General features: G+C 44.1%; 2 protein-coding genes across 2 annotated transcripts; one reads left to right on the forward strand and one right to left on the reverse strand.

Moving 5' to 3' along the window:
* Window positions 1–707: 707 nt before the first annotated feature.
* Window positions 708–19,587, forward strand: PI16 (peptidase inhibitor 16). Its single transcript, XM_069073583.1, has 6 exons — window positions 708–953; window positions 10,996–11,217; window positions 16,471–16,580; window positions 16,900–16,988; window positions 17,849–18,292; window positions 18,623–19,587. Exons 1-6 carry the CDS (start codon window positions 798–800, stop codon window positions 18,718–18,720), a joined length of 1,119 nt encoding a protein of 372 aa, XP_068929684.1. The 5' UTR covers window positions 708–797; the 3' UTR covers window positions 18,721–19,587.
* Window positions 19,588–25,359: 5,772 nt separating this feature from the next.
* MTCH1 (mitochondrial carrier 1) lies at window positions 25,360–51,003 on the reverse strand. The gene is made up of 12 exons (XM_069073584.1): window positions 50,595–51,003; window positions 45,729–45,813; window positions 39,619–39,725; window positions 38,706–38,783; window positions 36,669–36,726; window positions 34,787–34,838; window positions 32,610–32,669; window positions 29,781–29,874; window positions 27,916–27,963; window positions 27,673–27,740; window positions 27,184–27,259; window positions 25,360–25,550 (listed from the first exon to the last, which is right to left on the reverse strand). The coding sequence occupies exons 1-12, from the start codon at window positions 50,886–50,888 to the stop codon at window positions 25,479–25,481; spliced, it is 1,092 nt and encodes a 363-aa protein (XP_068929685.1). The 5' UTR covers window positions 50,889–51,003; the 3' UTR covers window positions 25,360–25,478.
* Window positions 51,004–71,739: the final 20,736 nt, after the last annotated feature.

A 71,739-nucleotide genomic window follows, 5' to 3' on the forward strand; every position in this document is an offset into this window, starting at 1 on the left:
CACACTTTGAGAACCAATGATCTAGCAAACATTTTACAGAGGAAGAAACTGAGAAGAGAGGCAGCGTGTCCAGATTCATGCAGAAAGTCATGAGCAGTGCTGGGATTCGAATCCAAATTCAATAAGCTCTTTCCAGTGCATGAGGTAGACAACTAGAAGCTCCCCTCTTCTGTGTTGGACTGTAGCCTCTAGAGAGTAGCAAATATTCAGCTTGGGCACGTGCTTCAGTGATCAGTGACACTTTTGAGTCTGTAAGAAGACTCTGATGGTGGTATAGAGACTCCCTGGGTCAGGAGTCAGGAAACCTGGGTTCCAATGTTAGCTCTGCTAGGGACGTGAAATGTGATCTTGGAGAATTCTCTGGGCCTTCGTTTCATCACTTTTCTGAAGTTCGCTGTGCTGGGAGGACTCTTGTTGTCCACCAGGGCACCCACATCTAGGGTGGGACTTTGAAACTCAGAGCACTTAACCTGAACCTTCCCTCGCCTCCTCCACAGACCCCTCCCCCATCCCCAATCACAAAGAGGAGAAATTTTGCCAAGGATTCTGATGGGACGTTTAATGTTCATTAGGAGTGGACGAGGCTTTGGCCAGCTCCCAAAGGTCCACTCTTCCTCCCCCACCCCATTATGTGAGCTGGGCGGGGTGTGCTACAAGTGGAGGGGGCTCAGTTAAAGAGGAACCCCACATCAGTGATCCCAGCCAGGGTGGTGCTCATTCGGGGAGGGAGGGACTTGAGAGTCTTTTAAATCCAGCTGCCAGACCCCTGGACTTGCTAGAGCTAGAGAGAGGGCAGGATGCAGAGCTCCCGCTGCCTCCCAGCTGTGTTCCTCCTCTTCACAGCTGCCCAGATGAGCTGTAGCCTAAAAGATGAAGAGAAGCAGACAGTGGTAGAACTTCACAACCTATACCGATCCCAGGTCTCCCCACCTGCGACCAACATGAAGAATATGGTAAGCTGAGGGAGAACCCTGACCCACTTAGAATGCAGAGCTCCCAACGCTCCCCAAACCTGGGAGGAGACTAATGAGGGTGTGTGCTGTTCTCCCTGGAGGGACTGGGCCACAAGGTGCTGTCACATTGCTTGCCTTCTCGGTGGGTATGGGAGGATGTGGGATGGAGGGACAGAATTTGGAACTCAAAATTTAAAAAGAAAAGAATGCGAAAAATAAATAAATAGAAATGTTTAAAAAAAACCCAAACCAAAACAAAACCTAGGTTCCTGCCTCAGCTCTGTTACTTATTAGCTGTGTGACCTTGAGTAAGTTATTTAACTTCACCGGGCCTGAATTTCCAGCTGTAGAGTGGGGATAAGACTGTTTGGCTTTGTCTACCTCACAGATAGAAACTGGAGTCAGGAAGACCTGAGTTCAAACTTGGCCTCGGGCACTTACTAACTGTATGACGCTGGGCAAGTTTGTTGGGAGGATCAAGCTCTTACTTTAGACACATGGACTCACTATTGCTTGGAGACTGTCTTAAAGGCAAATGACTGCAACTGAATATAAAGGCCTGTGACTCAAGCAAATTGTCCGTGTTCTCTGCAGCCCAAGGTCATGCAGGAGCCTGGCTGATCCCGGGTCCCTTCTGGCCACTAATCTGAAAAGTAACTTCTCCTTTCTGGGCCTCATCCTCATCTGTAAAATGAAAGTCATAATAATCTCTGAGTCACCTCTCAGGATCATGAATCAGAAAGAGAACACACACCACTATACAACACCACAAACACTATACAACAGCCACTTTGGGTGCTGCTGAGTATTAGGGTCTTTGATGAGTTTGTGAACACAGAGGGTGATAGAGACAGGCAGTCCCCCACCTCCATTCCCAATGGAGTAGAACAAACTTGGACTGAGTCAAGAAAACTGGGTTCCAGTGTTAGTTCTGCTAGGGACATGATATGTGATCTTGGATAATTCTCCGGACCTAAGTTGCTTCACTTTTAGAATAACAACTAAATATTCCCTAAGATCATTTCCTGCTCTGACGTTCTTTGGTTCTCTGGACTTCAGTTTCCTCTTCTGTCAGAAGGATCATATAGTGGTCCACTTCCCATGTCCCACCTTACAGGCCTGTTGTAGAACTGTGATTTGTTATGGTCCTCTCTTTGATAGATTGTGGATGGGGAGGGTGTTGGAACCATGGGCATACTGGGCAGAAGAACCGAATCTATAGGGCTAAAAATATTGGAGAAACCTCTGTCAGGCTTCAGTGAAGCCAGTGCATTCCTGGAACAAAGATCTCTGAGACTGGGGGACTTTCTGGATGATGGGCCCTAGACTAAGAGTGAAGCTGAAGTGGGTGGGGGTTGCACAGTGGTCCAGGACTGGGATCCCCAGACAGGACCAGGACCAAAGCAGGACTGGGATTGTCAGGGATGGGGTCGGAATAGGATCAGATACTGGCATAGATTTGGGACCAAGTCAAGGATCACTGGGCCATAATCAGAGGCTCTGGAAGTAGAGGGGACCTAGGTACCATTTAGTCTAACTCCTTTGTTTTACAGATGAGGAAATTGAAGCCCAGGAAGGTTAAGTAACTGATTTAAGTAGTAAGCCGCTGAGCCGGAATGGTGCTGGGGAAGGTCCAACTTGAACCAGGATGAGGTTGGAGCCCTGCTAGGATAAACATGGCTCTAGGGTGGAGTGGCATCTTCCTAGGCTGTAAGTGAGCTACAAGAATTGTGTTCTAAACCACCCTATGCCACACCACACTTATGTGGTTTGATGTGGACTTGCTGGAAAAGGCAAACCTAGGCACTTAAGCCAGAAATGCAAAGTCACCAACATTTTTAGGCACAGATGGGCAATAATCACTGTATGTCACCCTTTCCATTCTGTACCTTCTCTCTCACCTACTATCCCTTAAAGCAATCCCAGGGCTGCTGGGAGGACCCTTTGGCTCTGTCCAACTGTGGGGCTAGCTTGGGAATGGGCAGGGTGGGGTGGAGGTGGGAGGTGGGGAGAGGAGATCTCACCTGGCATCAGACCTGGTTGTGGTTTCAACCTCCTCCCTCCAGGATGGTAACCATAGACATTAGGACCGGAAGAGACCTTGGGGCTGAGAGCTCTGTGAGGAAGGATGGACTGAGGCTTGGCTATAATCTAGGATAGAATCTTGCCAACTTTCCCCTATTTCCTGAAGCCAACCTGTTTTCGGCCCTAAAGACTGAGGGAGAGCTGTTCTTTCATTCACAAATAAAGATAAGAAGGCAAAGGTGAGGGAAGTTTCTCTCCTAGTCTGTAAACTAAGGGAACATGAGGGTGAGTTTGAAGGCCTCGTGATCACAGCAGAAAACAAGTGCTAGAGGAAGCGCTAAAGAATCCATATTCCTCCTGATGCAGGGAGGCACTCTTTGGGCATTTAAAGCTGTCTTCTAAGAGATAGTGGAAAATTCACTGGCTCTGTAGTCTGTGGGCTTGGGTTCAAATCCTCCCTTTCATTCATTACCTGTGTGATGTTGGACAAATTGCTAAACCTCTCTGGGTCTCTGTTTCCTCTAATATAAGATGTGAGGGATGGTCTAGATGATCTCTCGGGTCCCTTGGTTGCTAAAATCAATACACACTATTTTTCTTCACATATTCCCATGCAGAGACTCTCCTCCATGCCTGGAATGCACTCCCTCATTTCTATATCTTGGAAAATTAAACTTCTCTGAAGACTGAACTCTCAAGTGCTACCCTTTTTCACAAGGCCTATCCTGATGCTCTGCCCCTTCCCCTCCCTGCTCACCATCCCACTGTTAGTTGTTCAGTCATGCCTGACTCTCTGTGTCCCCATTTGGGGTTTTCTTGGCAGTACTGGAGTGGTTTGCCATCTCCTTCTCCAGTTCATTTTACAGATGAGGAAACTGAGGCAAACAGGGTAGAGTGATTTGCCCAGGGTCACACAGCTAGGGAGTATCTGAGGCCAGATTTGAACTCAAGAAGATGAGTCTTCCTGACTTCAGGACCAGTACTCTATCCACTGAGCCACCTAGCTGGCCTCTGTGGTTAGTACCCTCTCAATTAAAAAAAAAACACTTGGTAATTTTTATATTTGCATTATTTGTATATATTTTGTATTGACTTATCTGTGCACATGTTTCTCCTGGTAGAGTGGAAGCTTCTTGAGTGGAGGGAACATTTCATTTTTGTCTTTTAATTGCCAGTGCTAAATTCGGTGCCTAGCACATAGCCAGCATTTAATAAATGATTAATTATCAGAGAGTAAGAGCACCGGCTCCAGTGTCAGGATGACCTGGGGATCAAATCTGGGCTCAGATACTTAGCACCACACCCAAAAATAACTGGCTGTGTAACCTTGAGCAAGTTACTTAACCCCAATTGCTTAAAAAAAAAAGATTAATTAATTGATTAATAGGAGGTAAGTACAAAAAAATGGAGGTGGCTCAGTGGCTAGAGGGCCGGACCTGGAGTTAGGGAAGTTCATCTTCCTGAGTTCAAATCTGGCATCAGACACTTACTAGCTGTGTGATCCTGGACAAGTCACCTAACCCTGTTTGCCTCAGTTACCACATCTGTAAAATGAGCTGGAGAACAAAATGGCAAACCATTCCAATATCTTTGCCAAGAAAATCCCAAATGGGGTCACGAAAAGTAGGACATTTACTGAAAAACTACCAAAAAATGGAAGCCAAAATCCTCATTCCCTGAACAGATTTCTCGCCCCACAATCCAAATTGAACTGTGTGCTAGGTTTAAGAAACAGACAGGTCACCAGCAGCCAGGGCCAGCCCCGGGGCAAAGACAGGAAGACCGGGAAGTTCGGTCTTCCCTCCTTCCCTCCTACCTCTTTCAGTTCCGACTTTGTCCTCTGGATCCCTGCTCCTGCTCCTAACCCAAAGTCACCCCCTCCCCCATGCTATGCCCAATGGGCTTGGAATATCTGAATAAAGGTAAAACATACATGTGTAAGACAGATATTATTGGTTTAGTCTAGGGAAGGTGTTTCCCCCGGGAGAATGAAAGCTTATTGAGTGAAGGAACCATTACATATTTCTCTTTTAACTCACTAGGCACTTAAAAGTAGTCACTTAATAAACACTTGTTTAATTGAATTGCATGCTGCTTAAGTCCTTGCTCCCATCAATCTGTTCTTATTCAGCTGAATTGGAGGAGAAAGGACCCAGGTTTGTACCTCCACCCAGATCAGCTACTGGCTACCTGGGGTGGGGGGTGGGAGGTATCTGGTGTTGGAGAGAGGGGAGGTTGGGCAGTTACTTTCCCTCTCTTTCCCTCAGTCTTCTCATCTATTAAGATAAGGATGTTAATGGTGTTTGCACCAATGACCTTCTAAGGTTGTTGTGACAATCAAAAAGATCATATTTGGGAAAGATCCTGTCAATGGCAAATGATTTTTAAGATCTGATTAAGAAGGAATAAGGCATTAGAGCTCCCAGGGTACTTTGCATTTTATTTTTTATTAATTTAAACAAATACACAGTAAGAAAAGAAAAAGAAAAATATTATAAACAAATAAAAAAGAAGAAAAAAGTATTACCATGTATACTGCAGAATGTGAGAGGAACTCAAAATATGCAGTAATAAATTTCCATTTCAAGAAAGCCTATATAGGGGCAGTTAGGTGGTACAGTGAATAGAGCACCAGCCCTGGAGTCAGGAGGACTTGAGTTCAAATGTGGCCTTAACACTTACTAGCTGTGTGACCTTGGGCAAGTCACTTAACCCCCATTGGCCTGCCTTCCACCTCAAAAAAAAAAAAGAAAGAAAACCTATATAATAAATACTACACGTTGTGTTCAGACCTGTCCAACTTTTCTTTGCTTCCTTGTAAGGAAGCAAAACTTCCTTTGTTTTCTTCTGTGTACTTTGCATTTTAATAAAGGACTCAGGGAAAGCCAAATGTCTCAACTCTCAAAGGAATGACTGTAACGGTGGGATCTCAGGCCGAGGGGACAAGCATTTGGCAGAGAGTGGATGCCATCCCCTAGAGCCCCATCTTCCTTTGTCTGCCCTCTTCTCAGAGGGTTCCAGCTGAGCCCTGGAAGTCCATCTGACTCTCCAGCTGCTTGGTCAGTGGCCAGAGCAGCAGGACATGGCTGCATAAGGGTGGGGCTGAGGATGAGGAGCCAGGCGAACCCTTGTCCAGGTCCAGCAGGCCAAGCCAAAGGATCGTGGAGCGTAATTGGATCCAGTTTCCCCCGAGCTCTGGGCCAGGAGGGCTGGCTAATTCCTTCACTGGCTCCATTTCTCTCTTCCTTGAATCCGGCCACTCCCTGACCCGCTGCAGTCATTCTGGCCTCTTCAAGTTTCTCCCTCTGGCCTTAACACACAATGGATTTATGAACATGTGATCCAAAGCCTAATCAGCCTCCCCCCAAACCTTGAAAGAAACCATTGTTGTGAAGTGCAAATGGCTCAGGATTTAGAATCGGGGGACCTTGAATCCCATTCTACATATTACCTTGTATAACCTTGGGCAAATCTCTTCTCCCTTATGGGACTCATTCAGTTTTCTCTTCTGTAAAATTAGGGTTTGGACTAAGGCCCATTCCAGTTTAAAAGTCTATGATCCTGTATTCCTAGATTCCCTATTCCCACCCCTTCCCCCACCTACTGTTATGGTGCCTGAAATTCCACCATTAGGGAGTAATCCCTTTGGGTCCTTAAAGCTTTTCCATCTTCCCATGGCCCTAGGGGATTATCTGACATAGAACTGGGCTAGAGATTTGCAGGAGTAACATGAAATAAATTCTTGCAGGAATGAAGGAGAGTCTTGGAAAGGACCAGGATAGAAGGGGAGAAGAAACTGATGGGAGGTGGGAAAGTAGACACATAATTAAGTTGGCTTTTTGCTCTAAAATGGGGGTAGGGTAGATTGGGGAGGTGGGGAGAGGTACCCTGGTTACTCCCAGAGAATAAGGATGCTGAGGGATGTGTAATTAGTTATCATGTATGTCCACAAGGTGGTGTAGTGACTGCATATGGTTTACTACCCAAGAGAAAAAAATAATATCCCAAGAGCTTGGAGGTCTTAGAGATTCTGGGTGATTGTTGGTGAATCTGGGGGTGCTAGCAATCCTAGACCATGTGAACCTTCCAGTGAAAACCTACTAGAACCCCCGACGAACTCTCTGCGCACGACTGTGTTTGGGTCCAGGTGTGACCTCCATTGCTCAAGGACCAACCCAAGTTCACATCTAGTGTGGGGAGGGAAAATGGTATAGTCCAGTGGTTTGCAACCTTTCTGAGTTTGAAAACCCCTTTATAACACTGAAAAGTTTCACAATAGCGGTTACGCTATTAGCATCCATTGATTGAGAAAACACAAGACTACAAAAAGCTATTATGAATCCATAATTATGGATTAAATGAATTAGGATTTTATTCATCAAGATAGTACATTTGAAAAATGGTGATACATATATGTGTAAGACACATTTTATCGGTGGAGGGAACTCCCAGTGAGAAAACTCCATCTACCAAAAGGATCACAGGCTGAGAGCTGGGAGGGGATGTTCCAGGAGGGAACTGGTCTGCAATTTACCATCTTAGGGTCCCAAAGGTGTTAGGAATCAGAGGCAGTTCTTGAACCTAAGTCTTCTGGAGTGTGAGGGTGGCTCCCCATCTACTAACCCACAGGTGCCTCAGAAGGTTTAAATCCATAGATCTGCATAAGGATTCTCCTACCCCTTCAGATAACTCCCAGAGGTCCAAGGTCCACAGGTTGGAATCACTGACAGTAGAAAAAGTGCTACTCTGGGAATAGAAAGACCTGGCTGATTAAGACTGTAGGGAGCTGTGTGTCTTTCCCTTTGAGAGGCAGTATGGTCCTCTTTGAGAATGAAGGACAAACAGAACAAATGGTAGAGTGGGTGGGGCAGCCATCTGTTGTAGTGGATAGAGCACTGGGTCTGGAGTCTGGGAAGACTCATCTTCAAGAGTTCAAATCCAGCCTCAGTCACTCATTAGTTGTGTGACCCTGGGCAAGTCACTTAACCCAGTTTGCCTCAGTTTCCTCATCTGTAAAAATGAGTTGGAAAAGGACATGGTCAACCACCCCAATATCTTTGCTGAGAAAACCCCAAATGGGGTCGTGAAGAATTGGATATAACTGTAAGTGACTGAACAATAATAGCATGGTGGAATAGGTAGGGCACTGTATGTTGGGAAGACCTGAGCTCAAATCCTCCCTCATACACTTAACAGTTTTGTGCCATGGGACAAATCCCTTAACTTTTCTGAACATTGGGAGGAGGGATTTGACTCACTGGCCTCTAGGGTCCCTTCTAACTCTGAATCTATGAGCACTTTCTGAGCCCCATTAAGCCTCATTCACCTGTAAAGTGAGGGGTACTAGATGTTCTCTAGGGAGGCTTCTGGTTGTGCCACCTGAGACTGTGGCTGGGGCCCTTCTGAGGGCAGACAGCTGTGGTCATAGCAACCCTCATCCCTGGAGGGGAGGCCGTCCTAGCCTTAAGGCTAGGCAACAGGGAGGCTTCTCCCGAGCAGGATCAGGGTTCAGTGAATGTTCTGGGAAGAGGACCAGTTTTTCCAAATGGACAGCTCCCTGAAGTCTGGAGAGGCTGCCTCAGAGCTGCAGTCTCTCCCATGTGCCAGGTGCTTCAGGGAGCACCAAGGGGGGGCCACACAATGTCTTCCCTCAAGGAGTTAGTGGGGGAGATAAGACCCCCTTCCTCTACATGAAAAGATAACTATGATGGGGCAGCACACATGTGCTGAGAACTGGTGGGTCACTAGGGGCTGGAGCGACCCCGGGGCCCTTCATGGCAGAAGTGGGATTGCAATTCGATGGTTTGCCAAGCATTTATTAAGTCTGCTGCATCAGAATACTTCACTAGGCATTGGAGCAGATAAAAAGCTTCAGACTGGACACCATTCCTGCTCTCAAGGAAGTTCGGTCTAGATGTAGTAAATAACTCACACTATAATTTACAAAGCCTTAACATCCCATAGGTGGCAAACGACAGGGAAGATCTGAACTCATGTCCCTCTGACTGCAGAGCCATGGTCCTTTTTACTATACAGTGTACTGTACTCTATAGGACTTGGCCATGAAGGGCTTTACATGCCAAAATGTGCATTTTTTCTAACAGAAAGAAAGTGAATTCTGGGGTTTTCTCAGTACTTGATTTATTGTAATCATAGGGAGCTCATGCTTGCCTTCATGTTTCTTGTGACAGCCTCAGTTGGCAGGTGCCAACAGACTTGGAGAGGTTTCCCCATCTTGGCCTTCATTTCTTTATTTGTGAAAGAAAGAACAGCTTTCCCACAGCTTTGAGGGGGCCTGGAGCCAAGCTGGCCTCAGGCAATGGGGGAAAGCTGGACCAGCTCTGCCCTGGGCCACAGCCAAGCCCTCAAACCATCCTTCCCATAGAACCCAGCCCATTAACCTATGAACTCTTTTCTAGCCTTACAAACGGTGCTAGGAGGTGTGGTGGATACAGTGCTAGACTTAGAATGAGGAAGACTCATCTTCCTGAGTTCAAATCCAGCCTCAGACACTACCTAGCTGTGTGACCCTAGGCAAGTCACTTAATCCTGTTTGCCTCAGTCTCCTCATCTGTAAAATGAGCTGGAGAAGGAAATGGCAAACCACTCTAGTATCTCTGCCAAGAAAACTCCAAATGGGATCAGAAAGAGTTGGACACGACTGGACAACAACAAATCTTTACAAAGTCTATCAAAAAAGGTATCCTGCCTCTGTTAAATACTAACTGGTATAATACAAAACTTTTGTATTATACCATAGGTGACGCAGTGTTTAGAAGGCTGGACCTGGATTCGGGAAGACCTGAGTTCAAATCCTGCCTCAGATACTCCCCAACTGTGTGACCCTGGGCAAGTCACTTAATCTCTGCTTTATAATTTAGGCTGCTGCTTGCCTCAATTTCCTCATCTGTAAAATGAGTTGGGGAAGAAATGGCAAACGAACCCAGTATCTTTGCCAAGAGAACTCCAAATGGAGTTATGAAGAATCAGAAATAACTAAAATAAGTGAATTATAACAACAAAAAATGGTGATAATCACAACACCCATCTCCCAGGTTTGTTGGGAGGATAAAATGAGGTTTAGTTCTTTCCTAGCTAAAGGTCCAGCATACTTTTCATGATTTTATGTTAAATTATGTAAGCCTGGGTAGCACAGAGTCCTGAACTAAAACTTATGTATGAGAGTATCACACACACCACATTATCACACAGCCCTGAACTACTTTCTGAAATACTTACTGCTGAAGGAAATTTAAGGTATGGGGATAGGGTGAGGGTTAGAGAGACATTTTCTGAAAAGGTCAAGAGAAGTTTAAATTTACTGAAACATACATTCTCCCTCTGTTTCCAGATTGTTTTTAGCCTTAAGATTGACATATATTATATTTGTTAGACAAGGTTATCCCTAGACTATAAGCTGAATTCCTAAAATGAGGTCTCTTTGAAAGAAAAAATAGAAAGGTATCCAATGAAAATGAACACCCTTTTGTGGGTCACACTGATTTTATAAAAGACAGACTTGGGAGGGACAAAGTATGGCTTTTGTTTAGACCAATACAGCAATATAGACCAAAGTCAGCTGGGGGCCATTCATTAATTAATTCAACAAACATTTATTAAGTACCTACTATGTACAGAGAGCACTGTGCTAGGCAGGCACTGGGAGAGATGTAGTCTACTGGGGGGACAAGACGCACACCCAGCTAACCGTAGTACCTCTTCTGGACCATGGCATTGGTAATGTGCTGGTGAGTGGAATGATCCCTACCTACTCAAAGAGAAATACTGGTCATACAATATCTACCTCCTGCCTAGTGTCATCCACCTTTACAAAGTGCTTGGAGTCTTTCATTTAATTCTCACGACAGCCAGAGAGGTAGCAGGGCAGAGATTATTGTCCCCATTTTACAGATGAGGAAACCAAGACCTAGAGAGAGCAAGTGACCTGGGCCCAGCTCCCCCCAACACTAGATCTAGTGCTTCTCCCTTCTTTCCCTAATCCTATCCTCCCTTTCAGAAATGGGATGAGGATCTGGCTGCCTTTGCCAAAGCCTACGCCAGCAAGTGCGTGTGGGGTCACAATAAGGATCGAGGACGCCGGGGAGAGAACCTCTTCGCCATCACGGAGGGGGAGATGGATTTGCAGCTGGCCGTGGAGCAGTGGTACAATGAACATGAACACTACAACCTCAGCAATGCCACCTGTGCGGAAGGACAGATGTGTGGCCACTACACCCAGGTAGGCTGGGGATAGGAGCAGGGCCAGGCCAGGCCCAAGGACTCTCCAGCTTCCTATCCTGCCTCCCCAACCTTACCCAGCTCACTACCCTGAGGTCTTTCAATCCAACAGTTAACCCCATCCTTACCTCTTAAAGGAAATGTAGATCATGAAGTAGAGACCAGGACCACAGAATCCTAGGAAAAGACAGGGCCCCAGGCCCAAGCCATCCCATAGGCTGCTTGGTGACGCAATGGATAGAGCACTTCCCGAGTTCAAATTTGGCCTTGGACACTTAGTAGCTGTGTGATCCTGGGCAAGTCACTTAACCCTGTTTGCCTCCATTTCCTCATCTGTAAAATGATGTGGAGAAGGAAATGCCAAACCCTTCCAGTATCTTTGCTAAGAAAACCCCAAAGAGGGCCATGGAGAGTCAGACAGGACTAAAAGAAGGACTGAACAACAGCAAGCCATCCCCGACATATAGGTGATCGTTCATTCTTTATTATTGTTGTTATAATTATTGATGGTTATACTGAATTAGCCCCATAAGTAGCTTTACTTTTTGGATTGCTGAAGCTAATCCTTTTTTCTTCCTTTTTTTTCTAATTTATTTATTTATTTTTATTTTTCAACATTCACTTCTATAAATTTTAAATTTTTCCTCCTCCCTCCCAATGACAACATGCAATCTGACATGGGCTCTACACATACATTCCTATTAAACACATTTTCACATTAGTCATGTTACAAAGAAGAAATACAACAAATGGGAGAGACATTCTCCCATTTCTTTTTGTAAGAAAACAAAGCAAAAAAGAAAACAGTCTGTGGAGCTTTACTCTTTTAAGTACTTTTTAAACTTTCTTTTTGTGTTAATTATTTAGGATGTAAATTATTTCTAAAATGTGTTTTTAGAAATGTATATACTTCCCTGCTTCTTCGGCAGAGGATAGAACACGGACAGATGGACCACAGATCTGAACCAGGACTGTGATGCTTATGTCTCTTCTAATGTTGAACATTCCATGGTGTCTGACATACACAAGTTGGGTAAACAGGAGAGTGTCATCCAGGGTATGGCTGTCCCTGACTTGGTGACACAGATTCATCACTGTCCAGCCCTTCACTGGTCTCTATGCCTGAGAACTCAGGTAACCTACGGCTCAGGTCCAATTCTCAGGGAACACCAGGGAACTAGACTCTCCAGACCTACAGAGCTCTAACACAATGAGATCTCACCTAATTCTTTCATTTGCTCTCTCTCCAATCAAGAAAATCACTCTTGAATCAAAGAACAGGAGCTGGTTTAGCAAATCAGCCCAGAAACTTTGGTTCTCCCTTATCTGTTGCCTTCAGGAAGCTTCAGAGTAGGGGGAGGGGCTGATGCCTCATGAAGACCATAAGAAGCAGCTTCTGCTTCTTACTCCCACCTCCCTGATTGTAGTTACACTAGATGACTTGGGGTCGTCATTAGGAACATCATTTATAGTGCTGTGCTGTCTGATACAGCAATGCAGAAGGCCCTGGGCCCCGACCCTACGCCGTGCATGGTCTGTGTTTGTAGTTCTGAAGGGAGCCCCTCTTGACATCAGCTGACACTTTGTGCTACCATCAAAATGCCTGCGTCTAGGAGCTCTTCTCCAGCTTTCTAATCTGTCATGGACTTGTGAACTTAGTCACCAGGCTTGTTAGAATTTTATGGAAAGCCAAAGTCAATAGGCTCTAAGGAAAGGCTTGCTTACCAATAAGATGCATGAGTGGGGCATCTATGCCGCTCAGAAGTCTTCCCATACACTCCACCTCCCATTTCTGCTTCTTAGTTGAGGCTTCTGGGAATCTGTCCTCCAGATAAGTGGGGCATGGACTTAACTATTTTTATTCTTTATAGAAGGTTATTCCCAAGCTTCCTGGCTTCATCCATTCCTATATTCTTTACAGTCAGGAAAATCCCAGGGGATTTGATAAACCCTTCTTTCCCCATGGGGTCCCAGATGAGGGCCTGCCAATATCCTAGAGAGTGTGGGGTCTGAACCACTGCCCTGATTCAGATATATGACCCAGCTAGTTGTGTTCTGGTTTTGTCAGGGGTTTGGGAGACTTTATTATTTCTTCCTCCTTGTTCCCTGGGGTCAAGAATAAAGGGTATTTGGGGCAGCTGGGTAGCGCAGTGAATAGAGCACCGGCCTCAGAGTCAGAAGGACCTGAGTTCAAATCCAGCCTCAGACATTTAACACAAAACTAGTCGTGTGACCTTGGGCAAGTCACTTAACCCCAATTGCCCTATTGTTCCACCCTCTCCAAGAAGCAAAAAAAAAAAGAATAAGGGTTATTTGTCAGGAGAAGAAAGTCAGGAAGGAGTACATCTCCAGAGAACTATGGTGAAATGTGGGGAGAAGAATCCTCTCCTGAGTTGTATTAGGCCGATTTTCCTGAGAGGAGGATGTCAAGATCTAATATGCAGCCAGGCTAAGAAAAGATTACCCAAGCTTGTTAAAATTGTTAGAAAGCAAGAGTACTTAGGCTCTGAGAGAAAGACTGCCTACAGAGTACTTGAGCTTTGTGACAGCTGTCTCTGCCACTCAGAGATCTCCCTTTCTCCCTTCTGGCCTCAACAACTCTGGATTGTTGGGGAAAAGCTCAAGAAGTTCCAAACTAAACTGGAGTAGTCACCCCATCCAGGGGACCCTCAACACACAGGGAGTTGTTTTTTTTTTTTTAAGCAATCAGGGTTAAGTAACTTGCTTAAGGTTATACAGCCAGTTATTTCTGGGTGTGGTGCTAAGTATCTGAGCCCAGATTTGATCCCCAGGTCATCCCCGACACTGGAGACAGTGCTCTTACTCACTGAGCCAGCTGGCTGCCCCTAAGCAATTGGGGTTAAGTAACTTGCTCAAGGTTACACAGCCAGGTGTTTCTGGGTGGGTGCTAAGTGTCTGAGCCCGGATTCGATTCCCCAGGTCATCCCAACACTGGAGCCAGTGCTCTTACTCGCTGTGCTACCTGGCCACCTGTAATGTAATGCCAAGGAAAGGCAACTTCCCAAGGTTCAGAATACCAGCATAGGTGCTCTCCATTTTATTCAGTGACCAACCAAGAACAGAGAAGATTAAAACATGACATCATTCAAAATACAGCATTTACTAAGTGTGATTAAATAATCTCCAAGTACTACCCCACCCCAGGACCTTGCATTCATTCAATCAATTACAAAGTCCCTGTTCTAAATACTACTCCACCCCTAGGCTATACCTTCATTTGGTCCACCACAAAACCCCTCTTCTCAAATGGAGATTAGTTTCCAAACATAGGTAAAGTACCTTCATTTGTCAATCACAGAGCACAAAAAGGTCAAAAGTTCCCCACCCCTGGATCACAATTGAATCTACCCCAGAGTTACATCAAGTTTAAACACAGCACTTAATACCCAAATGGAGGTCTTTTCTTCATCTTGACATGAGGCAAGTTCTCAGCAATCTTAGTTCCTGGGGAGACAAGGCTTAGCAAGGCCATAAGATACATTGCCAGTCCCTTCATGAATTTATCCTCTGTCTGTAGAACAGTCCTAGAACCCCTGAAAACATTAGCAAAGCCCTCTCCCAGGATTTCTGTAAACATACAACAAGAAAATCCTTCTTCAGGGCTTCTGAACCAACAGAAAGGCTCCCAGACCCCTGCAACAACAGCACTGTCCTTCACCAGTGGACAGCATTCACTCTGTCTGCAGGACAGTCTCCAGACCCCTGCAACAACAGCACTGTCCTTCACCAGTGGACAGTATTCATTCTGTCTGCAGGACAGTCTCCAGACCCCTGCAACAACAGCACTGTCCCTCACCAGTGGACAGTATTCACTCTCTGTCTGCAGGACAGTCTCAGGGCTTCTTAACCAAATGCCAGGTTCCAGGACTTCTTCAACAACAGGACTGTCTTTCACCAGTGGACAAATCTGGCAAAAGAACATCAAAACAGACAGACAAAGTACCAGCAAAACAGCCATGTCTCCTCAGTCCTTGGCAGCTCAGGGGGCAGGTCTCAAAAGTCCAGGGCAATTCAAAGTGGCCACCAGCAATTCTCTTAGTCTCTCTCTCTCTCCACGAGGTTCTGCTTCCAAAAAAAAAGTTTCTTCCGCCTCTCTCCTGTCTCTCCAAATCTACGTCACCAGCTCCTCCCAGTTCAGGACTTTCTTTTCACTTCAAAAAGTCCATCCCACAGGTGGGATTAACAAGCTCTGGGTTTTAACACAATCAATTTGAAAACCAAGCCAATACAGGGGAATCTTTAATTGCCATTACTATCACACCACCCCACACAGGGAGTTTTAAGACTCTACCTCCAGACTGTGAGGCCATTTCTCATCACCTCTAGGGGATGCCTAAGTCTGGGTCAGGCTCCAGGACACCAGGAAGGCCATCAGCCCAGAAGGCCTGAGTCTAACAGTAGAGATCTGTCCTTTTCAAAAAGTCATAAGTCAAGCTATCACCTCTTAACCCCTTACAATGAATGACCTAAAAAGTTTTCAAATGGTTTCCAATCTGACACTGGAGACTTCACAGGAAAGAGGAAAAAAAGAGAATGGTTTTGGGTTAGGGTATTGACACCTCCTCTTGCCCTTCGTCCTGCCCCACCCCTCAAACGGCTGTCACTGAGCCTAAAATTCCAGTTACAAATTCAGCGCTTTGGCTTAGAGTTTTTGTTCCCCTGAAATGAAAATCTTCCCCCCACTCTTCCCCTACCACACCTTCCTCCTTCCCACATCACGGGTGCTACAGTGGTATTAACACTGTAGTCATCATTGCCATGAGCCAGGACTCAGCTTTGAACTGGGAAGAGGAGAGACCTTGCTTTGATTAGAAGGAAGTGCCATAGACTAAAGTCACTGAGCTCAGTGGATAGAGCTGTGGGCCTGGAGTCAGGAAGACCTGAGCTCAAATCCAACCTCAGATACTGGCAGTATGACTCTGGGCAAGTCATTTAACCTGTTTGCCTTAATCCACTGGAGAAGAAAACGGCTAACCACTCCAGTGTCTTTGCCAAGAAAACTCCAGGGACAGTGTGGTTCACAGGTCCACATAGAGTCGGACATGCCTGAAGGATCGAACAACGTGGCCTCCCATGGGGATCATGCACATTTCCAGGTTATAAGGTGGGTGGTCTCTAGGCAATTGGTCTTGTCTCCAGGTTGATCCCCAGGTTGATTCCTTGGGTTTTCGGGCTTCTAGACTCTTGTCTGCTCTTGCCAGAGAGAAAGGCCTTTTGTTCTGGCTTCTTTCAGGTGGTCTGGGCAAAGACGGAGAGGATTGGCTGCGGATCTCAGTTCTGTGAGAAGCTTGAGGGAGTGATGGAAACTAATATTCATGTGCTGGTCTGCAACTATGAACCCCCGTGAGTGCCCATCAGAACCTGTGGAAGGGAGGGAGCGGAAGGACTGAGAAGAGGGAGAGGGAAACAGTCCAACATGACCAAGGTTGCAGGGGAAAATGAATTTGCTCAAGGTCACAAAGCTTAGCTTAGCCAAGTCTTACACGTAAGCTTAGCTTACCCAAGTATCTCGACTCTCAGACAAGAATTTTTCCCACTTTCCCAGGCTGTCTCTTGGAATGGTTGGGAGGTGGGGGTGGGAAGGAGGGAGAAGAGAATTAATTAGGCTTCCCTTTTCCATCTCCTCCTCCTTTTCCTCCTCTTCCTTCTCCTCTTCTTTCAGAGGAAACGTGAAGGGCCAGAAACCCTACATGGAGGGGCCACAGTGTTCCCAATGCCAGGAGGGCTACGAGTGTAAGAACCAACTCTGTCGTAAGTAGTAGTGGGGCTGGAGGGAAAGTGAAGGCCTGGGGCGGAGGTGCCTTCTGTCAGTCAGTTAGGGAGCATTTAGAGAACACTTCTGGGTGCTGTCCAGTAGGCCTGGTCCCAGCAGGGGACTCTAGACTAACAAAAGAGCAGCTCCCTTCCACTTCACACCAAGGGGATACCTCAGATAAAAATGAAGGCCTGATGGACCCTGTGCCCTTGGCCTGGAAGCTCACAATGGGGTGAAAGGCAGAGGGGATAAGAGACCTTGAGGTGGCTGGGGATGAAGAGGTCCTGGCTTTGGTCAGAGAGGGGAAGGTAGAAAGGTGGAAATATGAGTGGCGAGGGGAGAAGAAAGGGGGTGGTGGTGTGTCCTGGGGAACAGGGAGATTGTTGATGCACAGCAGTCAGGGCTGAGATCCAGAACTGTCACAGAAGCACAGAATTGAAGTTGGAAGGAAGGTCTGTGGCAAGCAGGCCAACCCATATACAAAAGGAGTCCCTACTATAATACACTCACATACCCACTAGCCTCCAATGGAAGTCCCCTAAGCAGAGGGATCCCCCCCCTGCCTCCAGGCAGCCCATCCACTTCTGGACAGATCTAATGGAATTTCCTCCTGACATCAAGCCTTAATTGTCCTCTGTGCAACTTTCCTGGTTCTCAAACAGAACATGATGTCTATTCTCTTTTCCTCATAAATACTTGGGAGACATCCATCTTATAAATATTCCCAGTTCTTTCAATTAGTCCTCACATGCACATCCTTCTAATACCTGATGCATTACATCTTAGCTGGAGCAGATAAAGAATCGAGGACCCCATAGACTGGCACTAATGCCCAGCCCTGTCTATCTCTTGTCAGAACCAATCATAGGCCCAGAAGAGGCTGGGGTCTCACCCTCTTTACCAACTGCGGTCCCGACCTCTATGGCAACTGAGACCTCACCCAACTTGGCGACTGAGGCCCCTACCTCTTTGGCTACCAAAGCCTCAACCTCCCTGAGTGAGGGGACCTCCCTCTCCCCTAGGCTAAGTATTGAAACCACCCTGAAATCATTAGAGACAGAGGCCAGCAAGACAGAGCCAGACAGAGGGGAGCCCACCCAGGATGGACCTCAAGAGTTGCTTCCTTCCTCCTCTAAGACTCTGGCTACCACTTCCTTGGCTAACGATGAGCTGGAAGAGGTCCCAGGCACCCCGTGGCCAATAGGGCACACCTCCAACAGTGCCCCCCCTGACCTCCCTCAAACTGGTGGGGCCAATGCCGTAGGTGGGCGCATGCTGGCCCTGCACTCCACTGTAGAAGGTAAGGCCCCCTGCTTCAGCCCTGCCTGGCTGCACGGCTATCCTCTTCTTTCTTATAGTCCTGTACCCATAGGCCGGATGTCAAGGAATGGTGGTGGGACATTCCTGACCCCCGATCCCAGCATGTGTATGTAGTCCAGCATGGAGCATGTGGTCAGCATGCCACGTAGGCACTCACAGCATCGTTTCCTTTGTTGTTGGCTCCCGGGGGCCTCCTACGTGTATCTCCTGGGGTTGACAGTATGTTTGGTGGAAGACAAATTGGGAAGTTGTGGGGACCCCAGGAAATCTGCTGGGGCTGAGCCTGAATCTCTCTCTTCTCTGGACACAGATGTTGCTGCTGGGCAAGCTGTGCTGAATGCCTCCACTCATTCTGAGGTTTCTCTCTTTGGGCTACTCGGCTGCCTAATCCTAAAATACTTCTTCTGAAGGCATCATCCTTCACACAACCCCATGCCCACGCTATAGTCTATACTATGCAGACGAAAGGCCTTGTATTCCCCTGCAAGTAGAGCAGATGGATGGATGGAAGAATGGATGCCCAGATGTGGGCCTGGACACACCCTGGATCTACAACCAAAGAATTAGGAGTCCAGTCCAAGAGACCCACTGATACTCTCACACTGCCCCTCTCTCAGCTGTGCCCCTTCCTTGCACACATGCCCCTTTTGGAGGCTCCACAAGACCCCAATACCAGGGTATGCAGACCACGAAATAAGCAGATGCTCCAGACGTCATGTCCTTCACCCTGGGACACCCCTCAGCCTTAGTGGCAGGTCCAAGAGAAGTGCCATGTCACAGAGAGCTCTGGGGTGGCCGGCATGTCTATGGCTCTTCCTGCCCTTCGAGGCCCCCTTGTTAGGTTTGCCCAGACCCCTTCGCCCTCTTCATACCCTTCTCCAGGGGTGCTCGGAGAGGTGACTTTTGCTTGTCTAGCATGAAGACAGTATCCATCTGGTGGATGTTCTCCCTCATACCTGTTGAGGCAAGACACATGTCTGCCAAATCCAAGGGGAATGGAGAGCTGTAGGGCAGGGGGTAGGGATGGGGTTATTTGGGTCCATGAAGGTTTGGAGTCCTGGCTACGTATATAGTACTCATCCTGGTGACAGCCCCTAGGCCTGATTCTGCCCAGATACACATCTGGAGTGTGGTGGTGCTGTGAGATCTTTCACTCACCTTTTGGGGTGAGGATTATTCGAAGATGAAGGACAAGCTTCTCCCTGAGTCAGAGAAGTGACAGGGACTCAGGTGAAAGCAATATCAAAGTCCGGAATAAAGTTTGGTCTGAAATAACTTTCCCTGAATGAGTGGTAGGTGTTGAAAGGGTAGGGTATGGGTAGCAGGGTCAGGTATTGAACCAGAAGGGGAGGACTCAGGCATAGAAAAGCCATAATGCTTCCTTTGTCAAGTCCCAAGAAAAATTAAAGTAGCCCTCCCCCTCCTTCCCTCACACCATGCTACCCACATGGACCCATCACCACTCTACAAACCCTCATGTTCTCCATTAACCACGTCCCTTTTTTCCAGACATTCCACTTTATTTTCTCCCTATCAAACTTTATTCCCCTCAGGGCCTCTCTGTGGCTAGGTGGCAACGAGACAGAACTCTGGGCCTGGAATCAGGAAGATGTGTTCAAATCTGGCCTTAGAAATTTACTAGCCGTGTGACCCTGGGCGAGTCTCTGAACTCATTTGCCTGTTTTCTGTAAGATGTGGACAATAGCATCTGTCTCCCAGCGTTGTTGTGATCTATATGTAAGGTACTTAGCACAGTGCCTGACACACAGTAGGCACCCAGTGCTTGCTTTCTCCACCCCCCCACCCCATTCCCTCCGTTTCCTCCTGATCCTCCCATTCCCTCCAGAAACCTTGGCCATACTCCCCAGGCCTGGAGCTGGGAGAGGAGCAGCACTAAAAAGCCCAAGTGAGCCCAAACATCCTGAGGCCTTACATTCCTATCACTAGTCATCGTTGTTACCGGCCTAGTCTCCAAAAAGCCTGCTAAAATGCATGCCACCTGGAAGGGGGAGGGCGGGGCCACAGATCAGTTCATCAATTTGACTAATAACTAGCAGAGAATAGAAACTTGAGAAACAGCGTCACTACATTTCTTTCGGGGGAGAGGGAAGGGTAAGTAAGCACTGTTCCTTTCCCACCTTCCCCCAGAGATGAGTAGGCAGGGAATACTGTAGAATAAGACACAGCGAGGTCAGAGGATGAGGTGAGCCTGCAGTGATGTGACTGCATGGTGGGCTTCTCTTCTGGCTTGGCACAGACATGTGCACCCTCCCCTTCTTGGAGGTTCCAGGACTACTCTATACTCACCCTCAGCCTTGGAGCCAAAGATGATGCAGTGAGGCAAGGACTAAGTGTGGTCACTCCTCTAGCTGGGCCTGCCCTGAGGAGTACCTCTGGAACCTGGGTAGGGACAGGCTCTTGAACACTGGCAGATGGCCAGGAAAAGACCTCAGATATGCCAGGATGGCCCCTCACCTGGGGCAATTGGGAAGACCACAACTCAGCCAAGTTGGGCTTTCGGGGCAGCGGGAGACAACAGGGATAGAATGGAGCTATCATGGTATAAGCAAACCGTGGGCCTGGGACTTGGAGACCTGTATTCTTCCTGATCATACTTCACAGTGTGCCTTGGCACACAACGGCTGCTTCACAAACGCTGATGGCAATGTTGTTAGAAGAATGGCTGGCTGTCAGCTGAGCCGAGTGCTAATCCTGCCCTCCCTTTGGGTAAGTCTGATCTTCTGGGCCCTTTAAAGGTCCCTTCTAGTCCTGAACAGGAGGTTGCGGGGCAGAAGCCTCCTGGTGAAGATCTTGGCCATGCCTCTGTCACGCTCCCAGAATCACAGGATCTAACTGGTCAAGACCAATCCCTTCATTGTACAGTTAAGGCCCAGAGAGGCTGTCTTACCCAGGGTTACGTGTCTAGTGTGAGGTAGGATTAGAACTCAGGTCTTCTTGACTTCAGGTGCAGCACTCTATCCACACGCCCAACTGCCTCATGGCAATGGTGATAATATGACGACTGCATGGCTTGAGAAACCTTTCGTGTTGAAGGAAAAACTAAAGAAACAGTCTAAGTTTAAGAGTTTATTTCCATGGGGATTGACAGATGTTGTGGAATCAAGGCCAGGTAAACTTGGCCACTCACTTTCAAACAGAAACTATTGGTAGAAAGGGGGATTCAAAAGGGCCATCCCAAAAGTGCAAAAAATCAGTTCATTCCATCCAACTCCAGGCTGCTCCCAGAAGACCTTGGAAACAGACCCAAGATGGGCGATCAAGACTTGTAACAGGAACTGAAGGGCAGATCCATGGGCCCCTTTAGGTCACATCGTCCCCTCCCTGCCAGTGAGAAGCATGGCCTTCAAAACAGTGCAGGCACTCATGGTCTGAGGGCGAAAAAAGTGGCTGAGTTCCTCCTCCATTGCAAATGAGGCGCTTGGCTGCCTCTGTGGGTGGCTGAAGCTGCTGCTGGACAGTCACCCCATGGCCTCCTGCCCCACCCTGCCTTCAGATTTGCCCTCAAATTTTATTGGTACCTGCCTAGTGTGCACATAAGTCACATTCAGAGATGCTAAGTTACAGAGAAGGCTTAGCCTCCTTCACAGCTGACTTGCACATGGAATCAGCCTGGATTTGGAGATGATACACACCTCTTTCATTTTCCTGGCTTTAAAAACAAATGTCAAAGCCAGAGTAAGCTTTTCTCTTCAGAGGATTCACTAATGTGGTCAGGGACAGTATATCTCTCCCCTTCCCCCAGGGAAGCTAGGTAGTGCAGTGGACAAGAGAGCTGAGCCTGGAGTCAGGAGGACTTGAGTTCAAATCCAGCTTCAGACATTTATCGTCTGACCCTGGGCAAGTCACTTAACCTCAGTTTCCTCAACTGTAAAAAGGAGTTTGCTAGCACCTAGACCTTGTAGGGTGGTTATAGGGATCAAATGACATATTTATGAAGCACTCGGCACAGCAGCTGGCACACAGTAGGTGTTATATAAGTGATTATTCCATTTCTCCAGGGAGCCATGCAGCCTTTCATATCTTCACCCTAACCCCAGGGCCACCCTGATTCAAACTGAGATCTTCCTTGGGTTCCCCACCCAGCAGTATGACTATATTCAGGAATCCCATCCAAATGAAAGCACATCCAAATGCTGTCTGGAAGCATCCCGAGTGTTGACAAGCTCAGCTGGCCAGTGATGGGGAATCCAGGAACACTAAGGGACATCAGACGGGCCCTCTTCCCTAAGTCAATACCAGATGATGGCAGGGAGCAAGCAGGTTGAGCAAGCAATGTTTGAGAAGAGTCTGAGCAACAGTAAACATTTTTAAATATTCAGACCCTGCCTAGTATTTTCTTTTCATGGCTACTTAAAAAAAAAAATTCCAGGAAGCTGGAGGTACAAGTCTGGAAGGAGAGAAAGAACACTTGCATTGAACGGGATCTCTGCTCTCCCTTCCCCTAAGCCCCAGGATCAGATGGCCCTGCCCAGAAGGCCTCTCTCCATTCTCAGTACTGATACTTCCCCAGCATATTCTACTCCCAGGACTGCTGAGCCCTGGAAAGATCTTGTTCTTCTGTGACAAGGGCTCCGACAGGGTATGAACTGGAGGAATTTTCACATACCCCTTAAGCAGCCTTCACTCAGCAAATAGCAACTGCCTAATGTGTAATCCTTACTGGCAAAGACTGAAAAACCTCGGTGAGCCTGCTAACACCTCATACCAAAGGGAATGATGGGCTAAAGGGCTCCAGCTTGTGACAGGAAAGGGGGAAGATATGGCCCAGGAAGGTTCTGACTCAGCCAAGGTAAGGGGCCAGGACTGCAAAGGAGTTTCCCTTGCTCTATCATTATCTTACTGTCCCTACCCCAAAACAAATGGATCTGTAGCTAGTGAGATATTTCAGTTGTTTTCTTAGAAAAGGGACTTAATTATTATGCTACCCTTATGGAGCCTGAGACATTCACTCTAGGAGCAGTTATCAGAGACCCAGAAAGTTCCATTCAACATGCATTTACATACAACACCCAATTAACGAGCCCCAGGATTCTTTTTTTTTCTTTTAAAGAATTAATTTTATTTTCTCTGCCTATGCTTAATCTGTTTTTTTTTTTTGAAGGGGGAAGGGCAGGGCAATTGGGGTTAAGTGACTTGCGCAAGGACACACAGCTATTAAATGTTAAGTGTCTGAGGCAGGATTTTAACTCAGGTCCTCCTGACTCCAGGTCTGGTGCTCTATTCACTGTGCTACCTAACTGCCCTGAGCTCCAGGATTCTTGACCAGGTCTCCTTACAAGAGTAAGAATAGCACTGTTGGGCACCTTTGATCCAGGGTTGACCACCCTTGGGCAGACGGAGTGCTGCAGAACTAGTCTGCTTGGGGTCCACCAGGCCAATGCTTCACCTCAGCCTCGAAACATCAAGCCTATTTACCCACAAGCCCCTCTGGTAAAAAACAAGGAGCTTGGATGCTGCAGTATATTTAAGTCCATTAAATGGAGATAATAGGAAATACAGTGCTCTTCACTAACTTTTGTCCTGTGCTTACATAAGACCATGAATGAGCAGCCACACTGGGGGGTGAGGCATCTGCAGAGACTCTGCCTGCCACAGGTAACATTCCCTCTGCCTCCAGGCTTTCTGAACACCCTGCCACAGCGCTCACAAAATCTGCCATTTGTCAGTTTGTTGGTGATGTTTGGGTCTGGGGTAATTCAGGGGAAGCCTGCTTACTGCAGCTCTGGACAAGTGCAGGATGTCTGCTCCCTCTCAAGCCTCAAGAGGGATGGCTGAGTCACGGCTACTTCAGAATTTCTCCATGCTTTCTTGCAAGATTTACCCCCATACAATTCTACCTTTCTCCACACTGAGGGGGTCTGGGCACTATCATTTTGCAGTTCCCCACCAATTCTGGTTGGGGTAGCTAGAGGGCACAGTGGATAGAACACCAGGCCTGATCTGAGTTCAAATTCAGCCTCAGATACTTACTAGCTATATGACCCTGGGCAAGTCACTTAACCCCTATTTGCCTCAGCTTCTCATCTATAAAATAGGGACACACTGGAGAAGGAAATGGCAAACTACTCCAGTATTTCTGCCAAGAAAACCCCATGGACAAAGTCTGTAGGGTTACAGAGTTGGATGTAATTGAATGACTGAACAACCACCTTTTCATTTGGCCAGGAAACATTCTACTAGAAAAATAAATACTCCAACAAAGACACCTGGACTCCAAATATGCTGCTCCAGCTCATTTAGAAAGATTACATTTGATCAAGAATATTTAACATGACCCAGGTAATCAAATACCAGTCCTATATAAGACACTTCTATACATGACATTTCCATATTAGGAAAGCTAGGACAATGAACAGAAAGAGCCCTTACCCAAGAGAACATTTGGGTCCAAGTCTCAGATCTGTCACTTACTAGTATGTGATCACAGGCAAGACAACTTTACTGAACCTCATTTTCCTTGACTGTAAAATGGGAATAAAAAATTCTGCCCAACTTAGGGCTGTTGAGAGAATCAAATGAAATAAGGTATATAAAGTGCTCTGGGAACTATAATACACTATACAAGCTTTATTACTCAACAGAGTTAAGTGATGTAAGAGTACTTATTAAAAGAGGCTGTGTCTCCCCCCCCCCAACAGCTGTTATGGGGAAAATGTCAAAGGCTATATAAATTTGAGCTATTGCTATTATTATTATTTATTGTGTTAACAAAACCAAGCAGAGCAAAGGTTTGCTCATCTGTTCTCTACCTGAGTTTTGGATAACAGGGGGAATCTGCTGCCACCCTGGCTAGGGTTGTGATGTGGTAAGCCTCTGTGCCCTTACTAATAATACTTTTCACTTCATTTGCAATGCCTCTGGGATGTTCCCCAGAGACTGCTCCAATGCCCCTTGTCCTGCTCTGCCAAGCAGCCTCAGAACTTCTTAATTAAGTATAGAGTAAGGACTTTTCAGACAAACAAAACCCCACTCCCCCTTCCCTAGCTGCACAACTGAAGTACAACCAATAAATAACCAGCAGAACCGTGAACATCCAAATCCCACTGTATTAAAGGCAGTTCTTTTACAAAGTAGCCCAATGATCAGGCCCTCACTCAGGCTGGGCGGAGATGCTGTGTTTATTACTGTAGTCAAATTATTCTGATTTAATCAATGGAGAAGCTTGATGCTGCTGAGATTCGGCGGAAAAGCAGACTCGATCCCCGGAAAAGCTGACCCTGAAAAGATAGAACAGTGGGACAGTTGGAAAACAAAAAGAAACCTTACTTCCCCTCTCAAATGAATCCCAGCTTCAGCTTTGGGGCAGGCATTAAAATAAATAAATAAAGCAAACACAACCTATCAAAGGATCGGAGTTTTAATGCTAAAAGGAACCTAAGACACAATTCAGTCCAACCTCATCATTGTGTGAACGGGCACAGAAAGGCTGCTCAGGTAAGTCTCCTGATAATCAATGCCAGGACTTCTTCCACTACACAGTTCTACCTCTCAATGCCTTTTAACCAGGTCCTGTACAGATTTGGTGAAGGACATAGACACTGAGAACCAGTGAGTCAGACCATAAATGCCCAGAAAAGAGGGTCTATCTACATCTAGTTTATGCTGTTATCAGGTTATGTGTTTTTGAAGTTTTACTTGATGATGCCAACGTGGAGCCACAGGCTTTGTGAAGGGCTATGGGTACCAGGCTCTGAACAGGAAAAGAATCTTTTTTGGTACCAGCAGCCAGGTAACCTGAAACCATGCCAGAGGGAATCTGTGTTTCATTCAGAACTGGCCAGTGTCACCAGAGAAAATGACCATTTTCTCCAGAATCACCTGCAGTGGACCTATAATTGGGATCTTTCTCTGAAATGGTTTCATTTTGCTTAACCTACCCTTAGGATATAGTTGAGGATGGATCCCCAAGTTAATGTTACTGATCCATTTTATAGTGAAACAAACAGACAGAAAATGAAAGTGAACTATTCCAAGATCAGAGTCAGAACCTAGTTCTGTAGGCTCACCGATATACTGGACCTCTCAGGGACAAGAAGTCTAGTGAGTAAGCTGAGAGTTAAGGCAGAGAACATAAAAATACAAGAAAGGCCAGATGAATCAGATCGATCTTCATCCAGACCCCCTACAGACAGTGAGATGGACACAAGAGGATGGCTGAAGGATGACATGGATGATCTGCTTGAGAACACCATGAAATATTAAGAATGAACCCCTACTAAGAAAAGGGGCCAGGAATCTACCTCCTTTATTAACACAAGTAACGAATTCAGACAAGCCTCAGAACCATAACACAGCCCCTAATCACGTGGTCCATATAGGCCCTAGAGGCATAGTAGAAGGAATGGTTTCCTACAAGAGATGGGGTGTGAAGTTTTTTTCCACATTATCTCCTTTGCAGATATGGGGATCCACAAGTGTGGAACACTGACTAAAATGTCAGCTTTTTTTCAATGTATTGACTGGTTTCACCTATTTTCTTTTTCTTCTTTTCCTTTTAAAAAATCTTTATTATCTGGGAGGAGAAACAAGGATACGGGGGGGGGGATTTAAATAATATAGAACCCAAAGTTATCAATAAAATTTTATTTTTAAAACTGGAAAAAAATGTGCCCTTCATATTTCTAGTTTCCCTCAATAACCCATTAGGTGACCATCCACTGCTCACCTTATTCATATTATTCGCAAATTTTCAGGCTTTGATGAAACCACTTCAGTTTTTCTATAATGAAAGCTATTACTTTTTAAAGTCTGCTCTCATTGGAAAATAACTTGGTAATGACAAAAGGCATCAAGAAAACATTTCAAAGGAGAGTACCAGATAAGTCATTTTCCCCAAATACCTTCATTTACCTGCATGCTCAGGTATCTCCAACAATGAATCCAGGACTTGAACACAGGGGAATAGGGAGGGAGGCCCGCCAGCAATCTGCCCAGGAGTAAGATCAAAGGGTCAGAACCAAAAGAAGGCAAAAGGAGGGGGATGGGCTGGTATGGCCTGAATAAAGGCTAAATAAGGAATGCCTTGGGAAAGGAGCTCTAGTTCAGTCAAATGGGCATTAGTGATCAAAGAACATTTCTATTTGCTTTCTGCTGGTAACTATAAGACAGAATCCATATCTGGGGTGGGGGAAGGAAGGGACAAATTGGGCAAGCTATGGAGCCAGCCAGAACTATCTTTAACCAATGATAAGGATGAATGTGGTCTTTTGGCTTAGAAAATCAGAGAGGGAGAACCTTTCCAGGACTTCCCAAGTCCCATCTGTCAGGCCACAGGGACCTTCAGGTTCTCAAAGTCCAGCTCCAAGGAAATGTGAATAAGAGGTCTTCACACATACATACCCACAGTTGTTGACAGCCATGAGATCACCAACCAAGAGAAAAGGGTAAGTGAGCATGCTCACTGCAATCTGAAACCCAGAGAAACCAAAATTCTCCTTAGCATATCCCTACTGATATAAACTATTCTGACAACTACACCGAGTCTCACCTCCATCCACACCCCAAATCCCCATAAAGAGTGGGATGCCAAGCCCCATCCTAGACCAACAAAATTTTGGGCCACAGAGCTGGCTGCATACGTACCCCCATTACAAACTTGGTGTAACTCCGAACTGCCAATGCTTGGCTGAACTGAAGGGCAAGAAAAGAAGAGAAAGTCAAGTTTACTATAGGTCTCTGGTTTCCATCTGTCCTGGTCATCTCCTACTTAAACTGTATTGTTCCTTCCATTCAAAAAATGTCCTAGAAGCAGCTCTAGTTAATTCTCATTGATGCTCCTGAGACGTCAAATTTTCTTTGACTTTCAGCAGATTCCTTCCTAAGGCCTTAAAAGGCCTATGTTAGGACCAAGGCAAGGCATGGAGAAAGAAGCACAGGATAAATGTGACAGGATGAATGTTTAAAAGGCACACAAGGTAAATTTTCTAGGAATTATGGAGGCAGGGTAAAAGAAGGAAAGGGTTAATGTAAGTGTGATAATCTCCCAACACTCAGTGGGGGTCTTCTCTGAAGCAAAGGAATAAGGAGTTACCCATTTAAGGATATGGACTTGAACACCTATAGCCCTTCCTCATCCCTGACAAAAAACAACTGCTCACCAAGATCCCTTTGGCTAAACAGCTCCTAAAATTCACCAAAGGACTTTGCCCTGGTGCCTGCAGGTTTTATTGACTATCCTTGTTCAAAATTTGCTCAATGGTTTAAATGTATGTTTCTTGGTGCATCTTAGATTTCAGGCCACAAAATGCTAATTAATAATACATGCTTTGGATTATCAGGTTGATTCCATATATGATCCGGTTTAGTTCCCTAACTGCCAAGTGTGGTAGCCTGAATTCCTATCCTTCCCACTTTTCCTCTCACTCCTCTCCCCTTAACACATACACATTTTCAACCCCAAACTAGAGGAAATTAGAAATCACAAGTATTTATTGCATATCTGACATAGCACAAAGTATTTAGTATTGACTCAGTGATGGCAGTCTTAGTAGACCCATCTTAGCAGGCCCAATCAAATCTGAAGTCTCTGTGGAACAACTCATCCTGCCTTAAATTCAAGGGCCAACAACTTCCATCCACAACATTAGGGTGGTTAATCAGTCTTTTCCTACAGCATCTCTAGCTACCAGGAAACACCAACTCATCCTACTTCTCCTAAGTCCCATTTGACTGGAAAGGGATTCAAAACCCCTCCTTTTGTGAGACTCTCCTTCAGAAAAGACCTTTTAAAGGCATAATAAAACCCTTCCATATAAATGAACCAGTCTGCCAAAAAGCATTCAGACATGGAATATCATGTCAATTTAAGTAGGGACAAACGTAAGCATCATAAGACAACATGTTCTTTAAACATCAGACTTTGGATTAATCACAGAAAACCTTTTTTTGAACCACAACAATCACAGAATCATAAAATCCCAGGGGTGGTTACCTTCCCTCTGATCCAGGAGGCTTTTTAAAAATAAGTCACTCTTGGGGCAGCTAGGTGGCGCAGTGAGTAAAGCGCTGGCCCCGGGAGTCAGGAGGACCTGAGTTTGGTTCCAGCCTCAGACACTTAACATGCACACAAAAAAACTAGCCATGTAACCTTGGGCAAGTTACTTAACCCCCCCCCAAAAAAAGTCACTCTCTAAGGCAATGTAAATGTATAAGGGTCAATCCTTTTTGTAAAAATAGATACTTCAGGATTTCTATTCAAGAAGTGAAAAGAAACTTAAGGCAACTGAAATGTATGTTCTTGGTTCAAACTGAAAAGTTTCTCCCAAGCCTAACATTTATTTGCAAAATCCAGACTCACAGAAGCTCCATACAGAATCTCTGATCTCTTAAGAAATAGGTTTCTACTTCTGAAATGTTTCCTTTATACACAAAGGCAGATGAGTCCCTGTTCTCCTTGTCTGGGAACGGACAATCCTAGCCCTTCTTTAATCCCAGTCAGAGTGACTCACACTGTCGTCCACCAGGTAGGCATTGATGAAGTGAGCCAGGAGGTTACAGCCCCACAAGAAGACCACATCTCCCAGAAGGTGAGGGATCAAGCCCCTAGAAACAAAGTTAAGAACCAGACGTTACATTCTCTGCCAAAGTTGTGAGTCCCAACACTGAAGCAGTATTAACTGATGAGTCTCAAGGGGCAGGAATGGGGAATGCCTGGGTCTTGGCAGTGTGATGTAGAAGAGAACAAAATCTCTGGAGTCAGATGACCTGGCTTCAAATTCTGACTCTATCACTGATTATCTGTGAGACTTACAGTAAATGACCTAAAGGTTACTTTTGAGAGAAAACCCTGTTTGGGCCTCAATTTCCTTATCTTTAAAACAAAGGAGGGTGGGCTGGAGTCAGGAGGACCCAAGTTCAGTTCCTGCCTCAGACACTTAACACCCACCCACACACACAAAAAGCTAACTGTAACCTTGGGCAAGTTACTTAACCCCAACTGCCCTCCAAAAGGCAAAAAAACCAAAACCAAAACCAAAACCAAAGGAGCTGGCCTAGATCTCCAAGGTCCCTTACAATTCTAGTCTATCATCCATGATCTTAGTAAGCTAAGTTAGGGAAAAGTCTTTCCCAGAGCTTTAGCATACCCAGGCTTCAGGGAAAATAAAGGCCCTGCACTAAAGTTAAAGAACCTGGTAATTTGACCAGTGGGCTAAGTCAAAATACAGTGTCTGATATGTCCAGTGTTTCCCTATTTGTACAGGAATTTTCAGTCCTCTCCCTGAGGCTACAAATTAGCTCACAGCATCAGTTTCCTTTAAATTACACGGGATGTACTTTTCTCAAAATTTGAAGTTTTTCACACTCCTAAGACTGTACTGATTTTTTTTTTTTTTGCTTTTTGGAGGGTAATTGGGGTTAAGTGACTTGCCTAAGGTCACAGGCTAGTTTTTGTGTTAAGTGTCTGAGGCTGGATTTGAATTCAGGTCCTCCTAACTCCAGGGTCGGTGCTCTATTCACTGTGCCACCTAGCTGCCCCAACTGTACTGATTTAATCTAGAATATTTATATCATATGAAATGTACATTTTTTTTTTTTTAAGCAATCGGGGTTAAGTAACTTGCTCAAAGTTACACGGCCAGTTATTTCTGGGTGTGGTGCTGAGTGTCTGAGGTTGTCCCAACACTGGAGCCGGTACTCTTACTCGCTGAGCCACCTGGCCGCCCCTAAGCAATTGGGGTTAAGTAACTTGCTCAAGGTTACACGGCCAGGTGTTTCTGGGTGGGTGCTAAGTGTCTGAGCCCTGGATTCGATCTCCAGGTCTTCTCAACACTGGAGCCGGTGCTCTTACTTGCTGTGCTACCTGGCCGCCCCTTAAAATGTACATTTTTTCAATTCACCTGAAAACAAGTTCCTCTAACATCTTCCCCCTCTGGAATGTTCTGCCCTTGATATGTTACAAATCTCAAGAACACCCTGCAAGGAGGGTTGTTTTTAAAATCTTATTTAATATTTTATTTTTTCCCCAATTACTTTTAAAAATTATTTTAACACTGTCCCCCCCCCAATTCTGAATTCCAAATTCTCTTTCTCCCTCCTTATTGAGGAGGCAAGCAATTTGACATAGGTTATAGTGTAGTCATGCAAAACACATTTCCATGTAAGTCATTCTGTGAAAGAAAACACAGACAAAAAAAAACCCTCAAGAAAACTAAAGAAAGTCAAGTATCTTTGATCTGCATTTAGGCTCTATCAGTACCCTCTCTGGACATGGACAGCTTCTTCCACCATAAGTCCTATAAAACTGTCTTGGATGATTGTATTGCTGAGAAGAGTTGTCATTCATAGTAGATCAGCATACAATATTGGAGTTCTCCTGGTTCTGCTCATTTCACTTTGCATCAGTTAATCTAAGTCTTTCCATATCTTTTCTGAGAGCATTCTGTTCATCATTTCTTAAAGCACAACAGTCTTCCATCATAATCATATACAACAACTTGTTCCGCCATTCCCCAATTAATGGACATCCCCTCAATTTCCAATTCTTTGACACCACTAAAAGAGCTGCTATAAATATTTTTGCATGCATAGGTTTTTTATATCTTTGGGATACAGACCTAGCAGTGCTATTGCTTGGTCAAAAGATATGTATGGTTTTATAGCCCTTTGGACATAGTTTTAAATTGCTAGGAGGGTTGAATTTTAACTAATGCTCTTCAAGATGAACTCACTGAACAAACAATTCCTATTTGCACATGGCCTCCAGGAATAGGACTCTTTAAGGCATGACAGATACTTGGGAGGCACTTGCATGAAGTGTTACAAAATAACCAGCACCATACCAAATACAGGTATGACAAAAAATCCACAGGGTTTTTGGTGGTCTTGATACCTGGTACCTTATACATGTCCACTGCTGACCTTGTTGTTGGACCTATTATGAAATAAAAGCAAAATCCTTCTTTGGGGCCCTATTTAGAGTTGACTGTATCTAAGTATGTAATGACACAATGACATTTCCATGATATAATTAGTTCTGAGATAACTAACCAAATGAAGCATGTGAAGGTAGAGGAAACAGAATGTAATACAAATAACCCTGGGCTGGAAAGAATAAAACCATCAGGGTGATCCTGGACAAGTCAGTTAACCCCTCTGGAATGCATCTAAAAAATAAAATGGATGCTTCCAGTTAGTATCATTCACTTTTGGGAGAATGACTAATGAAAGAGGTCATGCTTGGGATACAAATTCCCCAAAGTTCCATTTTAATCAAAGTCCAACTGTCTGCTGCCTCAGAGGCCAATGATACAGAAGGAAGGAGAATTAAACTCACGTACACAAAGAACCCCAGCAGCCCTTCTTCTTTGAAAATCTTCCCAATGGAGCTCAACACACTACTGCAGAGAAGACAAAATTATGCATAATGTAAGAGAGGTAGACAGAGGACAATTCTCAGTTATCTGGAAACCCTCTAAGTAGAGAACAATATCCTAATTTGGGGGAACCCTAATGTTCACAAGAATTGGGGAAAGAGGAGGGGGAAGTGAAAATCTCTCTTAGGAAACTGGGTAAGGGGTCAATTCCACAAGTTAATTTCAAAGACTTTTCTCCCAGTCTTATTATCTCAGTGCTTTTCTATGGCTAAACACACTTTCAATGGAGGGGATGGCAGGTCAAACAGTAGCACTAGAAAGGACAAAGGGAATTGGAGAGGTAGGAAGAACACTAGATTTGGAGTCACAGGCCCTGGCTTTGAATCCCAGCTGCATTACTGAATACCTCTGTTACTTTGGGAAAGATATTTAACCTTAGCTTCCTCATATGTAAAAAGAAGGGTTTGGATCAGGGGATCTCGAAATCCTAGATCCTATGACAAGAACTGTGTTGCATGGAAGGGGACCTTCCCAGGAGACACAGAAGCTGCATGATGAGAGGTGGGTAATAGCAGCAGAGCACACACAAAATCATTGGCCTGGGAAATGGGTGGATGGTACTAGAGGCTGGCCATGCCTACTGCCTCTAAGGTCTTGAAGAACAGTCAGGTTCTTCCAAGTGGTAGAAACAGTTGTGGTCTCTGGGAAGAGCACCAGGCCCTACCAGAGAGGGAGGACTTGAGCTTTTGATGCCCAGCTTGCAACTGCAGCCAGGCTTATGCCTGGCGTGGGGCAGGGTAGCAACTACAAAAGCATCATGGGCATAAAAGGCAAAGGAGATACAACAGTAACTTCTGAGATCTAAAGCTATATATAAACTATCAACTGTCCTGACCTGAGTGGAGCATATTCAAAGCCTAGCTGGGACTGGGCAACCTAGGAAAGAGAAAGACATCGGGAGTCAAATCCCTTGAAACACTATGCCATTAGGTTTACCTCCCCTTCCTTCCTTCACAGGATACCCTCCCCACCTGTCAGGCCTCTCTACCCTTTCCAAACAAGGATTCAACCAGTTACATTGGAAATACTGGCCGGACCTTCCTGGCCTCTCCCATAATTTCCCCTTCTTAGTCAAGGACACCAAGCTAGGTTCCCAGTGGCCAGCCCAAGACACTGTTTCATAGCTTGCTTAAACATTATGCCATCCTGAAACAGCAGCCATGAAGCAGCTTGAGTCCAGCACATATGACTTGGAGAAGAAGGAAAGTGTTGAGGAAGAAAAGTACTAGGAAAGTTTTCTGCATCAGTATAAAGAGTTTCTCCAAAGTCAGCCTCTTTCCTACATGCAGGGCTTCAGGAGGGGGAGCAGAGGATGCACAATCATCACTGAACAAAGACTGTGTGTGAGCAGGGACTGTGTCTGCATTAGACACATCACAGTGCCCTGTCCACAGTCTATATTCAGTAAATGTCTACTGAATGAATTAATGAATGAACAAATGAATCCAAAACACATGATGATGGTGATAATATAGGTTGACGGGAAAGACAAGTTATTAGGAGTTGCCAACAAACTTTAAGACAGCCCGGAAAAAAGTGTGAGAATGAACTTTAGGGGAAATCTAGCCAAGACTGACCATTAGGTCACACTGGACCTGATGTCATCTTGGGGAGTTGGGTCAACTCCAGAGCCTAGGGAATTATGGACCAGAGCAAACCTCATGCTAGAGCAGAACACTGGAATTCAAAGATGTAAGGGTGCTACTTGTCTTCTCCAGTTCTTAACAGTCCTGGAAAAGACTAGCTTGGTTGTCCTCAGGACCAGGCCCAAGGCAACCCTGACTGGGAGTATGGAAAAGCACAGATAGGTACCTGGCAGCTTGCAGCCACCTGAATATCTGATGCTTTTTTCTCATGTGACTAGAAGAGCTCTAAGCTGTAAGAGCAATATGGTTTCCAGGTTGGAGAAAGAAGCAGTCTGAGTTCTTGCACACTAGCTGCCAGCACCATTTATCTGGGCAATGGATGGAGATCTAGGGAGACCTTAGATGAGATGGTAAAGAGATCAGACCTAGACATTCCCACGAGAGAGCTTAACAGCAAACAGATGTTTGCATTAAAGGATACTCAGAATCACCCACCTGTATTTGACCTCCCGCCCCACGAACTGGACCATACAGCGCATCGAGATGACTAAGGGAGGAAAACAGAACTAAATACAAGTAATCAGGTATACCAATGCCCATACTCACCAACATCCCTGGCCCCCAGATACCTAACATGGAAATTGGCATGGATCAAAGGAAGGGAAGAAAGGAGAAGGTAGCTGTGGTGGGAGTGTCAAGATCAGAGGAAATGGAGTCAGAGAATGTGGGTTTGAAGCCTACACCTGCTACTTGCTAGCTGTGTAATTCTGGGCAACTCTCTCCCAGGGGGCCTTAGTTTCCTTATCTAAAAAATGATGAGCTGAACACAGTGGATCTCCAAGATTTCTTCTGCTCTCTATCCTGTGGTTTCTTTTTGGGATGGAAGGGGGTGGGGTGTTAAATTCCCAACACACACACACCCTATCTTCTAGTCAAACTGGACTACTTGATTCTAAACATGTCCCATGCCTTCCCACCTCTGCAAACTTCAGAAGCTACTGTTCTTTTGCAAGGAGGGTCATGCCTGATCCTCCTCACTTCATCTCCACAGGTCCAGACTCTGATCCCAATGAGTAACAGAAGACCTGAGTTCAAATTCTAGTTTTGCTCCTTTCTTATCCCTGGGTGGTCTGGGATGTCTCATTTGGGGCTCAAGTAGGTGATCTCTTTCTTCCTGCTCTATACTTACATCACATGCAAGATCTCGGTGAGCAGGTAGAGATTATCATGGGAGCAGCCAGGATGCTCAGAAGATTTTCTATCTCAATCTAGTGTGAATCAGGTGGAGAAGATTTGCTGGAACAAGCTCAATCCTGCCTTGGTGGGAAAAGCTATCACTTAAAAAGTCCGACTTAAGTAATACATAGGGTAAACATGTGACAACCAGTCGGTTATCACAATAACAACTGGAGAAAGTGCTGGATAGACTGGCAAACCAGGAGTCAAATCACTACGGAGAAGTTTCTGGTAGGAAGCAAGGACTAGAGCAAGTGAACTTTAGTTTACACTAAGAAAAAGTCAATAAGAGGGAGGATGCAGGAAAAGGAGCTTAAGTTTTTCAAAATGCTAAATTAATTTCTTGTTTTCATCACTTGGTATTTCTTTTTCTAGAATAGCATTTTATTAATTGTACATTGATATTTTCAGAAAGGTCTTCATTGTCAAGTAAAAAATAATACCATGATCCCTGAGAGGGAAGAAGACACTTCTCTTCACACCTACCCTGTGCTCTTGTCAGACAGGACTATTTTCAGTTCTTAACATACTCCATAATTTTCTCTGTACATTAGTTTATGCTGTACCTTCACCCAGTTTGTCATCATTGTCTCGTCATAGGCTGCCCCCCACCCCTCCACGTCCATTGGGTTAGTCCAGATCAGATCAATAGAGGGTTAACTTGTGTTCACATTCTGGCTTTACTTTATTAGTCTGTGAAATAGGTAAGTTACTTAATCTAAATAGGACTCAAATTTGTCCCCTAAAATGAAGAGGATGAATTAGTTGCTATCTAAGGTTCCTCTGTACCTCTAAAGCCTAGGATCTGGAAAAAAAATTCATCAAACATAACACCATGGATGAGGTTTGGGAGAGACAAGACTCTTTGAGACTTTACTCTCTATGAGCAAGAAAAATCATAATTACCCTATGATAGATGCCTTGCTTTTCATTCTAACAATGAATGCCAAGGGCACTACAGTTCACACTAGGAAGTTTTAGGTAACTAACAACCTGGAAATATGAGCTTCTGAACCCACTACCTCTAGCTGACAGGCCAAAGGGAGAGTCCTTACTTATACCTCCTACTTATCTGTATGACTTGGATCAAATGGAGAACTATTTTAGATTTTATTTCAAATGTACTTTTCCTCAGACTCACCGTGCAGGGGGTGAGAGAGTACCCTGGACACACACTGCATCACCATCTCATGGGAAGTCTGGGGAAAAAAGGAGGGAGTTAGGAGCAAATCTTGGTCTGGGGTACAAGACCCAAGGCACTTGGCCATGGACCATACTTAGTATTTATGGAGAAAACAACCAAGATCAGCAGTTCACAGAGGGCATTCCAGATCAGAAATCCCATAAAAAGATAACCCTACAACTCCAAATTTGCTCCACCCCAAATTTCAGCAACCCAGGATGATGGGATTAGCAACATTGGCTTGAGGAAGAATTCTCAGGTGAGAGAATTCAAAAACTAAAGTGAGGTGTGTCTTAGAGCCATCTACTTTTCACTTAAATCAACCAATATTTAGTGTTTACACTGTGCTAGACACTACTGGGGATTTAAAAGTGAGCAGCATAGTTTCTGAGACAGTGTAAGTACTACAGGTTAGAAGACTGAGAAGGCACTTCAGGTTGAAGTAACTGGGGAAGGTTTCAGTCCCAGGAGAAGGTAGGCCTTGATTGGCTTCTGTTCATCATTCCTGGTGTCCTGAACTATGTGCTATAGGCAGAGAAACATCTATGTTTCTTTTAGTTCTCAAAATAATTCTTCTGTTATCATTTCACTCCCACAAATTTAACAATAAAAATTTTTTTTTTAAAGCAATCGGGGTTAAGTAACTTGCTCGAGGTTACACGGCCAGTTATTTCTGGATGTGATGCTAAGTTATCTGCGCCCGGATTCGATCCCAGGTCATCCCAACACTGGAGCCGGTGCTCTTACTCGCTGAGCCACCTGGCCGCCCCAACAACAAGATTTCTTAAACGCTATATAATCTGTTACCAATTCATTCTCTACCACAGTTATAGTAGAGATAGGTACTCCTTTTCCTTTTGTGCATTATTTCTAGCAAGATCACAGCACCAGATTCTCAAATAACAAAGGCTCAAAGTATTTTTTAATTTATCTTTTTCTTTCAGCCTGCACATCCAGCCTGATGCTGTTATTTCTTCTACTATATTCATTCCTTTCTCTCAGTCTCTTCAGGTAATGTGGTAGAGTCAGGGTTATAGTATATAAGAGAGGGAGCCAGAAAAACTGGGTACTGGTCCTGTTGCTACCACTAGCTACCTGTGTGAGCTAGACAAATCATGAATGAATTCACCTCTCTGAGACTAAATTTCTTCAAATGTAAAATGAGCCTGACATAATCTCTAAGCCCCAACATGCTATGATTTGGTAATGCTAGTCACAGCCAAGTCTGACGTGAATGATCACAACCTCTTCCTTACAAGGCTTTAGACCTTTAGCTTCGGGCTTAGTACCAGTTAATGCTTAATGCTGCTCTCCAAATCACTTGGCCACTCCTCCCTTGTGGACCTGCTAAGGATCTTCATTCTGTGCTTCAAAACTTTTCTAAGACCCTTCAGGTAATATTACTCATCTCATTTCCTTCTTTACCTCCAACTCTTCCAATGGACATTTCCTCAATTCCCTTTTCATTCAAATACCCTCCTTCTGCCTCTAAGCCTTCTCCTAAATCATGAAGGCTGATACCTCTTATACCCTGGCAGTTTATCTTTCAAGTAACTCCTAAAAAAATCTTTGTTTTCCAGAAAAATAAAGTCCCCCATCCCATCCAAGCAATATTTGGAGCTCACTAATTTGTTCTTCTTTCACCTTCCCATAATATATCCTAACCCTTTAGTTCATTACTAACGTTTCTGATTCATTTAGTCCATACCCGAATGGTCATCCTTAGTTGCTCAGTTCCCCGAATAAAGGGAACATGTCTAATTGACAATGTAGAGAAAAACATTATGTAACTGCCTGATGAATACTCTTTTCTCATCCCTTCTGGACAGCCTCAAGCAAGTATTTTACTCTGACAGGTCATGGAAGTGATCACTCTTCACGACCACACATACTTCCACTCCTTCCCCACCCCCCCAGCAGATGGTGATCAACCCTAGCTGAAAGCTCTGGTGTCCAGCTCGCCCTGGCCCAATTTAACCTTTAAAAGATACCCACCTCTTTCACTACCTTCCTCAGTGATGTCTTCACATCATCCTTGCTGGATACATGCTCTAACTCCTCCAAAGGGAATGCCTGAGACAGAGAATGAACAGAGAGGAAATGATCTCCTAAATGCAATCAGACATGGCCACCAGCTTTGCCCCTAAGACCAACTGTTAAGAAAGGAAATAGTCGCAGAGAGGTGGCCAAGATGGAATAGATCCTGGTGAACCCTTCGGCAGACTCTACCCCCCCTTGCTCAGTTTTTCTTCTGATGAGTCTAAGATGATTCCCTCATTAGAGCGCTATTCCTAAAGTGACCTCAACAAAGCAATTTGCTTTCATGGGTCTACAGTAATAAACTGTGGTGGACTAGGAGAAAACAAAATACTCCGAACTAGACCCTATGTTACTCTAACTAAGCCAGACAGCACAGTATAATGGAAAAACAAATGGATATGGAATCAGTAGGTTCTGCTAGTGACTAAATATAGGAGGAACCTTGTAGGCAAGTTACATAACCTTTCTAGGCTCTGGCTTCCTCATCTATACAATAAGGGGGTTAGGAGAAGCCCTCCAAGGCCTCTGACACTTCTAAATCTATTAATCCAAAAGAAAAAAATCTATTAATCCAGGGAATGGTCAGTCTTTGTCTTGGTTACTCAACTGTGTAAGAACACATTATAACTTTTTTAGAAAGGTCTATAGCCTATGGATAAGAGAATTAATTTGTACAAGGACAATGCCCCCAAAGTCAGGAAGTGATGGTCAAGTAGTTTTAACCTAAGGAATAAAACAGAGTATAGCACTTTAGGACACAGCCAGGGCACAATCTGCTCCTAAAGTGAAGTCATAGAGGGCTTAATACAGATCCACATAGATTAACTGTCGCATGATGCACAGACATGAGGCATGTCCGTGGCCTTACCTTTTTCACGCCGCCTCGGGACAGGGTGGAAAGAGCACTAGACATGAGCCTTGGACTCAGGCCTCGGAACAGTCCCCTCTTCCCATCCACTTGCACAATGTGTCTGGCTGTACAAAAACAAGATATATTTCATTCCCATCCCATTTCATAATTAATTTTCACTTCTGGCCACCACAACCTAAATTTTATCAAATTAACTATTTCCTCACATTATCCCCAAATATTATGACCTTGAATGAATAGTCATGCATATTTCAGTTGTGACTTAAAAACCCATCTTTTCTTCTGGATAGTAGAAAGAACACTGGCTTAAGTCTTAGTTCTAACACCTGCTAGCTAGGTGACCCTAGGAATATCACTTCCCCTTTCGGAGACTCCTGTTTCTTCATCTGTAAAATGAGGATAGTACTTGCACTCTGTACCTCACAGGACTATTGTGATGAAAGCACTTTGTAAATATAAAAGTACTATATAGGAATTATTATTGGGGGGGTCCTTTTTCTTCTTTTAAAAAAATGACCAGGGGCGGCCAGGTAGCACAGTAAGAGCGCTGGCCCCAGAGTCGGGATGATCTGGGATCGAATCCTGGCTCAGACACTTAGCACCCACCCAGAAACACCTGGTCATGTAACCTTGAGCAAGTTACTTAACCCCAATTGCTTAGGGGCGGCCAGGTGATTAAGAGTACTGGCCCCAGAGTGGTGATAACCTGGGATCAAATCCGGGCTCAGATACTTAGCACCACACCCAGAATAACTTAACCCCAATTGCTTAAAAAAAAAAAAAAAGAATGACCAGAAAAGGTTAAATATTTTCCTTAGTCAACTTTAAAATAAATCATTCTTTTCCAAGTTTCAACTATGGTGTTTCAGCTCATTAACTCAAATAATGTGAATAAGAAACCCATTTCACTCTGTGTAAAACCTTAAGGAGAAAAACTAGGTTTTTCAAAAGGCAGTAAGAAAGTTCTGGGCAGTAACTGTGGGCTTGCCAATTTGTGAGGGAGATGGAGAGCAAAGAGAACAAGAGAGTACTCTCTTCCAAAGGCCTCTCACTGAATCATTAAAGCTGAGGGAGCCATCTAACTGGATCCTCTACTAGGTATGTCAGGACTTTAGGGGGCAGAGGGCCCAGCCTCCAAATGCTAGTAGACTGTTTTCAGAAAATTGTAAGCTATTCGTGATGGTAAAACCTATCAGTGTACAAGAGGTAGGTTCTTTTGGGACCTAGTTGCTCCAGAAAGGTCTCCCTTCACTATTTCACTTAATCGAGTTTTTTTGTCATTTTAATAAAACTAGAGTCTCATTAAGAAAAGCCTGAAAGCTCTCTTACTTTCTGACCAACACATATTTCCCGTGTGAGGACGCTCAGCTCTCTACAGACATCTGGTGGCTGTGAACACACATCGCAGGAATGAAAGAAGAAAATGTAAAAAGGAGTTTCCACACTCCAATCTGACCTGGCTAGGGAAAGACTGGAGACTCTTCATAAAAACTATCTAAGTGTATTTGTTCCAGGCATAGACTTTGATACTTGTAAACTAAGACAAAGGAAAAAAAAAAGAGGTAAGGGTAGGAGGGGAGGGAGCATCAAGAAATAGCCACATGCTATTATTGCATGTGTTGCTGTATTACGGCACTGGGTTTAGAAACCAGAGTCCTGGGTTCGAATGTTAATTCAAAACAAAATGTTTCTTCTCTGAATCTTTATCTGTAAGATGGGAACTATCCTCAAACTAATTATTTCACATGGCTTTGTGTGGAAAGTGCTTTCTAAACCTTCCCTGAGGGGCAAGGACTATCTGCTTGTATGTTTAGTGCTCCCTTAGCACAGCGCACATAGTAAATGTTTAATATTTCTATTAATATTTATTCTAGTTATCTCTAGCCATAAACCTAGAAGAGCAATCTAGATCTAGATTACTTAAATCTTAAATTTTGTTTAACCCTCTTCATTTGTTACAAGGTTCAGGAGATCCAGGGTACTGGGGAGGCAGTTAGCCTTCTATCCAGGAAAGATTGATGTAAAAAACAAGACAGCCAGAAGACTAAAAAACAGACAAACAAAAACCACTGAGTCCCTTATGTGGTAAGGTTTTCCTAGCTCCATGTGGCGGTAAAAGTAGGAGAAAAACTGTTGGTGGAAACAGCTTCTGAGTCCCTTAGAATAGTGGTATCAAATGCAAACAGAAACTGACTAATGGACCACCTATTAACTTAGAAAACCAAAAATTAACATGATCTTTGTTGTATTACATTTTTATTTATTTTGTCACACTTTTCATCTTACATTTTATTTTAATTTGGTTCTGGAGCACTCCTGAGGCAGGTGAGTTCATTTGACATTTGTGCCTTAAGAACATGCATACCACCATAAAGACTCAGTGGGTAACCCTGGGAAAACCACCTAACCTCTCTGATCTTTAATCTTCTTATCTATGAAATGGAGATGAGAAGCCTTGTTTCTTCCCATCTCAAAGAGCTATGGTTAAGAGCATATTATCAGAGGTGAGAGCATATTTTCTGAAGAAAAACGGAGCAGAAATCCAAAGGAATATCTATTGGACTATAATAGCTAGAGCTCTTCAAAGACACTTCAATACTTGACAATTAGGTAGGTAACCTTGAAATTGATGATGCTCCCATTAGTTTTATCTCCAAAAAAGGGAGTTAACCTCATAAAGGACAAATTCTGCAACCAAGCAAATAGCAAGTAGGAGACAAAGTTCCTGCCCAGTTCAGAGCATGGTAACAGCTTTTTCAGATCCGATAAGCTGCTGAGACAGGAGTCTGGCCATCCTCTGGTTAAACCCCAACACCCAACACCAATGGATCCTTAAGAACTAACTCCTGTGGGAGCCTCTCTGGCGCCTAGAAATTTCTTCAATGGTAAAGGGGGTAATTGGAGTTGGGGGTAAGGATAGTGGGAAGACTAGGAACACAAGAGACCAGGAAGTAGGAGAAAAAAGGATTAGAAGGCAGGCATGCCTGGGAATGGGGAAAAGAAAAGGAGGCACCAAAACAGACTGGGACTAGGATCTAGCAAGACAAAAAACCAAGGCCTGGTTTGTTTACACGCCCAGATGTTAGTGAGTCATTAGTGAAATTGGCAGTAAAAAGTGACCATCTATCACATATCCCAGATACACTGTGAAGCAGGGCTCTGCCACAACCCGAGCTAAGGCGTTTCATTTCCCTGGGTCTCAGTGTCTTCCTTGGCCCAGATGGGCCCCCCCAGCTCTGTCATTCTATGCCTAGGGTTTTAAGTATTTATCCCAGCAATGGATTTCAAGTGGTTGCTTGTGACATTTGTCAAGGTGCTCTTCCCACTGTTTTAGCCCATGGTGGCAGAGCAAAGAGTGCTAGACTTGGGACGAGGCAATCTGGGTTTAAGTCTTAGGTCAGACTGATAGCTCCCATGTAACCTAAACAGGTGAGTCACTTAACTTACTTTAAAATAGAAATAAAAGCATTCTCATTCCCTATCTCACAGGGATTAGCAAAGTGCCTTGTAAAACTTAAGGGCTACAGAAATGTGAACGATTATTACTGTTGTTAACTTTATTAGCTGGCAACTCCTCAGACTGTCCAAAGCACCCTCTAGGTTCTGGACTGTTATTAAAAAGAAGGCAATAGGGGCAGCAAGGTGGTGCAGTGAATGGAGCACCGGCCCTGGGGTCAAGAGGACCTGAGTTCAAATCAGGCCTCGGATACTTGACACTTCACACGTACACACACACACACACACACAAAAAAAAAAAAAAACTAGCCGTGTGACCTTGGGCAAGTCACTTAACCCCAAATGCCCCTCCAAAAAGCAAAAAACAAAACAAAAAGAAAGCAATATTGACAAATTTTGAATCTCTACTCATAATACCTAAGATTAGGTCAAATATTGAGTCCCTTAGGAGACTGTCCCCATCTGAAGTGGAGAAAATGGGTAAAAGGTATCTTAAAGGGGACTCCTTAGTCTCTTTTCAGAGCTATCAACAGCTAATAATGCCATGAATAAGAATTTAATTATCCCAGGCCTCTGGTAACAAACACTCTCTCTGTCTCTGTCACACACACACACACCCCAATAACATACAAGATTTTCTGTTTTAAGATATTCCCTCAATCTCCAATCTTTTTTTCCCCCATTTTCCCAGGTGTCTGGCCTCCCTTGTACCACCACAACCACCACCACCACTGAAAAAGGACTCTTATTCCTGCTCCTTCATTCCTCATCTGAGGGCAGAGAGACCCTTTAAATAAACAAACGAAAAAAAAAATGAAGTAATCCCCCAAAGGACTACTACTTCTGCCTGGCTCTCCTCTGCCCTTAATCCCAAGAAGAGAAGGGGTGGGGAGAAAACTGATTTGTTCCAGTCTCCCCTAACAGTTAATGTATGAAATGAAAGGAGGTGACAGATGGAGGTCAAAAGATCTAGGGCAAGGAGAGGCAGATGGCCTAAGGCTGGTTTTTGTTTTGTTTGGGTTTTTTTTTTTTTGAGTAGTGAAGCTTTTCCCCAAACCATTCTGAAACTAACCAAAGGCAAGAGAGGTAGAGTGTTATGAAAAGAATTAGGTGTGAGATGACTGCAGCCTGAACTTAAATTTGGCTATAGAATCAAAGAAAGGGAACCATTTTTGGAGCAGTCACATCCATGTCTCCTGATGTTCTTTGAATGTTGCGAAATAAAAATGACTATGATTATTAGAAAGAAACACGGAGGGAGAATGAGAATTTTAACAGTAGTCCTAAAGCAAAGGCACTCAAGCAACTACACTGGAGAGATAGAGTAGATGTTGGAAGGGATCGTGGATCAGCCAACCACCTCATTTTAGGACCACAGAGTCAGAAGACGTCAGTTCTAAAAGAGACATTAGCGATCACCCAGTCTAACACTTTTCTAGAGGTGAAGTGATGTAAGTAAATAAAGGTCACACAGCTAGCCAGTAAAACAGGTTTGAACCTGAGCTGAGATCCTATTTCCAAACCCAGGGTTCTTTTCCACTCAACTATAAGCTGCCTCTTCTGCAGTACAATGAGGTCCAAGGGGAGAAGTGATTTGCCTTTACATGTAGATAGAACTCTATAGGTTTTAAAGCATTTAATAGATATTTTACTTTATCTCACTTGTGACTCCCAAGTAAGCACAGAACAACAACAGGTATGAAACTCTTTTTTTGTTTTCATTTATTTATTTTTCAATTAACAAGCACTTATTTCTTCTTCTTATTCCTTTTGCCAATGAAAAGAAAGGAAGGAGAAGTGAGAGAGCATCAGGCCTGGAGTCAGGAGGACTTGAGTTCAAATTTGACCTCAGACACTTATTAGCTGTGTGACCCTGCATAAGTCACTTAACCCAGTTTGCCTCAGTTTCCTCATCTGTAAAATGAACTAGAGAAGGAAAACCATTACAGTATCTTTGCCAAAAAATCCCAAATGGAGTCATGAAGTGTCAGACATGATTGACACAACTCAACAACAATAAAATGATAATTGAGCATGGTCACTAAAAAGTAGTCAGTACTTGCAATAAACACGGTTTATAAGGGAATGGGGACTCAGCAGCTTCCAGTTCTTGGTGTCTTTCCTCTGTATCTGTTTGTTCCTCATAAACTGGGCAGGGTGTTGACGTCCATACAAAATCCTTCCTATGAGGAGTTGGAACCAAAGCTGCATTTTCTACCTCCAGCTGCCTAGACACTATATCACCAGTTTCTTAGTTTTTGGCTACATTCTCCAAATTCCCTTCTCCACCCCTGGCTCAAACCAAACTGAATGACTGCACTGTTCCCTTGACCCACTAGACCAGGGGTGGGGAACATGCCTCCTCCAGGCCATATGTGATCCTCAAAAGGGTGCAGCCTTCTGACTCCAAGTTTTAGAGAACAAATCCTTTTAAGAAGGGGATTTGTTCTGAGAAGTTTAGATTTGGTCAAAGAGCCACACCTGAGAACCTAGGGGGCCACACGGGGTCTCAAAGCCAAAAGTTCCCCACCCCTGCACTAGGCTCAGCCAACAAGCAGTTTGATTTCTCCTCTTCCATCTCAGCTGAGTATAATTGGGCCTAAGGCCTCTTCCCCAAACATTTTCCCATGATGGATGTAAAGACCACTCACCATAGGTGAAGAAATTAGGCAAGTAGAAGACCTTCCTCCCCAGCACATTGGTCCCTACAGTGGGAGGGAGTGGTTCATGCCCAACCTTTAGAAAAAGAAAACAAGCTTAGGCTATTCATGTTCAACCACGTTTACCCCAGTCACTGACTCCTGGTATCTCTTTTCCCTTCTGAGCACCAATTGTGGTAACGACCCCACAAACTCTGGCCCTCCACCCTGGCACCCACCTCCCCCATCCCCTCCACGTCTTGTGCCTATATATCTTATCTCCAGGTGGTAATTTCACTGGATACTGATCAAGATCCAAACTATTCATCATCCTGAAGTCTCTCAATTAGCCCCAGTAGACACATACAAATACCCTAAATGCCAGTTTCTTCATTCCCAATCACATCTATTTCTCATCTATGCCTATTTCCAATCATCCCCTAAATTCCAGGCATGCATATCATATCATATCAACCATAACCAAATCCCATTCATATCCTCTTCAACATGCCCCAAATCCTAGCTTTGGGACCTTGGAGATGTCACCTTACTACTCCAGACCTGTTTTTTCCTCCATAAAATGAAAAGATTGGGTTTAATCATCTTTAAGGGGTGAGGTCCCCTTCAAACTCTGTTATTCAATGACTCAGGTCATCCCTAAATCTGAGAATCTCAGTTTGAGGGAACCTCAGAGGTAATCTAGCCTGACCCTAAATAAGAATTCCTTCTCTAACATAGCCAACAAGAATCTATTCAGTCTATGCTTGACAATCTCCAATGAAGGGGAACACATGACCTCCCAAGGCAACCCATTCCACCTTTGAATAACCTACTTGCTAGGAAAATTTTCCTTACATTGAGCCTACATCAACAGTAACTATACTGCTCCTGGTTCTACCCTCTATAGCCAAGTAGTAGAGTTTTCCTTTTATGACCTTCACATTACTAGTAGGCTAACATGTTGTTCCCCACTCTCCCCCACTTACCAAATCTTATCTTCTCTAGATAAATGTTCCTCGGCTCCTTTCAACAGTACTCACATAGCACCATCCTGGTTACCTTCCTCTGAATGCTGTCTAGTTTATCAATGTCCTACTCCACATTAATGTGGTTTCCAAAAATGAACAATATTCCAGATTGGGTTCACCTAAGACAATGGGACTATAGCCTCTGTAATGGATAGACTCTATGCTTTCTTAACTTTTTTGACCTCCATAACCCATTGTCAACTAATAATGAGTTTACAATCCACTAAAACTCTCAAGTCTTTCAGATTATCTGTTGTCTAGTGACAAGTCCCCCATGTTGTACTTTGTGTGAAGGTGATTCTCTGGACACAGGTATTAGACTTGTGTCTAATTAGATCCTTATTAATTTTCATCCTATTCTAGCCAACCCAATGTTCTAGTTTGTCAAGATCTTTTGAGGTTTTGATTCATGTATCCACTCACTGGTTGAGTAATTCTTCTGGGTTCTGTGCTACCTGCAAATCTGACAAGCATGCCTTTATTTAAGTCACTGACAAACTGTTACACTGCACAGAACGAAGCACAAATATGTAGGGCCCTCCAAGTAGAAATCTCTTTTTTTTTTTTTTTGGCCTTTTGGAGGGCAATTGGGGTTAAGTAACTTGCCCAAGGTTACACTGATAGTGTTTTTGTGTGGGTGTTAAGTGTCTCAGGCCGGAACCTAACTTGGGTCCTCCCGAATCCAGGGCTGGGGCTTTACTCACTTCGACACCTAGCCTCCCCAAAACCTTCTTTAAGGCTAATATAAAACCATCAATGATGAGTTTTTGTGGCCAGTCAGCTCCAATTCCAATAAACTGTCTGGCCCACAAGAACAGCATAAGACTGTAATGTTTTGCTAAAATCCAGGTATGGCATTTCCCTGATCTACCAGTCTAAGTAATAAAAAAAAATTAATCATGTGAGTCCGGAATTCTCTCTACTTAATTAAATTTAATTAAGCTGGTTTACCATCTCATTCCTATTTCACTCTCAAATCTTAGTTATAACAAATTTCAAACATACTAAATCTGTCATCTCCATTCCCAATCATCTCCAAATTTCTGCCAGTTATTTCCAATTACCTTCAAATGTCAGTTATTCCAATTCCCAAGTCATGTTCATTTCAAATTTACTTTCAAATCTATTAAATCTAGTTTGTGCCACACCTAAATATGCCACTCTCAAATCTGAGTTACTCCCATTCTTGGGCACCAAGTGTGTCTATCCCAAACTGAGGTACCCCAACTATATCCAGACACAAAGTTGTCTCTCCCATTTCACGACTCCCCCAAGTTGTCACCCAAAATCTCAAACCCAAATGTCACACTCATTTCATACCTCCCCATATCTCTGTAACTCAAAATCTTAGTCACACCTAGATGCTATATCCATTCCACAAATCCTCAAATCCCACTCACACCTAAATGTCTCACTGCATTACCCAACAACCACAAATTCAAGTTTCTCTGGTCCCTAGAAAACTAGGAATATTTGCCCCCATTCCATTCACACCCCACTTTTCCTCCTATACTGATCACACATAACTGCATACTCAAATCTGATTTCCATTCCTCAAAAAACATCACTCAAAAATCTAAAATTAGTCACCTCTAGCTCATATCTCAAATCTTTCTACCTCATTCCACACATACCCAAGTTGTCACCTAGAATTTTTGCTCACACCCATTCCACACATCCCCAAATCTTAACTGCTCCTGTCTCCAATTAAAAGTAGAAAGAGCTAGGGAAGAAGGGAGAGAATATGGAACTCAAAATTTTAAAAACAAATGTTAAAAAAGTTGTTTTCACATTAACCAGGAAATAAAATATACAGGCAACGGGGTACAGAAATCCATCTAGCCCTACAAGAAAGTAAGGAGGAAGGGGGGAATAGAAGGGAGGGCAGACTAGGGGAAGGGGTAATCAGTATGCTTGCCATCTTGGGGTAGGGGGTAGGGGAGAGATGGGGAGAAAATTTGCAACTAAAAATCTTGTGGAAATGAATGTTGAAAACTAAAAAATAAACAAATCCTGGGGGGGAAAAGTAGAAACAGTCCCAGATTTAGAGCCAACCAATCAACAAGTTTTTATTAAGAGCTTACTCTGTGCTAGGTACTATGTTAGGCACAGGAGATACAATTACAAAGAACCAAAAAAAAATCCCCACTTGTAAGGAACCTACATTCTAACAGGGGAAATGACATATAAATACATACACCATAAGTATAAAGTTAAATATAAATATATAACAAGTAGCTAAGATACAAAATAGTTTGGAAGGGAGGGCATTATCGGCTGGAAGGATTAGGGAAGGCTTCATGCAAAAGATAGTGTTTAAACTGCCTGTTTAATAGAGGGACTCCATGGGCATTACATAAAGTTTAAAGTACAGTGTGTGAGAAACAGAGGGGACCCTGGTTAGGCTAGATCAGGAAAGTCTAAGGGAGGGGCAGCCAGGTGGCTCAGCGAGTAAGAGCACCTGCTCCAGTGTCGGGATGACTTGGAGATCGAATCCCGGGCTCAGACACTTAGCACCCACCCAGAAACACCTGGCTGTGTAACCTTGAGCAAGTTACTTAACCCCGATTTAAAAAAAGAAAAAAAGAGTCCAAGGAGAGGGAATAACATCCAGGGTACTGGACAGTAGGGCTGTAAAGATAGGTTAGGGCCAGGTTGTGAAGGCCTTAAAAGTTAAACAGAATTTATATTTAATCTTAGAGGGTAAGATTTAACTATCAGAGTTTATAAAGAAAATTAACTTCAATCTGTGCTTGAGGAAAATTATTTCGGCAGCATGTGTAGGATGGATTGGGAGGGCAAGGGAGAACACTTGAAAGGGGAGGGGGGCTGATACAATATCCCAGGTTAGAAGTAAAAAGGGTTTGAATGAAAGAGGTACTTGTGTAAGTGGAGAGAAGGGATAGGAATTAAAGAAATGTGAGGGTAGAAACCACAAGATGTGGCAAGTGACTGGATATATGGGGTAAGGGAGACCAAAATAATCAGCTGCTTACTCCCAGTGTGACCTTGGGCAGGTCACTAAACCTTTCTGAGTTTCAGCTTCCCCATCTATAAAATGAGGAGGTTGATGATTCCAGAGCACTAAAAATGAAGGGTGCTACTCATGTCTTCAAAGAGAGATGATGGACTCAGTGTGTAGAATGAGACATTTTTGAACACAAGCCAATGTGGGAACCGGTTTTACTTGACTGTTTCTATTTGTTATAGGAGTTTTATCTTTCATTTTTTTTATAATCAGGGAGGTGAAAGGGAGAAAAAAACCAAATGCTTGCTAGCTAACTAAGAAAAATAACAAAAATTAACTCCAAATGAGGGGGCTGGACTAGATTCCTTCTAACTATTAAGGATTTTTCAGAGTTCTGGATCTGAATATCTCCTGTTCTAGATCTACCTATCCTGTCACCCAAGAATCTCAGTTTCATTCCACTGTCCGCCTAAATCTCACACGCATCTCACTCCTCTCTCCAGTATCCATCACTAGCCATGGTGCTCCATTATCACATCCTCTCTCTCTCACTGGTCCTTTCCCCCTAACTGAATCCCCCCCTTCCCACCTCCTACTATCTCCTAACCCTAATGTCCCTCTTACTGGTTCACTCCATAGCTCCCAAACCCTTCCCCCCCACCCCAGTCCTTCTTTCCCCCCTTAGCTGTTGCACCTCCCCTTCCCCCCCTTCCAACGCCCCCCACTCCGGTTTCTCCTCCTAGCCCAACCCTCTACTGTCCCCTGGCACTTCCCCTCCCTTTCCCTCTTGCCCCCCAGGTCCTCCCGCCTGGGTTCCCCCCTCCCCTCTGGCTTCCCTCTTCCCTCTCCCCGGATTCCTGCCCCCCAGACCCCGAGGTGCACCTGAATGAGCAGCTTCACATAGAAGAGCGGGTGGCTCAGAGCCGTCACGCCTGCCCCCAACGCCAGGAACAGGGCCTCGGTGGCCGCGGAGCTATCCCCGGTTCCCAGGCCAGCCACGGCCGCTGCCTCCACGCCCCGAGACGAAGACTGGGGCGGCCGCGGGGGCTGCAGTCCCCATACCCCATCCCCCGGCGGGGCTCCCAGCTCGGCGCCCCTGGCTCCAGGACTCGCTCCCACCATGCCCCTGGCACCGCAGCGAAGCCAAGGCGCCACTTCCGGGTCAGAAGCCCCCATGGGGTCCGGGCGCAAGGTCACTCCAGTCACGTGACGAAGGAACGACTCTCCCTTCTCCACCCTCCCCTTCGGGATCCTCGGCTTCTCTGGGAAGGAAGAGGGGAACGGAGCTGGGGCCAGGCCGTACCATTTGATGTAGGAAGGAGGCGGGGCCAGGGCCGGGAGCAGCTGTCCGCACCAGCTGGCCACGCTGGCCTGGGGCTGGGAGTCTGTAGGCTGGGCATGGGAAGAGGATTAGGGCTTGAGGAGCTTGAAAGCCTGGGTTTGGTGGTGAGCTGGCCTGCGTTAGCGCGAGATCCTCGGCAGGGCTTCTCCTACAGTCCTCGGGGGTGGCACTTGCCGGCTGTTTGGAAACACGGGCAGCTCGGCATAGTAGAGTAGGAGGAGTTTCGGTTAATACCCAAGAGAGCGCTACCTCTGCAGGACTCTGGAGAGCTCCCTGCTCACGTGGCCAGAGGCTGAGTGCTGCTCCTGGGTGCTGGAATCCCAGGCCCGTTGTGCCTAGGCGAGTCTGGCCACTTAGCGCGTGACCTTGAGCAAGTCGCTTAACCTCTCTCTGGGCCTCAGCTCCCGTGTTTAGCTCCCTAAATCTATGAACCTGTGAAAGGGCTTGGGTTCAAATTCGGTATCTGAGGCTTACTACCTGTGTGACTCGCTGGGGCAAGTTGTCACTTAACCACTATGCCCCTCAATTTCTCTTTATGTAAAGTGGACTTAAATGACCTCTGAGGCTTTAAGTATTTATTTAGTTGTTTTCCCTAGTTACATATAAAAACAATTTTTAACATTAATTTGTAAAACTCCTGTAACAGAATTCTGGTACTGTGACCCACCAAGTAATGACCCCCAAGGACTCCAGAATTGTTGTATTGTCTTCCATTTGTGGGTTTGTAATGGGAAACCACTCTGGCCCTGGAAACGATTGTTTATAATTCACTTACACCCCCCCCCCCCCTTGTCTTCCCACTTGTGATTTATGTATAGATCTCTGTTCTCACTTCAGCAAGGTGGAATTCTGATCAGGAAATTCTGTATTTGCAAATCTGTTCCTTATAATGAAACTAATTAATGAACCAGCTACCTGATTACTGGCACTTTGTCTTTGACTTGCTGTTTCATCATTCTCAGGTTAGAGACTGGCTCAGCAAAATCCTGTTAACAGTTGATTTCTCATAAAGTCATCAGCTTCCATTTACTCCACTCTAATTTTTAAGGAGTCCAAGTATGGGCAAAGCAACAGAGCCCTGCCTCAGTGCTAGCAAAAAGACTCCTGTAATCTGGGTCAGATCAGTCATTAGACACCCTTACCATCTGTGGGCTGGGAGCTCCAGCAGCAGCTGCTACCACTGCTGATTCAGTGACCTCCAAGGTCTGCTCTGGGTTTTCCCTGGGTAGGCAGGATCTGCATTGTCATAGCCTGCACTAAACTTCACTCCTGTCTCATCCTGGTGCAACAGACCTTTCCTGCCTCCCTTCCAAGTTGTCTTGGGCTGGGAATTTGCTTCACTCTGTCTTTTTTGGGTTCTGCTGCTCTAGAATTTGTTTAGTTAATTTAAAAAGGTATTTGGAGGGGTTTGGGGGAGAGCTCAGGTGAGTTCTTGCCTTTACTCCTCCACCTTGGCTCTGCCTCCCTGAGGTCCGTTCTTAAATAAGCGTTCTTAACTTTTGGGCAGGTTATTACAATAGTCCAAGAGTGATATGATGAGGGCTTTCACTAAGGTGATACAGTGTCAGAGAAGAGAAGAGGATATTCAAGAGATAATGCAAGGGTAAAAAGCAGGACTTGGCAGCAGATGGACATGGGGGATGAGAGTGAGGAGTTGAGGGTGACACCTAGGTGACAGCCTGGGTGAATGGGAAAGGAGCTGTGACCCACGCTTCTGCTCCTACTCAATTGGAGGCAGCTGTGCTCTACTGTAGATGAAGGTGCAAGGAGAAAGCGAAAAGCTGGTCTTCAAGAATGTAGTCGGTTTATTTTTGTAGGCCAAGAAGAGAAGGTGTCTGATTCTTCAAGTCAGACAATCACTAGGTGTTTCATGTGTCCCATCAATTTAGTTTGTGGGCTCTTTGGTTTGATCTGGAACTAACAATGGCCTGTGCCTGATATTTCAACAGGTTGGTCAGGGCACACTCACTCTCAATTTGCTCAGGATTTACAAAATCACTTCCCACCCCACCCCACCTCACCCCCATACAAAATAAATAGGAAACAATTTGGGGAGGAAAGTGTCAACATTTTCAAAAAGTTTGGTTAAAGAAGATAAACAAATAGTAATGTACAGTTACAGCATTTATTCCTTATTCCCTGAAAACTAGCAAGCAGACTTGTACAAGGAGCCAGCCTGAGGCTGACTGATGAACAAAAAGATGAGAAACCTTAAATACATTTTAGAACCATCCCAATTCAGAGTGGCTGTGTCACACAAATTTATGATCTCCATAAATGTTTAATCCTTGCATGAGAAAGGAATTTTCTTAATTGAATAGATGGCAAATACAGTAAAACAAGAGAGTTGACAAAGTGTCAATTGAAATTATGATCCAGGATATCTGTGTTTTCTTTACCATTAACATTCCATAACATAGTATATGTCCAGAAAATATTAAGATAAGAAAAAGTCCCATTACTCAAGTTAATGCCTCAAGTTAAGGGTCTCATCCTTAAGGGCCATAAAGTAAGCCTCCTCTGGTTTGTTGCCATAAGGAGAGGTATTCTCCAAGCTCACTCAGGAAGCAAAGACAAAGCAGGGTTCATTTGGAATTTATGATCTCAGGATGCTCTGGAGTTGCTGAAACAGAAAAAGGCCTTTTTAAAGCCAGGCAAAGCAGTCTGATTAATTCAGGCTTTGGCCAAAATATGATATTTAATAATTATCAAAAGCATTAGCAGATCCAAGGAATCAGGTAAGGATTCATTAGTCAATCAATCAATTAGTAATCATTAATCATCTACTATGTGCCAGCTACTGTGACTAGCAATGGGGCTACAAGGACAAAAATGAGAGTTCCTTCTTTCAAGTAGCTGTAATGTAATGTCAAGGAAAGGCAACTTCCCAAGGTTCAGAATACCAGCATAGGTGCTCTCCATTTTATTCAGTGACAAACCAAGAACAGAGAAGATCAAAACATGACATCATTCAAAATACAGCATTTACTAAGTGTGATTAAATAATCTCCAAGTACTACCCCACCCCAGGACCTTCCATTCATTCAATCAATTACAAAGTCCCCGTTTTAAATACTACTCCACCCCTAGGCTGTACCTTCATTTAGTCCATCAGGAAACCCCTCTTCTCAAATGGAGATTAGTTTCCAAACATAAGTAAAGTACATTCATTTGTTCAACCATAGAACACAAAAAGGTCAAAAGTTCCCCACCCCTGGATCACAATTGAATCTACCCCAGAGTTACATCAAGTTTAAGCACAGCACTTAATACCCAAATGGAGGTCTTTTCTTCATCTTGACACCAGGCAAGTTCTCAGCAATCTTAGTTCCTGGGGAGACTAGGCTTAGCAAGGCCACAAGATACATTACCAGTCCCTTCATTAATTCATCCTCTGTCTGTAGAACAGTCCTAGAACCCCTGAAAACATTAGCAAAACCCTCTCCCAGGATTTCTGTAAACATACAACAAGAAAATCCTTCTTCAGGGCTTCTGAACCAACAGAAAGGTTCCCAGACCCCTGCAACAACAGCACTGTCCTTCACCAGTGGACAGTATTCACTCTGTCTGCAGGACAATCTCCAGACCCCTGTAACAACAGCACTGTCCTTCACCAGTGGACAGTATTCACTCTCTGTCTGCAGGACAGTCTCAGGAGCTCTTAGCCAACAGCCAGGTTCCAGGACTTCTTCAACAAAAGGACTGTCTTTCACCAGTGGACAAATCTGGCAAAACAACATCAAGACAGACAGACAAAGTACCAGCAAAACAGCCATGTCTCCTCAGTCCTTGGCAGCTCAGGGGGCAGGTCTCAAAAGTCCAGGGCAATTCAAAGTGGCCCCCAGCAATTCTATCAGTCTCTCTCTCTGCCTCCATGAGGGTGCTGCTTCCAAAAAGTTCTTCTGCCTCTCTCTTGTCTCTCCAAATCTACGTCACCAGCTCCTCCCAGTTCAGGACTTTCTTTCACATCAACAAGTCCATCCCACAGGTGGGATTAACAAGCTCTGGGTTTTAACACAATCAGTTTGAAAACCAAGCCAATACAGGGGAATCTTTAATTGCCATTACTATCACAGTAGCATAACCCGTATTAAGAGAAGACAGCCTGGATGTCAGTGTGATTCCTGCTCAAGGGCCTGGAGCTCCTGGGGGAGCCGGCAGCCCCCTGGGCCAGTCCAAGGCCCCCAGAAGCAGACCCCTAGGAAGTGGCCATCCAGGAAGAACCAAGCTTCAGTCAAGGGGAAGGTCACCAAGTGTGCTCTGGAGGAGTTCCAGCGGCAGCAGAGTCAGGACCACCTGCAAGACAACCTGAGGTTGCTGAGGCGGAAGCGCATCAGCGCCAATGAAGCCGAAGGGCACGGTGCTCACCGAAGCTGAAGGGCACGGTGCTCATGGAGGAGGACTTCCGAAGGTTCCAGGAGGAGTGTTTTGGGGGTCCTAGACCCAAGTGATGGAGAGGACACACCCTGGGTCTGGACTAGGCCTGATTTGACAAGGCTCCCTTTTCAGGACTGACAGGCCCTGGGCCCGAGTGACTGCGAGAGCCTGGCAGATGTTCAGAGACAGGAGGAGGCATGGCTCCCGTCCTTGCCCCCTGCAGCTTTGGGAGGCCCCCTTCATCCTCATCCCACACCTGCTCATGCAGACCTCAGGACCACAGGATGGGCTCAGCACCCTCCCCAAGATGGGACTGAGGGTGTGGTGGGGGCCCAGAAATAACTGGCCGTGTAACCTTGAGCAAGTTACTTAACCCCAATTGCTTAAAAAAAAAAAAAAGACAGTGAAAAGTTTTAGATAGGATTGAGGAGTGGCAAATAGTCTGGGGTGGGCCAGGTCCAGACAGTGAAAGGAGTTAAGTGGTCTAGGTATGCTGGAGAGCAACAGTGAAAGGACCAACAAGTATTTATGTGGGCTGGGATGGGCCAGATGCCTTGGGTGAGCTGCCAGACACTGGGTTGTGTAGGAAAATTCTATGACTGGGCTTCTGAAATGTATGGGAAAAGTCAAGGTTCAGGCCACATCACCCCATCAAGATGAGAGATAAAATGTCATATATGAAGACCAGGAACAAGGCCAATTTGGAGGGATTGTAGAATGTGTGAAAGGGTACAACAATAAAATAAACTCAGAAAGGCAGGTTGGAGCCAGGTTGCAACTTTATTTATTTTATATTTTTTGCTTTTTGGAAGGCAGTTGGGGTTAAGTGACTTGCCCAAAATCACACAGCTAGTGTGTTAAGTGTCTGAGGCCAGATTTGAACTCAGGTCCTCCTGACTCCAGGGCTGGTGCTCTATTCACTGTGCCACCTAGCTGCCCCTCAGGTTGCAACTTTAAATGCCAAATAGAGGAGTTTATATTTGATCCTAAATAGGCAACTATTGAGTTTTATTGAATCAAGTGGTTAAATCTGAGCTTTAAGATATTAGTACTCTGGCAGCTGAGTAGAAGATGGGTAAAAGAGAGGAAAGATGTAAATCAAGGAAATATGTATATGGAAATCTATATTATGTAATAAACATTTATAAATACATGGAAACATATGAAATGTGTGTGTATATGTATTACACACACACACACACACACTGGCCCTAGATTAGGAGGATTGAAGCTCAGATCCTACCTCGGAGTTTACCAGCAGTGTGACCCTGGACAAGTCAATTAATCCCAATTGCCTCTAAAAATAATCACTAAAAGTGATGAGGTACAAGCTCTGGGAACCCTCTTGAGCTCTCCTTGAATCTTCCCATGGAAGGCATTTGCCTGAGACCATAGGCCTTTCATTGTAGCTCTGCCCAAATCTTTGGCCCTCCTTTGTCCAGCAATTTTCCTAATTTTCTGATAATTTACTTGCTTTTGAAATGCAGTTCTTAGGCCTTCTAGTAGGCAAAGTACCATATGGTCTCTTTTCTCCCTATCCTCATGAGTTTGATAATCCCTGGGTCACTAGTGGGAACAGCAGCTGTTCCTGGGGGGTATTTTCCAGGGTCATTGCTAGCCGAACGATCTCCAAATTTTGGGGCTTGTTCCCAGATTCTCTTCTTCTCCTCAGTGGAACAAGTAGAGAGGAGGATATGCAAATCACCCCAACAAAGCTTGAATTGTAGGGATACGTCCCCAGATCCTTTAGTAAACTTTGATGAGTCTACAGAGTACTTCCCCAATTTTTCTTTAACTTGGTGGAGATCCAAAATGGAGAATGGGACATGGCACTCTAGCTGTCTCACCAAGGGAGAACCACTTCCCTTAAGGGAAAAAGCCCTGAAGGGGCTGTGGGGACAGGGGCTTGGGAAGGGAGATAGGAAGTCCCATTTGCTGTGAGGAAGTGACTGGGAGGTGCTGGCTGTACTGGATCAGACTGAAAGACTGGGGGATCCAGCTGGCAAGGGGGAAGGTCAGCTGGCACCTGAAGAGTGGAAGGGGTCAGAAGAGGAGATACCTCTATGACTGCCATGGAGGTAGGGACGAGGCCTGAGTGGGTGTTGTCTCAGGGGGAGGGGCCACAGAGGGAGGCACCTCAGCAAAACCAGTGGCTGGGACCTGAGCAGGGGTCCCTGGGGGGGAGAGGGAGGGATGGTGGAAGATTCAGGGTAGGAGATGTGGAAGGCAGCAGGAACCAAGGGGTGTTGGGCTAGAGGAAAAGGGAAGGGAAACCATGGGGAAAAGGGTTGGGGAGCAGCAGGAGGGGCTAGGGGAGCTGCCATGATGAGTCGGGTGCCTGGGACCTGAGCAGGAGTTGCTGATCGGGGAGGGGCTGGAGCTAAAGCCCTGGGGGCCATAGGAAGGGGTCATTTAATTGGTTCCTGTTGCCCTTTTGTGGAGGGGCTCTAGCTTCAAGCATCTCACAATCTTTACAAAGAACCTGTTCCGAGAAAATTCAACTAAGTAGGCAACTTCTATCCATCTTCCTTCTCTACAACAGTATAATTCTAACTGCAAGAGAGTATCATCTTTTAAAGTCCTCTAGGTGATACTGAGGCCAAACAGTGTTGCAAACTTTTTTGCACCATCTTTTTCTTTTTAAGTTCTCTAGAGAAACTAAATTTTCCCCAATGTTGTAAAAGCCCAAAGGCGAACTTTTGGGAGCTATAGGCATAGGGCCTGGAAGTCCCTTCCTCCATAAAGGAAGGTTTGGGGGTAAGCTTAGAAAAAGAAAACACAAGACAAAAAAAAATACACAAAAAAGTACCTGAAGTTTTCCCAGTTCCCTAGTGCTGAGAGAATTGAAAGAATCTGGCTTACGTTTTCAGATGAGTTGTCTGTCCTTGTCCTCCATTCTTCAGAAGCCATGTTGAGCACAACCGAACCTTCTATTCCCTTAATTGATCTATAAGCAACAACTTCACCTTCCCTTCCCTCCCACTGATCTGTAAGCAGGCATTTTATCATAACTTTACCCTTCCCTATACTTCTGTTGATCTGTAAGCAGGCATTTTACCTTTCCCTCTCCTAATTGATCCATGGGTGGGGGTTTCAGCCTAGGGTAAAATTCCTGCTCCATTCTTCCCCTTCCCCTGTCCTCCCCCCCCCCCCCCCCCCCAGGTGTTCCCCATCTCCACCCAACCTGGGTTCCCTGTACCTCAGCCTAGGAAAAAACAGCTCAGGAAAATTCAAATACACACTGACCAATCACTGATTGTAGTTTCAGCTTATGTAACCTGACTATTGTGATCTCTTTAAAAACTGGCATACTGTTCATGCCAATTTACTGTCTGATTTGGGTATGTGACCTTGGCAGTCCCAAGGTAAATAAAATCTACTTCCAATTTTAATCTCAGGGATCTTCTGTCTGGCTCCATTATGCCCAACACCTGCATCTAGGTTCATGTTCTCCAACATAACCAAACTGAACTGAGAACCTCAGAGTGTCAGGCTAAGTAAAAGACAGTTTCCTAGCTGTCTGACCTAATGGGACCTGAGAAATCAGGCCCAAAAAACCCCCACTTCCAAGGTACTTGGAGAGCAAGAAGAAAATAGGGAGAGAGGCTTATATACCTTCCAGTCCTGGCTGGAGAAGAGCTTGAGATTAACAATGTTTTCCAGTATCAGGGAACCATAAAAATATAGAGGGTCACCATAAAATGATGAGGTATAGGGTTAGGGGTGCTTGAGATCCCAAAATACTTCCGGTCCCACCAAATTAATTTGGTCCTGCCAAATTAATTCGACTCAGGTCTTCTCTCAGCCAAAGAAAAGCAAATTTTATTAAAAGTTCTCCATATTGGGTAGACTCTTAAGGAGCATTGATATCTGTAAGGCTTGTGTTGGAAAATTCTATGGCATCCACATGGAGGCAAGATGGGTCTTATATACAGAAAGGTTGTGGGAGGAATCTAGGGGTGATCTAGAGGAGGAATTTGGGGAGGGTCTTCAGGAGGAGTCAATGAGGTCAGACTCCAGTAAATGAGTGATTAAGGGTGGGAAGTTGCCGGAGGCTACCAGGAGCTGACAGACAATGGTGGGCTAGGCCAGTTCAAGGGTGTAAATTTGGGCATAGACATTTTGGGAGGATCAAGGGTGGGAAATTGCTGGACAAAGGAGGGCTAAAGATTTCAGCAGAGCCACAATGAAAGGCCTATGGCCTCAGGCAAATGCCTTATATGGGAAGATTCAAGGAGAGCTCAAGGAGGTTCCCAAGAGCCTGTACCTCATCAAAAGGAAGCTAAACTCTGAATAACAGTTAAAAAAAAAACCAAGCAAACAATGAAAGTCTTGGAGAATACATAAAAAATAAATCATGCCTTCTTCCTCATTGCAAACAGTATAGCAACTACTAAGACAGAATATTGCATATATACTTATGTCCTGGCTGTAGCTCCTCCCCTCATATCCAAGGAGAGCAGGACACTAGAGACAGATGCCTGCTGATTTGAGCAGAAATGCCTGACCTTCGGACTAGTGAGGCTGGGAGGGGTGGAGTAACTCATAGGCCTACCTTTCGACCTTGGGATTTAATGGAAGAAAGTGAAAAGCTGTAGGAGTTGTGGAGGCAGAAGGCAGGGAGGGGCATATAAGAGGCTGCTAGCACTGAAACTCAGGCTATGTGGACCAGGATACATGAGTCACACAGGGCAGATCTTGTAGCTGCTGAAATGCATTTGGGTGGCAGACCAAGATCAGTGACTTCATTTTCTCCTTCAATTCCATTTCTGTCCATCTGACTACACAAATGGGAGGCATAATCCTTATATCTCCAAAGCTTACTTTTTTTGTATTTAAAAGATAACTGTGGGTGGCTAGGTGGCACAGTGAATAGTGCACTGGCCCTGCAGTCAGGAGGACCTGAGTTCAAATCCGATATCAGATGCTTGACACACTAGCCATGTGACTTTGGACAAGTCACTTAACTCCAACTGCCCTCCAAAAAGCAAAAAAAAAAAAAAAAGATAGCTGTTTTCTTAAGCTAGCAAATGTATGTGCTTTTGTTAAAATGTATGTGCTTTTGCTTCAAGGCAATGAAGATGTTACCACTAAGAGGGTTAGGGTTGCTCTGGAGACCCCAAAATACCAACACACAGGGTCCTGCCGAATGAATTAGACTACGAGTCAGCCAAAGAAAAGTAAAATTTATCAAAAGTTCACTTGCATTAGACGCAGAGTAAGTCTGTGCTAGGTCATTCTATGGCGCTCTCACAGTGAGATTGATGGGGTACCTGGGGTCTAGATCAATTTCCAACTTGTAAAACCAGTCTGTTTAGTTGTAACTGCAATTTGTCCTTTCCCATCCTTGAGCTCTGCCCCTTCCCCCTATCCCACACTCTGCCTAGGCAACACCCTGTGACCCCTTTGTTCTTACTTAATCTCTTCATTTCTTCTCCAGCCTGGCCCACACCCGACTTTTGTCTCCTTCAGCCGGCCCAAATCTTATCTAAACTATCTATTCACACCATGGTCAGCTCTGACCTTGGTCTATGCACTGAGGCCCCTCCCATCCATTCAGCCCTGACAATGGCAGCCCTACCCTTTAAAAGTAAAAGCATGTACCCCTCTCACTTGCAGGTCCCCTAAAGGACTCTTGCCTGCTTCTCATAGAAGCATAACAATAAATTTCTACAACTCTCACTCCAATTAAGCCTGAGACCTTGAATTCTTTCCAGAGCTATTGCAGGTTTTCTGGTCTTAGATAAGATCAGAATTCCTGCTGAACCTATTGGGATTCCGTCCCTCATCAAGATGGGGTCTCATATACTGAAGGTTGTGGGAGGAATATAGGGGTGGTCTAGAGAAGGAGTTGGGGGAGGGTCTTCAGGAGGAGTTAATGAGGTCAATGAGGAGTTAATGAGGTCAATGAGTGATTAAGAGTGGGAAGTAGCTGGAGGCTACAGACAATGGTGGGCTAGGCAGTTAGCAACTTAGGCTAGAGATCTGGGCCCAGCCACAATGTAAGGCTTATTGCCTCATGCAAATGCCTCATCAAATGAGACAATTTAATCAAGAGTCCAAGGGAAGTTCCCAGAGCCTGTACCTCAAGGACTCAAGGAAAGCTCTAGAGGGCTCCCAGAGCCCATACCTAATCAGCAATATTGAGGTGGGCCAGTCAATGGAAAAGAGATAGCATGGAATAGTGAGTAGGGATCTCAACTTGGTCTTAGGAAAACATGAGTTCAAATCCTAAAACATGTTATTAACTGTGTCCAGGGGCAAGTCACTTAACATTTAATTAATTAATAAATAATAATTAACACTTAACATTTCTATGTCTGGTTTCCTCATGTGTAAAATGATGGGTTTTGGGCAGCTAGGTGGTGCAGTGAATAGAGCACTGGACCTGGAGTCAGGAGGACCTGAGTTCAAATTTGGCCTCAGACACTTAACATAACAATTACTAGCCATGTGACCTCAGGCAAGTTACTTAACCCCAATTGCCCTGCCCTCCAAAAAGCAAAAAAAAATAAAAGATGGGTTTGGACTAGATGACCTCTAAGGTTCCTTTCACTTCTAAATCTTGTGTTTGGGAGCTTCTCAGAAGGGAGCAATATTTTTGCTAGAACTGTTTCGGTCTAGTGGTTTTAAGAACCCTGAAATGACAGTGATGAGGTATGGGCTCTGGGAGCCCCCTGAGCTCTCCTAGAGTCCTTGAGGTACAGGCTCTTTGAAACCCCCTAGGACTCTTGATTAAACCATCTCATTTGATGAGGTATTTGCATGAGGCAATAAGCCTTACATTGTGCCTAGTTACTAACTGCTAACTACTAAGCCTGATTACTAGCCTAGCCCTCCATTGTTCATCTACTTCCCACCCTTGAATCTATCAAATATCAATACACCCTTGAGCTAGCCTGGCCCACCATTGTCTGTAGCCTCCAGCTACTTCCCACCCTTAATCACTCATGGACTTCATTAACTCCTCCTGAAGACCCTCCCCCAACTCCTTCTTTAGACCACCCTTATATTCCTCCCACAACCTTCTGTATATAAGAACCATGTGCTGTGAGAGCGCCATAGAATGCCATAGAAGGGTTAGATCACCATAGAATAGTGAGAGCACCATAGAATGACCTAGCACAGACTTACTCTGTGTCTAATGCAAGCGAACTTTTAATAAATTTTACTTTTCTTTGGCTGAGAAGACTCGAGTGGAAGTGTTGGTATTTTGGGGTCTCCAGAGCAACCCTAACCCTCTTAGTGGGTAAACCCTCTTCAACAGGGCAAAGGGCTGGGATCTGCATCAAAAGAATTTGACCACTTAAGCCTTCTTTCAGTCAGAGACAAAGTTTATTGTGTCACCAATAGAAGTAGGTGAGATTTTAAGAATCTTCATATTTGGTAGAGATTGACTTTTTTTTTAATAGGGAAAAACATTGTGAGATTTGGATGGGATCAAGGAGTGGCCAATAGCCTGGGGTGGTTCAGAGGTAACAGACAATGAAGGGCTGGGCTGGGTCAGTGATAACTGGGAACTGAAGGTTGGGGCTGGGTCAGAGACAAAATGAAAGGGCAATTGAAAAGATTATTGAGTATCCTGGGGGGGCTGTGTGGGAAGGTTCTGGAGCTAGGTTGGGTTTTTGGGATCCAGTTCCCATACCCCATCAGACTGAGATTTTTGACTAGGGGCTTGGAACTGAAAAGAGCTAGTGATTAATTTTTTATCTTTCCAGGACAAAAGGATATATTTGCTGGGGTTTCTCTACACAAATGAGTCACAGCAGTGCTTAGGCATCTGAGTGACTGCACTGGCATTGAGGTGAACATCGGCCATTCCTGCAGTCTGATTTGAAAGGAAAACCTTTTCTCCAGAGGGACAGTGCCAAAGGAGTGACTAGGGAGCAAGCCATGTCTTCAAATGAAGAAGTGGCTCAGCCCTCATCAAAGAAGAGTGAGATACCTGCCTGCCCACTTATCAGTCCTATACAGCTACTACTGCTGTTACACATACATTGTCAGACAAGCATGTACTTAATTGTCTTTATTTGTCAAAAGAGAGGGTTCAATCTAGAAGATGGGCTACAGGTTCTGGGAAACCCCTTGCTCTGATTGAATCTTCCCATTTGATGAGGCATTTGCCTGAGGCCATAAACCTTTCATTATCCTAGGCCAAAATCTCTGTTACTCTTTTTTTGTTTGTTTGTTTTTTGGAAGGCAGTTGGGGTTAAGTGACTTGCCCAAGGTCATAGGGCTAGTAAGTGTTAAGTGGCTGAGGTCTGATTTGAACTCAGAACCTCTTGACTCCAGGGCCGGGCTCTATTCACTGTGCCACCTAGCTGCCCCTGAGCTTACAATCTAATAGGGGAAACAACACTAAAACATATATATAAAGCAAGGTATATATGGGAGAAAGTGTTGTGCCCAGAAAATAGGAGCAAGACCCAAGTAACAATTTAGAATTGAACCCTTTATTTGTGCCATGTTGGCTGATCAGACCACATGTCGGGCTGATGAGTCCTGTCCCAAATTGTACGGCTAAATTGTACAGGTAAAGCCTCAGCTTTTAAAGGGATGCCACACGGCCAATGGTTAGATATTATGTAAGCAGAACTTGCACAGGCCAAAATCAGTGATTGTTCAGTACACACCTTGAAATTCCCACCAGCGATGTATGACAACTAACATTTATAGACTGGACTCTTCTCAGCAATGCAGGGTTATAAGTCAACTCCAAAAGACTCATGATGGAGAGAGATGTCTACATTCAGAACAGAGTTTGAATGCAGATTGAAGCAAACTACCTGCTCTCTGTCTTTTTCTTGTTTGGTTTTGTTTCCTCTTTCCCATTATTCATTCCATCTGATACTGAAATGGACAAATACAATGGATGTGACAGCAAAGCCAATTATAATTTGATAGGAGTGTTTATTAACCAGCTGGTGACTGCCTCTCCAGTAGGGAAGGCAGCATTGAGTCTTCTGAAAGGTATACTTTTATAGAGCTAGGTGTTGCTAATCAACAAAATGTAGTTCCAAGGGGGTATAATGCCATTTCTAGTGAAGCCTTAAACAAAAACAAACCTGTATCTGGAGTAGGTTTACAGGTAAAAAGTTCCTTCACTATTGTGGCCTATTGTGATTTCCAGGGACTCTGGTAGGGGCCCCTTCTGGCAGGTTTAGGGGCTTTGGTGTATAATTTCTGATGGGCACTTCAATACAATCCTTTATAACCTGAATAATGTCTAATGTGAGAGTATTCGAAGATCCTATATTTTGAATGTATGCTGCCGTGAGGGGAGGAGGGGAGGGAGGGGGAGAAAATTAGAAACTCAAGGAATTGTAGATTTGAATCTTGTAAACTAAAAGTTAACAAACAAATTAAGACCAAAAAAAAAAAGATGAGGGAATAAATAAATAAGAAATAAATAAAATAATAAATAAATAAAAAAGAAATTCCACCAGCACTAAGTCTCCCTGATCTAGCAGCCTTCCTTCTCAGTGAAGGAGAGGTGATTGGGGAATGGGAAATAATGAGGCCAGGTACAACAAAAGAAGTAAAGAAAGCTACTAAAGCTTTGTTCTGGTGTCAGCTGGGTAGTGGTCTTTAAAACTGCCATTTCCTTCTCTGATCACACTTTCTTTTTCTTCCACTCTTGCTGAACTTGCTCTTCTCCCTCATCCTCCCTTAATCCCTCCTTGTTTCCCTAGTGTGTCACTTCAGTTCTGGCTTAATTTTCTTCCTTCATAATCTTGACTCTAGAATTAACCAGTTCAAAAAAACCCACCGTTCTTGAGTCGTCTCTGTCTTTCACAAGACTGAAAGGCCTCTAGGTGGCGCTATGGCTAGATAATTGAACCTTGTCTGGGAAGACCTGAATTTAAATATGACCTTACTAGATGTTCAACTCTAGACAAGTGGCTTAATCTCAGCCTTAGTTTCCTCATCTGTAAAATGGGGGTGACGATAGCACCTACCTGTCAGGGTTGTTGTGAGGATAAAATCTCAGATGGTATTGTAAAGCAAACCTTAAAAGCACTATAGAAATGCTTGCTATTATTATTATTAATATTATTATGACTCGTGTGCTGCCAGTCCATAACACTGGGTTATCCCTACTGGCTACATACTCAGATCCAATTCTAGCCCTGGTGAATGAAGCAAAGGCTGTGTGGTGGAAGCACCAGCATATCTGCTTTTTGCTTCGACTGGGGCCTCACGATTCTTCTGACCCTGAAGCTGTTGTCCATTCTCTCTCTGTCTCTCCCTCTCTTTCTTCACTACTGAACTCCTAGAAAGAATAGATTGCATTTGTCTTTTCCTTACTACACATTTACTCCTTACTCTACTGAAACCACTCTGTCAAAGGTCATCAACAACCTCAATTGAGAAATCTAATGGTCTTTGCTCTAGTTTCATTCCCCTAGAGACAACTAGGTGGAACAGTGGATAGAGCCAGGAAGACCTGAATTCAAATCTAGCTTCAGACACTTACTAGCTGTGTAACCTGGACAAGTTGCTTCATCTTGTAACATGATCTGGAGAAGGAAATAGCAAACCAGTAGCTTTGCCAATAAAACCTCAAGTTGGGGTCATGAAGAATTAGACACGACTGAATAACAACAACATCCACCTAGACCCTTCTGCAGCATTCACTGCTGGTGATCACCTAGCTTCATAGACATAGAACTGGAAGGGTCAGTGGAAGCCATTTAGTGCAGTCCTTTCATTTTACATATGAGGAAACTGAGGCCCAAGGAGCTTGTGCCTTGCCCAAGGTCATATAAGCATCAGAGCTAGAACTTGAACTTAGGTCCTCTGACCCCAAAGCCACTGTTCTTTCCACTATATTACATTGCAGAACTTCATTCTCTGTCCCCTTACCAGAAACCCTTCCCTTGTCTTCAATGACACTACTCACTACTGCTTCTCCCCATACCTATCTCCTTCCAGGTCCCCTTCACTAGTTCATCTTCTTCCTTCTGTCCCCTATGATTGGATATCCCCTAGGCTTATCTCTTGGATTCTCTTTTCTCCTATTTCTATATACTCTTTCCCTAGGTAGGCACCTAGGTAGCTCAGTAGATAGAGAATGGGACCTAGAGTCAGGATAGACACAAGTTCAAAACCAGCCTCGGATGTTTACTTGTGTGCATGTGGGCAAGCCACCAAACCTTATTTGCCTCAGTTTCCTCATCTGTAAAGTGAACATAATAAAAATAACAGTACCTATCTCCCAGGTTAATATTTGTAAGGTGCTCTACAAACCTTAATATGCTAGCTATTATTGTTGTTCCCATTGTTATATTCATTGGTTTGATTTATGCCGCCCTTGGGCTTTCTCAGTCACCAATGGAGTGAAGTAGCCCTTTGAGCTGGCTGTCATGCTTTTTAGCATATTTTCATCAGTGTTGTAGGGCACCTTCAATGAGGATGAAAACGTCATAAAGTTTAGCTAATGCACTGACAGTAAATTATTTAACTCAAGAAGACTATGAGCCAAGACTAAAGTAAAGGGAGAATTAGCACATGATTTTTTTTGTTTGCAGTTGATTGTGAGTTCAATGCAGCCGTTGAGGCTGATATGCAACAAAATATATATTGATTCTCTGCTGCTTGTGCTCATTTTGACCTAACAATTAACAGAGGTGTCACCAAGCAGCAATTAGTTACAGCAAATGGATAAATTTTGAATGCTGTATATAATAAGTTCACTTACCTTGGCAATATATATATAGATAATGAAACTGATGCATGCATTGCCACAGCTAGCTCAGCGTTGGGGAAGCTTTGAAGAAAAGTGAGAAAGATATTACAGGATGTCCCTAAAGTCTGGACACATAGGAAATCTCACTATGCATATTTTCAAGAAATGAAAAATGAAATTTTCTGCAACATTTTATTTAATTAGCATAAATGGGATTTCATAGGAAGGCAGGAGACATAGGAAATCTCATTTATAATTAAATTAAATTAGTCTCATTAATATGGAAAATAGTCCCCAATAGCTAATAAAAGCTTTTATTCCATATGAAATTATCATGGCTAAAATTTATGCTAATTAAATAAAATGTTGTTGAAAATTTAATTCCTTTAATTTCTTGAAAATATGCATAGTTAATGAGATTTCCTATGTGTCCAGACTTTAGGGACATCCTATAGCCTACCTGCCAAAATGAGAATCTACAAAGCTGTTGTGCTGACGTCATTGTTGTGTGCCAGTGAAACCTGGATAGTATACCAGAGTCATACCAGGAAACCGAATCATTTCCATTTGAATTGTCTTAGGAAGATTCTACTATATGACAGATAAGGTACCAGACTCTGAGGTCCTTTCTGGAGCTGAGCTGTCAAGCACTCAAACTCTACTGCAGAGTGTGCTACTCTGATTGTTTGAATGCCAAAGATATATTTGCCTAAAAGACTATTTTATAAAGAACTAACACAAAGCAAGAGCTCACATGAAGGTCAGGACGCTCTCAAGGTCTCTCCAGACAACTTTGGAATCAGTTGTGAGACATGGGAGACACTGGCACAGGACTGCCCAGAATGGTGTGCCTGCATCAAAGAAGGTGCTGTGCTCTATGGGCAAAGCAGAATTGTAGTAGCTCCAAAGAAATATGCAACACACAAATTTAGAGACATCTCCACTGTAAATGTTTATGTGGGCTATTTGTATCCAACCTGTGGTAGAATTTTCCAAGCTTGTATTGGTCTAATCAGCCCCAGTTGGACACACTGTGCCTTGACCCCAACATAAGGATGTCATTTTGGTCTTTGAGAATGAAAGACAACAACCAACCATATCTAGCTCTAATCTTTCCTCTGAAATCCATTAGCTAGACTCCAACTGCCTCCCAGACATCTCCACCTGAATGTCCTACTTATCAGCACTTCAGACTCAACATAAGCAAAACTGAAATACATCCTCTTCCCTAAACCTATTTCTCCTCCAAAATTCCCTATTTTGACTCATAGCTACACCTTCCATTGCCCAGGTTTGTGATCTCAGAACCATCTTGCACTCTTCCCCCTCCCTCACATCTCCATTCCCAGTGGGTTGCCAAGACTTGGTTCTCCCTCCATACCTTTCTCAACCATCTCCTTCTTTATGCTTATAGGGACCCCCACTTTAATTCAGGTCTTTATCACCTTTCTTCTTTACTCTTGTAATAGCCTCCCTGTTTCCAGTCTGATCCTTCTATAGTCCATCCTTCACATTGCTGACGAAAAAAAATCTTTCTCAATTTGAGTATGTCACTCATTAACTCACTCTCTATTGTCTCTAGGATAAAATACAAACTCCTTAGCCTTTCATTTTTTATTTTTAATTTAATTTTTTTTGGAGGGGGGAAGGCAAGGCAATTGGGGTTAAGTGATTTGGTCACACAGCTAGGAAGTGTCAAGTGTCCGAGGTCAGATTTTAACTCAGGTCCTCCTGACATCAGGGCCAGTGCTGCCCCTAGCCTTACATATAGATATACATATATTAACCTTACATTCTTCACAATCTAGCTATAATCTTTTTTTTATCCTTATTCATGTTAATTCCCTTCATGTTCTCTACACTCTTGCATTCACATTGGTTATTGCCCATGCCTGGAATTCACTCCCTCTTCTTCTGCGACTTTAAGAGTCTTGTTTTTCACATAGTGGTGACTTATTCCCATAATCCTCCCTCTTCAGGAGGCTGGTGGATCATTTAAGCTTGGAAGTTCTGAGATGATGTGAAGCTAATCTGTTTGAGAGTCTACACTGTCTGGCATCAAAAGGATGAGCCCTTGGGAAACGGGTGTAATCCAACTGACCAAAGGAGGAGCAAACCAGCCCAGGTTGGAAAGGGAACAGTCAAACTCCCTTTGTCAATCAGTAATGGAATCCAGCAATGAGAGGCCACTGAGCTTCCATCCTTAAACAAAACAAAAATCTGAATACTTTTTCTTCAAAGCTTAACCAGGTTGCCACCTCCTCCCAGAAGCCTTCATTGATCTTCCCAGGATTTTCTTCTTTCTCAAATATTCCTTTTGCATTTTGTCTGGATGTTTCCTTGGCTCCTACCACATTCCACTTTAACTCATAATTATTTACAGACCTGCATCCCCACCTGCACCCCTTAATGAAATATAAGCCCTTTGAGAGAGGGACAACTTTGTTTTTGTCTTTGCTTATATGAAGTACTTAGCATACATAGCATATGAACATAGTAAGTGCTCATAAATATTTGTTGGATTAAATTGAAGATGATATGACTGAGCTGTTCCCAAAGCAACTGAGTATGTATCCTGAGAATTCAATACAGATGTCCCTCAGGCAGATGGAATTACTGGCTTCCCCCAAGTAGTTTGGAGTAAGAGAATGGAGGAAGATATTCAAAGGCCTATAAACTTTGGAAGTATTCTTGAAAATGCAGCAAAGATGGGTCCTCTAGAGAAAAGTTAAGGAGTCTTCAATCCAAGGGCATAAAATGGGCTTACTCAACTTACTTATAAGTTGTGATTCTCCAGAAATAGCCAGTAAAAATTTAAGGAGTCAGTGATGGACTAGGATGTGAATAGAATTATTCCTTTGTAGACCTAAGGTTTATTCTAAATGATGACATCACATTTGGTGATGAAAAGCAACTGGGTGTAGTGGAGAGCACGTTGGGTTTGGGGTTAGGAAGAGCTGGGTTTAAATTTAGTTACAGGTCCTTTCTAGCTGTGTGGTCCTGAACAAGCACTTACCATCACTGAGCCTCAGTTTCCTCATCTATGGGATGGGGCTACTATAATAAATATTATAAAATGAAAGATGTATCCTTAGAGATGGACATAGCAACATATAGACCTAACTATTTCCCATCTGTAGGTATGACTCCTAAGATCACAGATTTGAAATTCGAAGGAACTATAGAAGCAAAATTGTATACTCTGTTTTGGGTGAAAGGCTGCCAAAATCAATTTATGAATTCATTCATTCTAATTACAAGCATCTCTGCTTAGAGAAATCCAAAAAAGGAAAGAAATCTATTCTGTCTTTAAAAATTGCTTTCTTTCCCACAAGCCATTTTCACTCACAACTTATAATATTATTCACCAAGACAAAATTCCACAATAAGACACAACAAAATATAAATATAAAACCCAGGCTAAAACTCAGTTAACAGTTTTAATTCTTCAGATAGTACTTAAATTTTGTCATACCCTAAAGAATCATTTCCCTAAGAACATTCAAACCCTCTTTGATGGACTGCTCTATTCAAGGGTTTTTCAGTGAGGTCAATGGGTAACTTAAGAGATAATTCTATGACCTGAGTTAACTAAGGATTTTCTTCTTTCTCTTAGTCTGGTCATTACCCCTATCACTTCAGTGAGGAGTCCTCTCTGGGATGATTAGAACTTTTTCTTGGTAACTGGTTAGGCCTTGGATAAAAATGATTAAAAGATTTCAGTGCAGAGCATTGTTTGGAAATTGATAGTTAAAGAAAACTGACATTGTGTAGGTTGCCTTGGGGACAGCTAGATGCCACAGTGGATAGAATACTAGGATAGGACCTGGAGTCAGGAAGACTTGAGTTAAAATCTAGTCTCAGACACTAGCTGTGTGACCCTGGGCAAGTCACTTAACCCTGTTTGCCTCAGTTTCTTCATCTGTAAAATGAGATGGAGAACGAAATGGCAAACCACTCTAGTATCTTTGCCAAGAAAATCCAGAATAGCTTCGTGAAGAGTCAGACTTGACTAAAAAGCAACTGAACAAGAAAATAGGTTATCTTTACTTAACTGTTTTTCCTTTGTTATAATAGAGAGGTCAGTGCTAGGAGTACTGTGATTAATACTTAGAAATAACTGTTGTAAAAACAAAAATCATTAATAAAATACATGTACTTTAAAAAAAAAGAAGACTAAGAATATGAAAAAATGATCTAACCCACATCGATTAGAGAAATGCAAATTAAAACAACTCTGAGGTACCATGAGACACTTATCAGATTGACTAATATGACAAAAAAAAGGAAAATAATAAATGTTGGAGAAAATGTGGGAAAATTGAAACACTAATGCTTTGTTAGTGGAATTGTGAACTGATATAACATTCTGCAGAGCAATTTGGAGCTATACCCAAATGGCTATAAAATTGTGCATACCCTTTAATCCAGCAATAGCACTAGTAGGTCTATATCCCAAAGACATCATAAAAACAGGAAAAGGACCCACATGTACAAAAATATTTATGGCAGCTCTTTTTGTGGTAGCAAAGAATTGGAAATTGAGGGGAGGCTCTCAATTGAGCATCCAATTGGGGAATGACTGAACAAATTGTGGTATATGAATGTAATGGAATACT

The sequence above is a fragment of the Petaurus breviceps genome, unplaced genomic scaffold (assembly GCF_028583685.1).
Source record: "Petaurus breviceps papuanus isolate PSGF00001 unplaced genomic scaffold, PetGlider_PUasm1.0 90865, whole genome shotgun sequence".
NCBI classification, from domain to species: domain Eukaryota; kingdom Metazoa; phylum Chordata; class Mammalia; order Diprotodontia; family Petauridae; genus Petaurus; species Petaurus breviceps.

Coding starts and splice junctions, on each gene's coding strand:
- PI16 (XM_069073583.1), top strand. CDS start 798: ATGCAGAGCTCCCGCTGCCTCCCAGCTGTGTTCCTCCTCTTCACAGCT. Junction 16,989..17,848: donor GTGTAAGAACCAACTCTGTC/GTAAGTAGTAGT, acceptor ATCTCTTGTCAG/AACCAATCATAGGCCCAGAA. Junction 18,293..18,622: donor CCTGCACTCCACTGTAGAAG/GTAAGGCCCCCT, acceptor CTCTGGACACAG/ATGTTGCTGCTGGGCAAGCT.
- MTCH1 (XM_069073584.1), bottom strand. CDS start 50,888: ATGGGGGCTTCTGACCCGGAAGTGGCGCCTTGGCTTCGCTGCGGTGCC. Junction 34,839..36,668: donor ACTCTCTCACCCCCTGCACG/GTGAGTCTGAGG, acceptor TTCCTCCCTTAG/TCATCTCGATGCGCTGTATG. Junction 25,551..27,183: donor GGAGATACCTGAGCATGCAG/GTAAATGAAGGT, acceptor CTATCTTTTCAG/GGTCAGCTTTTCCGGGGATC.